The following is a 68,752-nucleotide window of genomic DNA, read 5'->3' on the forward strand; positions in this document are numbered from 1 at the left end:
TTCACTTTAAATAGGGCTCCGTCGAAATCCGTTGAGACGACACCGTATGAATTATGGTTTGGGAAGAAACCTAAGCTGTCGTTTCTAAAAGTTTGGGGATGCGATGCTTATGTCAAGAAACTTCAACCTGAAAAGCTCGAACCCAAATCGGAAAAATGCGTCTTCATAGGATACCCTAAGGAAACTATTGGGTACACCTTCTACCTCAGATCCGAAGGCAAGATCTTCGTTGCCAAGAACGGGTCCTTTCTAGAGAAGGAGTTTCTCTCGAAAGAATTGAGTGGGAGGAAAGTGGAACTTGATGAGGTGATAGTCACCCCTTCCGAACCGGAAAGTAGCGCAGCGCGGGAAAGTGTTCCTGTGGTGCCTACACCGACTGGGGAGGAAGTTAATGATGATGATCATGAAGCTTCGGATCAAGTTACTGAACTTCGTAGGTCCACAAGGACACGTTCCGCACCAGAGTGGTACGGCAACCCTGTCCTGGAAATCATGTTGTTAGACAACGGTGAACCTTCGAACTATGAAGAAGCGATGGCGGGCCCGGATTCCGACAAATGGCTAGAAGCCATGAAATCCGAGATAGAATCCATGTATGAAAACAAAGTATGGACTTTGACTGACTTGCCCGATGAGCGGCGAGCCATAGAAAACAAATGGATCTTTAAGAAGAAGACGGACGCGGATGGTAATGTGACCATCTAGAAAGCTCGACTTGTCGCTAAGGGTTATCGACAAGTTCAAGGGGTTGACTACGATGAGACTTTCTCACCCGTAGCGAAGCTGAAGTCCGTCCGAATCATGTTAGCAATTGCCGCATACTATGATTATGAGATATGGCAGATGGACGTCAAAACGGCATTCCTTAACGGCTTCCTTAAGGAAGAGTTGTATATGATGCAGCCGGAAGGTTTTGTCGATCCTAAGAATGCTAACAAAGTGTGCAAGCTCCAGCGCTCAATCTATGGGCTGGTGCAAGCATCTCGGAGTTGGAACATTCGCTTTGATGAGATGATCAAAGCATTTGGGTTTACACAGACTTATGGAGAAGCCTGTGTTTACAAGAAAGTGAGTGGGAGCTCTGTAGCATTTCTCATATTATATGTGGATGACATACTATTGATGGGAAATGATATAGAATTCTTGGAAAGTATAAAGGCCTATTTGCATAAGTGTTTTTCAATGAAGGACCTTGGAGAAGCTGCTTATATATTAGGCATCAAGATCTATAGAGATAGATCAAGACGCCTCATTGGTCTTTCACAGAGTACATACCTTGACAAGATATTGAAGAAGTTCAGTATGGATCAGTCCAAGAATGGGTTCTTGCATGTATTGCAAGGTGTGCAATTGAGCACGGCTCAATGCCCGACCACGGCAGAAGATATAGAAGAGATGAGTGTCATCCCCTATGCCTCGGCCATAGGGTCTATTATGTATGCCATGTTGTGTACCAGACCTGATGTAAACCTTGCCGTAAGTTTGGTAGGAAGGTACCAAAGTAATCCCGGCAAGGAACACTGGACAGCGGTCAAGAATATCCTGAAGTACCCGAAGAGGACTAAGGATATGTTTCTCGTTTATGGAGGTGACGAAGAGCTCGTCGTAAAGGGTTACGTCGACGCTAGCTTCGACACAGATCTGGATGACTCGAAGTCACAGACCGGATACGTGTATATTTTGAATGGAGGAGCAGTAAGCTGGTGCAGTTGCAAGCAAAGCGTCGTGGCGGGATCTACATGTGAAGCGGAGTACATGGCAGCCTCGGAGGCAGCACAGGAAGCAGTCTGGATGAAGGAGTTCATTACCGACCTAGGGGTGATTCCCAATGCGTCGGGCCCAATGACTCTCTTCTGTGACAACACTGGAGCTATTGCCCTTGCGAAGGAGCCCAGGTTTCACAGGAAGACCAGGCATATCAAGTGTCGCTTCAACTCCATTCGTGAAAGTGTTCAAAATGGAGACATAGATATTTGTAAAAGTACACACGGACCTGAATGTAGCAGATCCGTTGACTAAACCTCTCCCTAGGGCAAAACATGATCAACACCAGGACGCAATGGGTGTTCGATTCATCACAATGTAACTAGATTATTGACTCTAGTGCAAGTGGGAGACTGTTGGAAATATGCCCTAGAGGCAATAATAAATGGTTATTATTATATTTCTTTGTTCATGCTAATTGTCTATTGTTCATGCTATAATTGTATTGTCCGGAAATCGTAATACATGTGTGAATACATAGACCACAAAGTGTCCCTAGTAGGCCTCTAGTTGACTAGCTCGTTGATCAACAGATAGTCATGGTTTCCTCACTATGGACATTGGATGTCATTGATAACGGGATCACATCATTAGGAGAATGATGTGATGGACAAGACCCAATCCTAAGCATAGCATAAAAGGTCGTGTAGTTTCGTTTGCTAGAGCTTTTCCAATGTCAAGTATCTTTTCCTTAGACCATGAGATCGTGCAACTCCCGGATACCGTAGGAGTGCTTTGGGTGTGCCAAACGTCACAACGTAACTGGGTGACTATAAAGGTGCACTACGGGTATCTCCGAAAGTGTCTGTTGGGTTAGCACGGATCGAGACTGGGATTTGTCACTCCGTGTGACGGAGAGGTATCTCTGGGCCCACTCGGTAATGCATAATCATAATGAGCTCAATGTGACTAAGGCGTTAGTCACGGGATCATGCATTGCGGTACGAGTAAAGAGACTTGCCGGTAACGAGATTGAACAAGGTATTGGGATACCGACGATCGAATCTCGGGCAAGTAACATACCGATTGACAAAGGGAATTGCATACGGATTGATTGAATCCTCGACACCGTGGTTCATCCGATGAGATCATCGTGGAACATTGGGAGCCAACATGGGTATCCAGATCCCGCTGTTGGTTATTGACCGGAGAGGCGTCTCGGTCATGTCTGCATGTCTCCCGAACCCGTAGGGTCTACACACTTAAGGTCCGGTGACGCTAGGGTTGTAGAGATATATGCGGAAACCCGAAAGTTGTTCGGAGTCCCGGATGAGATCCCGGACGTCACGAGAGGTTCCGGAATGGTCCGGAGGTGAAGAATTATATATAAGAAGTCAAGTTTCGGCCACCGGGAAAGTTTCGGGGGTTACCGGTATTGTACCGGGACCACCGGAAGGGTTCCGGGGGTCCACCGGGTGGGGCCACCTATCCCGGAGGGCCCCGTGGGCTGAAAGTGGAAGGGAACCAGCCCTTAGTGGGCTGGGGCGCCCCCCTTGGGCCTCCCCCCATGCGCCTAGGGTTGGGAACCCTAGGGGGGAGCTTCTCCCTTGCCTTGGGGGGCAAGGCAACCCCTTCCCCCCTTGGCCGCCGCCCCCCCCTCTTGGAGATCCCATCTCCCTGGGCCGGCGCCCCCACAGGGGGCCTATATAAAGGGGGGGAGGGAGGGCAGCTACCTACAGCCTTGGGCGCCTCCCTCCTCCCCTGCAACACCTCTCTCTCTCGCAGAAGCTTGGCGAAGCCCTGCCGGAGACCCGCTACATCCACCACCACGCCGTCGTGCTGCTGGATCTCCATCAACCTCTCCTTCCCCCTTGCTGGATCAACAAGGAGGAGACGTCGCTGCACCGTACGTGTGTTGAACGCGGAGGTGCCGTCCGTTCGGCACTCGGTCATCGGTGATTTGGATCACGGCGAGTACGACTCCGTCATCCACGTTCATTGGAACGCTTCCGCTCGCGATCTACAAGGGTATGTAGATGCACTCCCTTCCCCTCGTTGCTAGTACACTCCATAGATGCATCTTGGTGAGCGTAGGAAAATTTTAAATTATGCTACGATTCCCAACAAAGTTTTCATTTTTAAGATCGTGGGAGCTTCATTATGATGAACTTCATTCTTAGGCTTTTCCTAATGAGACTCACTAGCACTGTCTTCACTAGCGCTTTCAACAACAATTTTCTCAAACTCACACATGATAGCAACTTTCGAGCAAACGAGCAAAATAAAATATTTTGTGTTTTTGATTTTTTTAGAGAAGTGGAGAGAGATAAAAAAGACGAGGCAAATAAAAGAAAATAAAAAGTAGAACAAGTAAATGATAATGTGGATGCAGGAACTTGTAGATGTTTGATGACGTCTCCCTGGCAACGGCGCAAGAAATTCTTTCTGCTATTTGTGAGCTGCGTTGGGATTTTCCCCGAAGAGAGAAATCTGATGTACATGTTTTAATGGCATGAATTTTGTTATATTACACAAACATTTTTTCTACGTCATATACACTTTTAAAAAAAAATTGCGCATACATGCTTTTGAAACGTGGGAACATTTTTATTGAAAGTTATCAACATTTTTTAAAACTATGCTAATTTTTTTATAATATGTTATATTTTTAAAATTCATGTTCTAAATTTGCGAAGTAAATTACAGTTTTTTAAATATATGAATCAAAAAAATATAATAAAAGAAAGAAAACAAATTCCAGTGAGGTCTGCAGGCCACGTCCTACCGGCTCGGCCCACTGCACCGCCCAGTAGGCAAGGCGGCCGTGCCTATGTCTCGCTGACATAGGGCAGCCTCGCCTGAAGGCGGCAACGAGATGAACAGACCTAGGCGCGGCCGAAGGCCACAACCTTCTTTTTCCATTTTTTTATTTTCCAAATATTATATATATATATATATATATATGTATTTATATTTACAATTTTTTTGAAAAATATTAACAAGCATTTGAAAAAAAATTGTATAGAAAAAAGTTTCTCATGTATATGAAAAATATATACAAAAAATAGAATGTGTATGAAAAAATTGGTCATGTATTTTTAAAAAATCTTATCAAGCATTTGAAAAATATTTTAATCAAGTAGTTGGAAAATGTTAATCAAGCATTTTAAAAAGGTCAAATGTGTGTAGAAAAATGTTTCACATGTATACTAAAAATGTACAAAAATTATACAATGTCTATCAAAAGATTGATTTTGCATTTGAAATTTTAATCAAGCATTTGAAAAATATTAAATGTCTATTGAAAAAAATGTTTTCCATGTATACGGAAAATGTATACAAAATATTTACAATGTGTATGAAAATAACAATGATCATGTATTGTAGAAATGTTAAAGGTGTGTAAAAAAATGTTGATCATGTGTTGAACATTTTGTTTAGGGCAGTAAACATTTTTTCATAGACAATGTACATTTTCCATATACATCAGAAATATTGGTGTCTACTTTTATTGAAAGTATTTTGTACACTTTTTGTATACATCAGAAATTTTTTATACATGTTTAACAATTTGAAAATACATGATCAACATTCTTCATATAAATAAAAAAACAAACCCAACGAAACCTGAAAAATAAACAAATGAAATCAAAATAATAAGGAAAAAGAACAAAACCAAAGAAAACCGCCGCAAAAAAGAATTGAGAATAGCGAAACCGAGAATGAAACAAAGAAAACAAGTGAAAAACAAGAAAGATAAAAAATAAACCCAAATAAAAATAAGAAGAAAAGAAAGAAAAGGAAAAAAAGAACCAAATAAAAATAGGGAAAGCCGGTAAATAAACAAAGAAAATTGAAGTACGACAAATAAAAAAGGAAAACCCGATGAAAAAACAAAGAAAATTAATGTACAACAAAGAAAGCCCGAAGAAAAAAGAGAAAAAACCTAAAAAGAAAAAAACATAGCGAACGAGCGAATAGAGCGACAACGAGCAAGAGATCAACGTGCGAAAAATGTGGCAGCTTGTTATTGTAGCGCAGAGAAAAAGCTTCCGCCGAGAGAAGCTTCTATCTCACGTGAAGCGGAGTATTGCTCCCGTGATATGCGGCGCCGGAAAAACCCGTGCAAGCTACAAAACAGTTCAGCCCATGAGAAAAGAGAAACCACTGAAAGAAAAGAATCTTTTTCTTTATCTTGAAAAAAGAAGAGAATCCTCGATGACATTTGGTCGTAAAAATCCTTTGATGGAATCCTGTTCCATGTCCATCTCATCACACAAGAGCAGTTTTTCATTTTGCACCTTGCTACACATAGATATTTGCAAACGCGCCCACGCTCTCACCAGTCGTCTCGCTCCTCTGTCCGTCCCCCCTCCCCCACCCACCGGCGACCTCACCCGCTCCCTCCCTCCCTCCCCGATCCGCCGCCCGCCCGCCCGCCCGCCGGAGATGCATCCCGCCGGCGCCGGGGACTACTCCGCCCCCTCCTACTACCCCCCATACCCCGCCCCCGCCTCCGCGCCGGCGCCGGCGCCCGCCTACCACCCCTACGACTCCGCGTCGGCGCCGCCGTACTCCCCCTACCCGGCCACCCAGGACTTCGCGCCCGCCTCGTCGTACCCCGCCTACCCCCCGCCGCCCGCCGACCACCACACCCCCCACCACTACCCGCCCGCGCCCCCCTCCGCCGCGGCGCCCTCGCCGCCGCAGCCGTACTACCCCTACGAGCCCCCTCCGCCGCCGTCCCCCCCGCAGCACCACGCCCCCTCGGCCTACCCCTCGCTGGATCGGGCGGGGAGCTACGGCGGGGGGTACGGATCCGGCTCGTACGGGCAGCAGGACCAGCTCTACCCCCCGGCGGCGGCGGCGGGCGGGTGGTCCGACGACGGCGCGTACGCGTACCGCGGCGGCGACGCGCCCGAGCCCTACGGCGCCAGGGGCACCGCGCCGAGGCAGGGCTCCGGGAACGCGGCGCTGTTCGATGATTACGGGAGGTCGATTGGTCCCGGGAAGGACAGGGGTGGTGGGGGCGGGGGCGGCGCGGCGAGTCCCAAGGTGGTGAGGGCCGTGCCCAAGGCGGAGACGTCGGAGGATGTGAGGGGCGGGGTGCAGAAGTTCCGGGTCAAGCTGCTGCCCGAGGGCGCCGGTAGCCCCATGGATGTGCTGTGCCAGGTAGTAGTTTGTTCTGCATTGGCATGATGAACAAATGGTTGTAGACAAGGCACTGCTATTCTCACTTCTCAGTGGCTAGTTTCGACAAAAAATGATCCTATAGTGTTGAGTTTGGACCATGGTCCATGGAGTTCAGATGCTTTCACTAGGAATGCTCCTTTCTGTGGCATCTGTTGCTTAGAGCTTGAATTTGAAACATAGGTCCTAATTTGCAATGCGGGTAAATAACGGGCAGCAGATAAACTTGCTAACTAACTAATTTATGCTTTGACAAAAAGGTTACAACATTTTAATTTTATCCAATTGATGCAAGGAGCTTTGTTTGGATCTGCAGAGACTGAAGCGATCATGTAGTTTGTTAGGTAGTTTTTGAATGGGAAAAAAATGAACAATTGTGGCCTGCAAGTCTAGGTCAGTAGAAAGGCCAAGTAGAGGTTGTTAATTCTTAGCTAATCAACTGCAAGGTAGTATGAAGAATCAGGGGATGGATATTTTGTTGATTAGTAATCAGGCTTCATTTAGTTTTCTCAAAAAATCGGACTTCATTGCATACTGGAGTAGAGTAGAGTTGTTGTGCTGTTGTACTTGGTTGCATAATTGCCTAGAGTAATCAACTGAGAATCACTACTTATCCTTTTGCACTTCACGCAGGTTGGTTTGGATGGGATTCGGATGCTTGATCCCAACACCAGTAGAACATTGAGGATATATCCTCTTGAAACTGTGACTAGATGGGATGTAAGTCACGAATTCTTGTCAAAAAGCTTTTATTTCTTCTGTTCCTTTTTTGTGATTTATTTTACTAAATATTATAGCATCTGTATCTAGGTATTGGATTCTTCTGTATTTGCCTTTTGGTCGAAGAGTTCTGTTGATCTTGAAGCAAGAAGAATAAGGCTGAAGTCAAGCAGCTATACAACCAACACCATTCTGGACACTGTGACAGCTGCCTCTGTTCAGGTTTGCATCTGAATTAATGATACTTTTTATTTCACCCTTCAGTTTGTTGTAATTTTGAGCTGTTAGCATCCATTGTTTATGGAGAAATGTTGACAGTTAGATTTTTTTTAACCACAGTTCAAGGAGATGGCAAGCAGCGTTTCGAGAAGTAAAGCAGCTGCTGATCCTGCCAGCCCTTCTGAACAGCAAAATGAGAAGAGGAGGAATTTCCTTGATTGGAGGAACTTAGTGAAGCCCGTGACTGAGGAGAAAGACCACTGGGTAAGTTCTTTCTCCGTTTACGTTTGAAATGAGGCCTGCTTCCAAGTGTGCATTGAATTATTAACTTCTTATTGTTTCCAGTTTGAAATTTTATAGAGCCAACAATTATACCCTTCTCTAACTTAATTATTGCCCATTTGTCTGGAATATTTGTTGCTTAGGCAGACTCATGCAAAATTGTTTATCTTTCAGTCTATCACTTTGCTTGGACGAATGAAGCTCTTGCAGTGTTTTTTCCTCGGATTATGTCCTTTCTGTTATTAACTCTTGATGAACTGTTTGAACTTTTACTCTGCTTTATTTTTAAACATCTTATCATGGCAGAAACTAATTCAGCAGATAAAAAAAATGCAGTGTGATCACAAATGCACGGATGGTATTTAGGAGAAAGTCAAGAGTTAATGTTTAATTTGTATTTACTTGGCTTACCCAATATTGTATGTCTTACCAATATCCTGTTTTCAGACGACTTATGGCTTCCCAATTGTGTTATATAGTTCATGGCTGCAATATTTTCCATTTGTGCATCTCACAGTAAGGCTTCTGCTGTTGTTCAGTTGCTGTGTGGCTTGTTCTCTGCACTGTTGATTTGACTTGCAGTGCTTTCATGTGACGTTGTACCTGGCTTGCTGTCTGCCTATATTTTTCTCTCTTCTGCCCCACTGAAGAAAAGGAAATCCTTAGCTACTCTATCAGTATATGGTTACATGTTTTTGGGTGTACTACCCTTCTTTCCGTGTTCTTATCCATTCGGGTTTTTTTCTCGTGGCATCATCTTGTTTTCTGCATTTTACTGTCAGGTCCCAGATGAAGCAGTCAATAAATGCACGGCCTGTGCAGGAGATTTCAGTGCCTTCAACCGCAGGGTAAGAGCATTTTGCTATTTGAGATGTTGATGACGTATACTTCACATCCATCTCTTTAATTTGTGAATTTGTACATTCAGCATCACTGTCGGAACTGTGGCGATATTTTCTGCGATAAGTGCACCCAGGGAAGGACTCCTCTAACTTCGGATGCTGATTCTCAACCAGTCCGAGTTTGCGACAGATGCATGGTAGTGTTCTTTTGCTTCACCCTCTTATATTGCAGTCATAGTTGTGATTTATGTTATGTACACCGTTCCGTGCTGTTTAGTGAGCATGGGCAATAAAAGAGCCTCTTGGTATACTGTGTACTTAAACTTCATAACTTCTGAGGCTAAAATTTTGAATCTTAAATAGCTATTAGCTGTTTGACTTAGGGCTTCATCACTCATTGAAAGCACAAGAGACCTGGACAAATATCAAACTTAAATAAATTGTAATTGTATCTTAGTTATGCTTCCTTATTACTGCATGTTGGGTGTGCCTTTTCTTGTCTTCGAAGGTGGAGGGTATGACCTTTGTTAGCCGATACCACCCACATTTTTTTCAGAGTATCATGTTTAAGGACAAAAGCAGCTCCCGATGTTTAATGCGAGCATTGATGTTCAGTGTTAATCCCCTTTTTTTCCTGTGAAGTAGCTTCCATTGCAGTCCACATCCTTTATTGCATTGCTACTGGTGGGAGGTTATACTATTTCTGAGTTCTCAATGAATGATATTAGTGTCTATTTTTTGTTATTCCGATAGGCTGAAGTTTCTCGAAGACTGAGCAGTGCAAAGGAAGCTGCAAATCGACCTGTTGTTCAGAGCCATGAGGATCTCGCCAAAAAACTTCAGGTGTGCCTTTTGGCTTCTTATTTTGTTTCTTTAGCCAGCAAATATTTATAGCTTACAGTAATTACACAGCACAACTTGACTGGATTTAAAATAAATATGCTGACATAACCTGATCTCTGGTCTGATACAGGAAGCAATGGATATAAACAAGAAATCATCTTCAGGTTTGTGTCTTCATATACTTGTTGCATTTCACATGTGTCCTCTTCATTGTTCACTATTCTGCTTATAAATAACTGTGTTGGTTGGTTCCTTGGCAGGCTCGAGATCTTCAGACGGATCTTCTGGCAAGCGAATGCGGGAGGTCGCATGCCCCATCTGCACAGTCCACCTCCAGGTTCATCACTCTCACACCCCTTTTCATGACTGATGACTTGCGTTTGCCCCGCATCGACATCCAAACCCAGTTTATCTAACCCAAGGTAAACCAACCCTTTCCTACAGGTGCAGGTCCCAGCATCTGGCTCGGAGACGATAGAATGCGGCGTTTGCCAGCACCCTTTCCTCGTCAGCTCTCGTTGAACACCAGTCCCACAAGTCGCTCAGAGCTCTTCCGCTTTGATCCCTGTCAGAGATCCCCGTGCTCGCCGAGGTCATTGCTCCAGTCAGTCGTCATCTTTGTGGCGACCTTTAGTCCGTGTCTGTATACGAGCTAATTCAGTACAGTTGTGTTGAGAAGCAAGGATGAAAGAGATGAATAAGAGATGTTGTTTGCCCAGTAACTTTCACCTGCTATTTTCGTCGTCTTCTCTTTCCCTTTTGTTACTATCAAATATATATGTGTAGATTCAAGTTTCATGAGATGTGATGTAATGTAATGTAACGTGTTGCGGTTTGTTTTCTCGCAGTCGATCAGTTCCCTTGCGTTCTCTGGCGGCCTTTTAAGGCAGTTCCCAAACTAGTCTACTATTTTTAAGCAAGATGCTATAGAAATATACTCTCTTTGTATCAAAATGTAAGATGTTTTTTGACACTATGACTGTCAAAAAAAGTCTTAGATTTCGATACAGAGGGAGTACATATTTTTTTATTTGCGGGGATGTTTCAGAAACCATTGACTTGTAAACAAATGGTACCTCCGTCTGTTCGGGTTTATTGGTCCCCCTCCCATTTTCTGCCCAATTTTGATCATAAATTTGACTAACAAGATGTAAGTTGTAAGTCACAAAACTTATTTAGTTGGATTCATATTCGAAACAGGTTTGAACGATACTATTTTTGTGGTAAATAATTTGTTTTTTGGTAGTTAAATCAAATGCCAAAGTTTGACCCCAAAATACAAAAGGGGCTAATAAATCCTGATGGAGGTGGTACAAAGAAGTACTCCCTCCGTTCCTAAATACAAGTCCTTTTAGACATTTTAAATGGACTACAACATACGGATGCATGTAGACATACTTTAGAGTATACATTCACTCATTTTGCTCCGTATGTAGTCACTTGTTGGAATCTCTAAAAAGACTTATATTTGGGAACAGAGGGAGTATTTGGTTAAGTGGTTTTATTAAAATTTCACTGAAATAGCTGGCTCGCGTCAAAAAATATGTATTCAACAGGCGCTCTCATATCTTGACTCCTTACAAAACTTGCTAAACCTGTTTTTTTCCCATAGAATTCAAAATATGTTTTTCCTGCCAGGGATTTTATAAAAAAGTCTTGATGCTGAAGCCCAGACCGGTCCATTTGTATCTCGGCCCGGCGGCCCGGCCCGCCCGCTCGCGTGACCCGAAAGCGGCGAGGCTCGAACCCACCACGAGGCCCCAAAAGCAGCGGAAAAGGAAAAGCAGCGAAGCCTCGAGACTCCTCCCCCCGGTCCTGTCCTGTCTCCCCCAGCCCCGGCGGCTCTCCCGCTCCACGGCCGCCGGCGAGCGCCGCCAGGGAGGCAACTGCAGGACATACAGAAGGTGGCGCACGCGCAACCGACCGCGTGGAGCGCGGAGCGGAAGGATGGACGCGGCGTGGGCGTGCGCGGTGGACCGGGCCGCCGGCGTGGCCGACTCCACCAGGCGCTTCTTCCTCTCCTTCCGCCGCCCTCCGCCTCCGCCGCCCGGCCCCAACCCGGTAAGTGAGCATGCCCACTCGCCGTCCTCTCGTCCCGTACGAAATTCGAGGGTTTGTGGCCTGGCGCCATGGCAACAATGCCGGCCGCGGCCGGCCGGCCGGCCAAGCGCTCGGCCCGTCTGGGCGCTCCGTGCATCGCCGGCCGGGCTCGCCGTCTCGGTCAGGAATGACCATGCCCTGTGCTGCCTATAGTGTTTACAACTGCTGAGGGAGCTGAATTGCCGTGGCACTGAAGAAGTAGCTGCTTCTTCAGATGTGAATCTACTCATAGTGGGTATTGGTGGCACAAACCAGGGCAGATAACCTGCAAAGGAGGCTTTTTTTTAATGGCATTGACCACTGACCGACCAGCCCTGATGATCTGTGAAGATTATGTATAGCTCTTACTTGCACAAACTTGTCTGATGATCTCTGCTGATCTGTAAAAATGAATTGATCTGTTTGCTGCTAGTTCCTTAGCCTGGCAAATAAAGTGTCTCAATTACATCGGAGCTCGAGACCCCTGGGGCTCGAGATACCCGCTGTCTTTTCTAGCATATATCTGTCACCATTGCGGAGGGGCACAAAGTTGGTTATCAATTGGGTAGCACAGCCTTTTTTTTTCTCATTTCCTTTGAACATAGGCATGTTTTGTACTCCCTCCGTCCGGAAAAGCTTGTCCCTCAAATGGATGTATCTACCACCAAGTTAGTGCTAGATACATCCATTTGAGGGACAAGCTTGGGACAAGTTTTTTCGGACGGAAGGAGTATCCTCTTATTTCATGTACATTTGGAAGACGACAAGGAAACCAACTTGTGCTGACCTCCCTGCCTTTATTCTCTTGCCGTACACTGCAGATAGACATCTTGAAGCGTCTGCAGCGACAAGCGTTCTACGACATAATGCAGCTGAGGGATAGGCAAGAGAAGGTCGAGAAGGTGCTCACGCTGTTCAAATCTCACAAAGTCGGTCCATTTGCGGAAGAGAGCACCCGGGTCAAGGGCCTCATCAATTTCACCGGAGCCCTAGCACTGAACAGCAAAGAAGGCGTGGAACCATACAGCTCGGAAGCAAATTCTGGCATCAGCTCACAGTTTGCGTTCCGGACAAGTGTCCGGAAGAAGGACTCTCTCCTGGCAGAGCTTGCCACCGATTCCAGATACTTCTATCAGGAAAATGATCTCATGGGGAGCCCTCTTGTGCTGTCGAAGGTGATGTACCTGGCAAACGTCAGCGACCACATGTCTGTTGCTGCGGTGCCGGTAGGAGCAAGGTGTGATGATTTTTCAACCGATCCAAGCATCCAAGAGGTAATTAATTTCTTCATCCTGGCACCTGTGCTCATACACCATCATTTTGCCTGCTGATATATCAGATGGTAGTTTTCTTGACAGGGGCAATGGGTTCCCAGCTTCCATACCTCGCTGAGGCCACCTCTGCTGCTTAAGCGTCACAAGCGCGCTGCTGGCCTGATACTGAGGTCGCAGAACTTCGCGGCCTCTCTCGCCGAGTTGATCTCAACAGCTGCGAAAAGCTCGGGTGAAGCCAGCAGCATCTTCACCGGATTCGGGCAGATTTCATGCAAGATGTGTGACGACATAAAGCTGACCATGTCCGCGGCCTGGCATGGACCGTCTGCGATTCCTCGGAAGAGCAAACCGACCGCTGGAGGGTGCCTCGACTTCGAGCTGAAGTTCGACGAGGACTCGAGATTTGGGGCGTGGGTCGAGGTGAAGAGGTCGAACCCGAGGCAGCTGAAATGGGCCGTCACGCTGTCGGATACGCCGGAGAACGACCTAGGCTGGGGCGTGAGCCTGCGGAGAGGCTCCGAGGGGGCGCCAGAGCGGATTCAGCTAGAAGGGTTTCTCAACTTACATCTAGGCCAGAATGCCACCCTGCAGCCTGGTGTCATGTTCAACCTGGATGGGAGGCGATGCGCCCCAGCGCTCGTGTTCCGGTCAAGTTGGTTCTTGTGAGGCCTGAGTGAGTGATTTTGGTGTGATCCCTCCTGAGGATGTAGAGAAGCCATGGTAGAGCAGAGCAAGTAGAAACAATCATTTGTGAAGTCTGAAAGAATGACAGTAATTATCATTGTGTCTGATGCTATGATAGGTTTTGTTATCATTATCATTGTCTAATGCTATGATTGGTTTTTGTTACCGCAGTGGTTTCAATATCATTATTCTTATGCTGCCCTGTGATACACGTTCAGAAACAGATGTGTACCATTTTTGTATTTGAGTCAAGCCTGAAACTGAAATGGCGAAGATGGGTTACCACTTGGAAATGCAAAAAACATGACACATTCCATCCTCAACTTTTTTACATGTAACGTAGTTACAAGTTCGTCGTAAAGATTTGGACCTATAGTCTATGTCATCTGCAGCAGAATCCACTGGAAATTGCAGAAATTTTCCCCCGACTACAACACACCAAGAAAAGGGGTGTTCTACTTTGCACAACCAAAGAAATCATAATCGAACGTTTCGGATCCAGTCTAGCTTGCCTGCGAAGTTCTTTTTACAGCGGGGAGCTCCACGGAGCTGAGGTCTGCGGGGTACGGAGTCCACAGCCCTAACCCTCCCCTGCTCTCCTTCAGTCCCTTCTTCAAAATCTCGTCGATCGTCTTGGCCCACTCCACCTTCGACGAGTGCTCCCTCGTGTGTCTGTGCAGGATGAACAAGGAATTGTACTCGCAGTTGGGGAACATGAAGAACTTGAGAGCGTCTCCGAGCCGATGGGCCACGTAGCCGAAGCTGAGCTGGTCACGAGGCGTGAAGAGGTTGACTTCGTTGAACCAGAGGCAGCTGAACAGATCCGTTATCGTCGTGTGCTCCCTGATCAGCACCGCTCCTTCTGGTATGTCTGCAAGTCACAGCTTGTTTAATTAGCACTGGGAATTGAGGAACTATGGAAGCACAACAGAAATACTCAGGAGGTGGAATAATTCATCAGTTATTTCATACTGTACTATACAGTAAGCTTTGTATCCTAGGCTTTGCTTAACAGCTTCAGGTAAACGTCCAACTTAGTGGGGAAATGTAAATGGACTCACCACTAGGCATCCTTTTCGTTTCGTCCCAAGGCTCCATTCCCTCGTGGTAGTATATCTTCATCTGAAGATCAACCAAAGGCCTTGCATATCGCTTCCTCCGTTTGATTGCATCACCCTCCTCATATATGCTTCTATGATGTTTGTGGACAGCTACTGCAAATGTGTATTTTCCCCGCCAGAGATATCTGCAAAGAGTTTGCTCTGTTGAATCTGTTTCAGGTGTCAAGAAAACAAAAATAACTTCTTTGAAGTTGCAGGTAAACAACCAACCTTTCAAGAATAAGCAGTGGATCAACCATAAGCTCCATTTTCCCATCAATCCAAATGCTATACCAGGCTTGAGGAAATAGCCTATGCGTCAATATCTTTGGTACTTTTCCATTCCTTCTAGGTTCATCAAATGGAGGGCGGTGCAGTGTTACAAGTCGCCATATACCAACCCATTTCCCTCCTGCACTGTCAACTTTGACAGTGACATTCTGTTCAATGAAGTCAAAGGATACCTCATCGACCACCATCAAGAAGCAGAACAACTTTTGAGAGCGAAGGCTAATATTTGATGGCTGATGAGGAGCGTCATAACCATCAAAAATACCCGAGGCAACCACAAATTTGCATTTCTGTATGTACTCGACATCAACAGCATCCATATCTGCACCGCTGTTTTTCATAAATCCACAATGCACCTGAGCATATACCAAGCCATCATCATTCACTCGGAAGAAAATTCCATGAATTACAAAATATGCCATTATAACAGAAGATCCAGTACATAAAGAAGATAAGAGGTGGTAATAAGCTATTTGTTTAGAAGACCAATGTGCAGTTTGCTTTAGACACAATGGAAAGATTGCAAGTGATATTTTATATTGTACGCAGGCACTTGAAGAAAGATTGCAAGTGATATTTTATATTGTACGCAGGCACTTGAAAGTTAATACCAGTGTTCGAACTTGAGCAGATTCTAGTAAGTAGTAACTCTCATGTTCTACACTATTTACTTGCTGGAAGAATAAATAAGCAGGCCAGTGAATATTAATGCGAAAAATAACAAGCTTAATATCTGCATACTTTTCCCAATTATAATTAGTAGCAACCAAACTCTAAAGGAATGAAACAGGGTCTCAAGTAAATTGTGAACTGAAGGGTGTTTCCAAATTCCAACCCAGTTTGAAAACCATGTGGTCCTCATCTGTGAAGCTTGAAAGAAGCCACAGATGCAGAACAAGACGTGCATGGCCAAACATCAAGCTCAAAACATATTCAGAACATAGTTTTCAGTTTTAAAAAAATAGTACAATGGGGCAATTCCTGCGTTAAGAGTTATGCATGTGCTTTAATACTAGACCACTGGTTTAGATGGCAGGACAAATCCTTGCATGTTTAAGCACAAATACACTGAATTAAACAGAAACATAGTTGTTTTCCCAACATTTATCCACTCTCTCTGGTAATTAACAAAAATGCAGCAATTACCTTCATGGTAGCATTCAGTTTGAAGCTTTCCTCCCTCTGCTTCCAGGTTTGACGTCCTCCAAACAGCGGCGGAGAATCTTTGTCCCGCTTGTCAACCGTGATGTAGGACAGATTCTTCACGATCGCATTGGGAGTTCTCTTTGGAATGACGACAGCGTCTGGATCATCCGCGACAGGTATCGAGCAGCCTGTAGAACGCAATCACTGGTGCTTAGACCATAAGAGATGAAAAATCTAGTGTCAAAAAAACCGGCAAGGCATAAATAAATGGATCTTACGGTGGAGCGGTTTGGACGGGGTTCCCATTGGGTCCAACGCGCGGACAACTTCACCGTCTTTTCTACAGAGCGCTGCACGGATGCAAAGCATAGCAAGCCATGTGAGGATAACAGAGAATGGTCGTCGCGAGCAGGTACATTTAACTTTCGAATGTGGCACGACATAGACAAGACGAGATGTTGAAGCTCTAACAGGGCATCGTCGTAATTGAAGAAGCTAATGCGCAGCATGCCACCACGGAGATGCATCAGTTAGTTAATTAGCTGCAAGTTTTAGTCAGGGACTGAATCCCCTGCAACTTGCACTAGATAAGAAGAGAAGACATGGTAAGCTCAAGCCACCAATGCAAACGCCAAGGAGATGAACAAGTTCACTCTCTGGGATCGGTAAACAAGGCAAGGCAGGAGATGTAGAAGTTGATCCGCAGGGATTACTCCACGGGGCAACGGCGAGCAGGAGCAACACCCGCGCTCGGCTCTCTCGTCCCAGACCAAAGTAGGCGGATAGCAGTGCGATAGCGAGCATCAATCAGTCGATGGACGAACAGCGGAGCGAACACGGGCGGCACCTCGACTGAGGGAGGGAGGGAGAGGAGGGGGTGACCTGAGAGGAAGTAGGCGGAGGGGGAGGCGCAGGACCAGAGGTGGAAGGCGAGGAGGAGCAGCGCCCAGGCCACGGCGGAGACGAGCAGGAGCCGCGGCCGCGCCGACCCCCTGCGCCACGCCGCGTCCCCGACGCCAGCCCCGCCGCCGCCCCCTTTGCCTCGCCTCGCCATTCCTCCTCCTCCTCCTTCCCTCCCGCGGGAGCTGGGGCCGGGGGGGCTAGGGTTTGGGCGGCGCCAGATCGGGCCGGAGGGAGGGACACTGGGCTGGAGCGAGCGACGGAGGCTGCTTTTCTTCTCTTCTTCTCCTCCTCCCCCGATATTCCGATAAACCGGTCGATTCATCGCTTATTACGCTATATATAAATCGGCCGATATACCGATAAAACTGGCCGATTTACCCTTTATCTTGGGCCGATCGATAAGTTCCCGATAAGTGATATCCTCAGCATTCGCCTGACCTCCAGGCCGCACTGGATTAAAGAAAACCAAGTACAATTTGGAATTTCTCATTCGAATGGCCTTCTTTTTTTGTTTGTTGTTGTTGTTGTATGTTAACCTGCTGCAGGTGCTCGCCTCTTCGCAGCATTTTACAAGGCAGCATTTTACAGGCCTTCCCGCAACATTTTGTACTACAAGATGAATTCAGCACAACCATTTGCTTTTTTCGCAACGTTTTTACCACATGATGAATCAAGCACAGCACCACGCTACACAGCGACCGCAGGAAAACGATCTTCGGTCCAGCGGTGTTCACACGGAGATCGGGCTCGCACGGTTTCAAGACAGGCATGTTCAAAGCCCCCTTTGAAACCGGAGAAATTTGATGTAAATATGTAATGTTTTCTTCTCATCTCAAGTCACAGCCCTGGCTTTCCCAGGGGTAATGTAACAACAATTCAGGTCAGCACTTCATCCAGAGACCACACACACACACACAACAATTCCACACAAGAAGAGACCGACTGGAGACCTCGTTTACCAGACACCGCCACACCATTTGGCATAAGGAAGCGCCGACGCGTAGAAAAAATGTTTTGTATCCTGTTATTATCATCATTATTTTCCACTGGACTTATGCTATTTACATACATCTGCATACACATATATACTGGCGACCTTCCATATTGACAACATACAGTCTGCTTATTAATATACAGCTAGACGGCATCAGAGCGCAACCATGCCCCGGAACAGTAGGGGGGTCAGTAGCTTCCTAGAGAAGTGGGAAGATGTTGCCGCTGTCGTCGTCCCCACCCTCAAGGTAGTTGAATGGAGCGTCCCCCTCGTAGCGGAAGTCGGGCCCGACGTAGCACTTCATCTCGTGGAACAGGTTCAGGTTGTCCACCAGCTTGTGGAAGATGTTGCACCCGCAGCACTGACGCAGCAACAGAGGAACACAAGATTCAGCAAGTGCGTATAGGTTAGGATATGATGTGCTTTGGTAAATATACCAAGGCAAACATATACCCAGAATGAAGGAACTCTCATTAAAAAACATATGCTGGAGTTCATAGTGCATACAATAAATAATAAGATATCGCAATAATGCACAATTACTAGCTCACTCCATAAGCAAATTTGATTTTGCAGGGCAAAAGACCACCATGGTATTACCAAGAAAGTACATTTGGATAGTGGATTAGAGGTTTGTGTGGCACTGTGGCTGATAACTGGCTATTGACTAACTAACTCAAACTGCACGCTTATCTGAGCCTTTTGATTTTATGCATCTAAATGCCTAGAGGTCGAAAGAACATAATCCTACACTGCAATGATACCCAGAATATGTATCACACTGCTATATTTATCTTTGGAGCTCATCTCATGATAGCATAAAAGTATCCTGTTGATGGACTAACCTTCTTCAAGTTCAATGCCACAGATATATGAAAAGGCAAATTCTATGCGGCGGCATATGTCCTACAGTAACTATACACTACTAGTATGCCTGAATATTCATCAACTCTTGTCATAGTATGAAAATAAAGCCAACCACTGTAAAATTCATCTCAGCCCAATTGTTTAAGACAGTGTTAGTATCAGGTCAACCTGGATACATATCCAGCAACTGACAGCTGCAATACCTGAACGAACACGGTGCCGTCGGTGTAGGCGTGCGGGTTGATGGCGCGTGTGGTCCGCTGCCCGCATACGTTGCAGGTGAAGGCCACCCGCATCCGCCGGCGCGGGGACTTTGTGAAGAGCGACCACGGCAGCGTCGACACCTCCGGCCGGTTCGCGGCGCCGCCGGCCATCGGCGGACCCTCCATCCCCGACCCTGTCGTCCAGCCGCTCCCCGTCGCCGCGCTCATCACCAGCCCCATGGCCGCGTCCTGCAGATGCCACAGCGACCCCATCAGCAACAGCTAAAGTTGATCAGACGGTGCCAGCTGAAGGGAGAACATATTGATGCACCCCCGCATAAAGCAGAGCAGAGAGCACTGATCCCAGCCCATGCTGATAAATCGGAGCGCTATCGAACGAGCAAATCAAGCGGCGAGCTGCAGCACGCATCGAGGCCTAAAACCGTCGGGATCTCGGGCAAATCCGGCGCGAATCGACCACCACACGAGACGCAAGGCATGGGAGTCTGATCCAACAGCGACAAGCATGCTAAATCGAACGAGCAAACGGAGCAAATCAGGGGAAGGCGCGTCGGATCGCGGCGCCCGAGTGCGATATCGGGGGCCGGACACCGCCGCCGCCGCCGTCGCCGTCCGTACCTTGGAGAAGGGCGAGAAGGAGAGGCCGTACGGCGCGAGGCCCGTGGGCTCGCCCCCCGAAGACGGCGGCCTGGGCGGCTTGTGGGCTCCGGCATCCTCCCCCTCGCCGCCGTCTCTCCCTGCAAGGCAAGGCAAACGGGGGCGTGAGCACCGGCGCAGCAGCAGTAGAAACGAGACGCACGGGACGGGATAGGGGCGCGCACGCTTGGAGGCGGCCGCGACCGGGACGAAGGAGGCGGCGCGGCGCCGGCGCCGGAGAGCCGCGGAGGGGAAGGGCGGCGCGAGGGCGCGGGAGGTGGTGGCGATCGCGACGGACTCCATCGGCGGCGGCGAGCAGATTTCTCCTTTTTTTTTCCCCCTCTCCGGCCCGTGGCAACTGGTGAAAGAGAAGCGAAAGGCAAATGCGTCTCAACGCGTTTGGGGTGAGGATCAGCGCGCGTGCGCCGGGCCCACCGCCCCGCGTGAGATGTCAGCCTCAGCAAGCTCGGTCACAGACAGACACAGGAGCTCCCTGGAGAATCTGGAGAATTTTTTCTCCAAAAATGTCATCAGTTATCACCAAACCGTGGGAAATTCAAATGAAATACACATGATTCAAACGAGACCGGGAAAACGCGCGCTCGATTTCATCGTCGTCTTCTTTCTTTCTTTGGCAAAAAACAGGGATGGATAAACCATAGTATCAGAAGAATGCATTTTTACCCCCAGCAAACATTTACACCAACACTATCACCACTCAGCTATCCTGGACCGGAGAGCGCCTATGTACAAGAGAGCTATTGTTGCGGGGGTCAAAAGGACGCCCTTGTTTCAAGTGAAGAGTGCTATGAGGCTGCTACGATCAATCGTCGTCGTTCATGTCTTCGGCGCAGCCACACCCCTCGTCGTCTTCATCGCCCGAATCTCCGTCTGTCGTCACGCCCTCCTCATCCGCATCTTCATCGCCTTCCTCATCGTCGTCGTCGTCGTCGTCATCATCGTCACCGTCTTCATCCCCGTCGGAGGAGCTGGAGCCGGAGCCCGGGGGCGCAAAAATAAAATCGTCCATCAAGTCCGAGATGTCGGAGTCGTCGCTGCTCATGCTGCTGAACATGAACGTGTCCTCATCATCCTTCATCAAAATCAAAAGGTAGAAAATCCACATGTCAGCATTCTGTCACCGATGATATATTCATATCACTGGATATATATAAAGCAGTAACAAAACGCAAGATACGACTTGTGGATGTTTTTCCAGCCCTGTATGTTACAACAAACCTCTGGTGAAAGTAAGGCAGAACACAAAGCGCTAGACGCTGGACCAAATGGAACACCGCCTAGTATAGCACGTATGTCATTATGCCAGCATATGGTTCCGCATTGCAATGGACATATTTGAGTTGCGTCTAACATATTAAAGTGCGACGGGAGAGGACAAAATTTTCCATTTCTCAGAAATGAAAACAAATTCCTTCAATAAGTGCTATGCATAAACGCGGAATCAGGCCTACTCTACATATTAGGCCATGTATCTAACAAGTTATGCATGGAAGAATGTAATGATCAGCGAGAAACACAACTTTTTTGAGTAAAACAGAAGAGAACAAACCTCATCCAAGTCAATCGTGGAGGGGTCACAATCACCAGGTGCCCAAATCTTGACGTCTGTAGCAATGCCGCTGCTTGCAACAACAATCTCAGAAGGATGCTGTTCAACACAGTTGACGATCCGTTTATCTCCTTTCATCGCTCGCATGAGCACCCCATCCTTCTTTCTCCAAACAAATACATGGCCACAGTCTGATCCAGAGGCAACATAGTCACAATTGGGACCAAGGAAGTTGACACCCTTAACGGTTTGCTTGTTACGGTGTCCCACGAAAGACCGAGGTTCAGGCAACTTGTCTTTATAAAGGGGTAAGGCGGCACCCACACCGTCACCATAAAGGGGCATTACACCAACCTTAAAATCGTTGAAGTGCAACCCATGCTCTCTCTCGAAAAGGTAGATATTGTCACAACTATATGACGCTAATATCTCGCCGGTCTGTGAGAATGCCAGACCGGTTATTCCATCTTGGTTTTTAGTGATCAAACCCGGAGGGCAGAAGTAATCAATTGGGCAACCGAAATCCCCATGCAGATACTTGCGGGTGTCATATAACCGCACAAACTCATCGGATCCAGAGACTGCCACACGATATGGATTTCTTGGGTCCACAGCAATGGCGTAGAGGTCAAGGGCATCATTCACGCCATCATCGTATATCACCCCAACTTTAAGGAGCTCCTTGGACTGCTTCCCCCTTAGGTCAAACTGGAAGGAGAACGAAGTCAGCAACAAAGGGATCCAACAATGGTAAATGACAAAAATTACCGAATGAAAGTAGCTGCAAGTTTAACAACTTACGCGCCACACGGATCCATCTTGCCCGGCGCTGTAGAAGGTGTGGGGGCTCCCTGGCTCGACGGCCAACCTGTGCACCGCATACTCCGTCTCGACGACCTGATCCACGACCGCACGGCCCCCTTCCTCTATCTGCACGTATCGCACCTGTTTCGCAGCCAGAGCAAATACCCAGACCATGACAGCGTGAGCAACGTAAACCGCTTCACACAAGATGAACATGGACGGATAGAACCGCCGATTAAGGGTGTATGTGCGGTGCGGGCGCACGCACCTCCCCGTCGGCGCCGCAGGTGACGATGCTCCGGTCGTCCGAGAGGGGCATGAACTGCGCGTGGAGCACGTTGTTCTCGTGGCCGGTGTGGATCTGCAGGGCCGGCCTCGCCGCCTCCCAGTCCCACAGCACGACGGTGCGGTCGTCCGACCCGGACAGCAGCAGGCTCCCGGTGCTGTTGAAGCTTATGGTGTTGACGCAGCCCCGGTGCTCCCGCAGCCGCTTCTGGATGCCCAGAGAATTCACAAAGTCCTGCGCAGCAGCCAGCCAAGCAGGCACCATTGTTACGGAAAGCAACAGCTTAATTACTGTAGAACATACTACAAGAAGGCGATGGCCCGCCATGGAGTTAGCAAACGGGGAGCTGCGGGAGCGCTCTAATCCTAGGTTAACCGCGGTGAATCTCGCTAGGTCGGCCTAATCCAGCTCGATTTCGGGGCGAGAAGAGTAGAGGAGCGGGTGGAGGAGGGAAGGGGGGCGGACCTCGGATGCTCTGACGGAGTCGGCGAAGCGCTTGGGCCGGAGGCGGCCGACCTCCCGCTCCCACAGCCCGGCCATCCGGGTCCCCTCCGCCGGCATCGCCTCCGCCGCCGCCGCCGCCGCCGCGAGGGTTTCTCGGCTTGCCTCTTCGCCCTGCTCCTTCACGGGGAGGACCGGGAGCCGGGGGAGGACGGGGGGAGAGGCCCATGGCGGTGGTCGAGGGGCAGATCAGATCTGGCCGTCCATCTCCGAGCCACGGGCCGGGACCCGAAACCCGCGGCCCGTTCCCGGAGGAGCGGCTATTCCGTTGGGCCTCGGCCCCCGCGTGGGATTTGACTGGGCCTAGCCCGCTGCCAACCAGATGACTGACTTCCCTGGGGCCTCAGGCCGAAAAAATAAGACGACTTCGCTGGGGCAATGCCTGCTACTACTGTAGTTACGTACCGTGGTGAATCCTAATGTTTTTTTTTGTTTATAGAAATGCGGTAATCCTAAGCATGTTTGCCGTAGACTAGAAAAAGTTGCCCCAAACAAAAGTGGAAAAAGGAACTTACCGTGGACCGTGTTTTAGTTCGAATAGGCCGAATGAGAGGTTGAAAAAAAAAATAGGCTCGGATTGAACCCTGAAAAACGAAATTACAAGTTAGTTCGGTCTCAATTTCAAATTTCAACCGAGCAAACCTTTTTTTCCTTGAAAAAACATCCGAAAAGCAGGAGCATCTGTTACTGTCCAAAATAATTTATTTTTTGCGGATGTCCAAAATGATAATATGCAGTACTCACTCACAAGATAACCACGGCCTGGGAACATTTAACATCAGAACCGTCAACTACGACAAGGAATACATACGGCGTCTAAAAAAAGAGAGAATTTACCTTATAAAGGATGCTGGGGTGCTAGGCGCAACCACCGGCTCCACGTATACGCTATGAATAGTGTCATGCGAGAGGAAAAAACAGCTAGCAGCGAGATAAGAGAATCTGGTCCGGCCATTCTATCTCGCTTAGTACTTGCTTTGAGCGTTTTGCCTCGCTGTCAAACATCCCGGCGTTAGTTCTTTTTCTACGTTCTGTGCTTCGGTCGCAGAGGATGACAGCTGATCCAGCCTTTGCGCGCAGGCCCATCCTGCAGTGAGAGCGTGGGTGCGTGCTTGGGGAGCGGTGATCGTGGGTTGGCCAGAGGCAGCCAGAGGCGATCGTGGGCTGCAGGCCGCCGTGGCATTTTTTTTACCGAGGTGCGTTTGACCCACCTGTGACCATTCTGCTTCAGCCGATGTGGTCCCACATGTGTGTCTCTTCATAGCCGCGCGCTGCTCCCATTGGTTGCTGCTGTGCCAGCACGCCTGTACTCGCTGGGTAATAGGGTGCTCCGCCCTTTTCTTGTTCATACGCGGGACTTCTCCAGTTGTTTTGCTGCATGTGTCCCTTCGTGCGGCTGGGCCCGTTTGTCGGTCTCGTGCTCTCCTTTATCTGGGTCACTCTAGGAGTTACAGCGCCCCTGTCCTGTTGATGACCGAGGAGGCGCTTTTCTTTCATCCTCATCCTCCCTTCTATCAGTGCCTCCCTCTCGATTCACTCCACTCCGCTCGTCTCGCCTGGGCGTCGTTGTTCGTCCTCCGCCGCCATCGTTGGTTGCCGTCGCCGTGCTTGTCGCTTCTTTGCTCATGGCTCCTCGTGTGCCTGCCTCCGCGTTCGGTTAGGGTGAGCGCCGCTGATTCGCTGATTTTATGGCTATGGCTTCGGTTGCTTGCATTGCGTATTAATCCCTTCTTCTTTCCTCCTTTTCCTCACTTCTCGTTTGCAGCCTCGCTGCGTCTGGTTTGCCATGCGCCTCTTCACCTGTTCGTCCGTCCTTCTCAGGGTGAGCTTCATCCTCTACTCGGACTACTACTAGACATCCAACACGTATACTACTAGAGATTGTTTGGATTATCCAACACCTCTTGCTTTGCTTATCACCTGTTCGATGAAATGTCTGCCTAGGTTCCTTTCATTATGGGTTGTTTCTTGCGCTGCGTTCGTTTTTCCTGGCTGCTGGTTGCATCAGATCTGTTGCATACTGCTTACATGGGTGGTTTGGTTCGATCTTAGGTTTGGCTGGGTTGAGTGTCCGTCCTTGCCTTTGTTCAGGTTACTACAGTCGCATGTTTTTTTTTGTTTCTTGTGCTTTTTCTTATAAAGGTTGTATCTTGTCTGGTTTGGTTCATCGTGCCTCGGTTGGTTTACGTCGGTCTAGCTGCGTTTGCATGGATATGGTCTGCATGCTCTTGTCTGCAATACTTAACTGCTGTTTGAGGTTGTTTTTGAGTGTTCTCGGTTTGCTTAAATGCTTCTGCACCAGGTTACTTCGCATTAAATTGTTGCTTGTCTTCTCCTATTGCGGTTGCCATCTTTCTTTTCTTTATCCTTTCCGTTGGTTTCTTTTAGTTTAGGCTTTAGCATGCCTCTGTAAGGAGGGTATGTGACTATATGTTTGCTTACGTTTTTTGGCTTTCTCGTGTGTTACAGGTCTTTATTATTCGGATAATTGATCTCCTGGCTCCAGCTCTGCAAAGGTTCTGCTGTGGTTCATCTCATTTGGCACATCGGCTGCTCTACTTTGGCGTGCGGAGGTACCATCTTCCTTCCTCTCTTGTTGTCCTTATGCTCATCTCAAATTTTGTCATTCGCCCGCTTCTAACTGTGTGTGTTCCGTGCGTTGTGTCATTTTGTGGCTTTGTTTACCATTGCTTATTGTTGATTAATTATTTTACTTCTTGATTCCATGTGTTCTTTCATGCTTATTATTGCATCCTTGCTTCGCATGTCCAGAATGTGTGTTGTGCTGTCCTTTGTTGTTCCAATCCTGGAAGCCGTAGCAGCGCACCGTGCACTGCCTGCCCCTTGCTATATGCATGAGGTTGACGGGGATGGCCATGTCCTTGCTGGAGTAGAGATTGACATTCCTGGGGATGGTGTCCTGGCGATGCTGCAGTTTTTTTCCCCTGGGCCTCTGGGTGGGAAGGTTGTGTAGATGCATACGAGCAGGCTGCTTTGCAGGCAATCAGGTTTTTGCAAGGGATGTATGGTTTTATAGTTAAGGATTACAGCTATGAGTGTGTGGTTTGCTATAGGAATTCAGGGAATGCTGCTGTCGCTGTCGCCGCGTCGGCTGTTCGTTATGCGGCTTACTTAGAGAGGGCCCTTGCTTGCGTGCGCTCGGCCTCTGTAGCCACACCCATTAGTGCCTTTTGTACTCGCTCACAGCCACCGCCTAACCTGGCATTTCTGTACTCAAGCCTTTTGGCGTCTTTGTACTCTATTTAGCTTTTATACAGGGTACTTCTGTTGTTCCAGGATTCTATTTATTTGTGTGTAATAAATGAATTCAGTTTCATGCTCTTTTCTTCTTATGTTGTTTATTCTTGTTACCTTATATGATGTGTCTTTCAATGACTGTGTTGATACCCTTGGTAAATTGTGCTATTCTTATTTGATAATCCTTTAACCTGCACCGAAGCAATTTTAGAGCTTAGTTTCCGCTTGTTTGCTTGTTTCTTGCAGTACCATGGCGTGTATCTTTTCGTGCTTTTAGTTTCTCTGGTTGCGGTATGTGTTGGAAATATGCCCTAGAGGCAATAATAAATGGTTATTGTTATATTTCTTTGTTCATGATAATTGTCTATTATTCATGCTATAATTGTATTGTCCGGAAATCGTAATACATGTGTGAATACATAGACCACAACGTGTCCCTAGTAAGCCTCTAGTTGACTAGCTCGTTGATCAACTGATAGTCATGGTTTCCTGACTATGGACATTGGATGTCATTGATAACGGGATCACATCATTAGGAGAATGATGTGATGGACAAGACCCAATCCTAAGCATAGCATAAAAGATCGTGTAGTTTCGTTTGCTAGAGCTTTTCCAATGTCAAGTATCTTTTCCTTAGACCATGAGATCGTGCAACTCCCGGATATCGTAGGAGTGCTTTGGGTGTGCCAAACATCACAACGTAACTGGGTGACTATAAAGGTGCACTACGGGTATCTCCGAAAGTGTCTGTTGGGTTGGCACGGATCGAGACTGGGATTTGTCACTCCGTGTGACGGAGAGGTATCTCTGGGCCCACTCGGTAATGCATCATCATAATGAGCTCAATGTGACTAAGGTGTTAGTCACGGGATCATGCATTGCGGTACGAGTAAAGAGACTTGCTGGTAACGAGATTGAACAAGGTATTGGGATATCGACGATCGAATCTCGGGCAAGTAACATACCGATTGACAAAGGGAATTGCATACGGATTGATTGAATCCTCGACACCGTGGTTCATCCGATGAGATCATCGTGGAACATGTGGGAGCCAACATGGGTATCCAGATCCCGCTGTTGGTTATTGACCGGAGAGGTGTCTCGGTCATGTCTGCATGTCTCCCGAACCCGTAGGGTCTACACACTTAAGGTCCGGTGACGCTAGGGTTGTAGAGATAGATGTATGCGGAAACCCGAAAGTTGTTCGGAGTCCCGGATGAGATCCCGGACGTCACGAGAGGTTCCGGAATGGTCCGGAGGTGAAGAATTATATATAGGAAGTCCAGTTTCGGCCACCGGGAAAGTTTCGGGGGTTACCGGTATTGTACCGGGACCACCGGAAGGGTCCCGGAGGTCCACCGGATGGGGCCACCTATCCCGGAGGGCCCCGTGGGCTGAAAGTGGAAGGGAACCAGCCCTTAGTGGGCTGGGGCGCCCCCCTTGGGCCTCCCCATGCGCCTAGGGTTGGGAACCCTAGGGGGGGAGCTTTCCCCCTTGCCTTGGGGGGCAAGGCACCCCCTTCCCCCCACTTGGCCGCCGCCCCCCTTGGAGATCTGATCTCCCAAGGGCTGGCGCCCCCCAGGGGTCCTATAAATAGGGGGAGGGAGGGAGGGCAGCAACCTACAGCCTTGGGCGCCTCCCTCCTCCCCTGCAACACCTCTCTCTCTCTCGCAGAAGCTTGGCGAAGCCCTGCCGGAGACCCGCTACATCCACCACCACGCCGTCGTGCTGCTGGATCTCCATCAACCTCTCCTTCCCCCTTGCTGGATCAAGAAGGAGGAGACGTCGCTGCACCGTACGTGTGTTGAACGCGGAGGTGCCGTCCGTTCGGTGATTTGGATCACGACGAGTACGACTCCGTCATCCACGTTCATTGGAATGCTTCCGCTCGCGATCTACAAGGGTATGTAGATGCACTCCTTTCCCCTCGTTGCTAGTAGACTCCATAGATGCATCTTGGTGAGCGTAGGAAAATTTCAAATTATGCTACGATTCCCAACAGTGGCATCATGAGCCAGGTCTATGCGTAGTTACTATGCACGAGTAGAACACAAAGCAGTTGTGGGCATTGAGTTTGCCAATTCTTCTTGCCGCTACTAGTCTTTTCTTGTTTCGGCGGCATTGTAGGATGAAGCGGCCCGGACCGACCTTACACGTACACTTACGTGAGACAGGTTCCACCAACTGACATGCACTAGATGCATAAGGTGGCTAGCGGGTGTCTGTCTCTCCTACTTTAGTCGGAACGGATTCGATGAAAAGGGTCCTTATGAAGGGTAAATAGAAATTGGCAAATCATGTTGTGGCATACGTAGGTAAGAAACGTTCTTGCTAGAAACCTACAAACCACGTAAAAACTTGCAACAACAATTAGAGGACGTCTAACTTGTTTTTGCAGCAAGTGCTATGTGATGTGATATGGCCAGAAGATGTGATGAATGATATATGTGATGTATGAGATTGATCATATTCTTGTAATAGGAATCACGACTTGCATGTCGATGAGTATGACAACCGGCAGGAGCCATAGGAGTTGTCTTTATTATTTTGCATGACCTGCGTGTCATTGAATAACGCCATGTAAATTACTTTACTTTGTTGCTAAACGCGTTAGCCATAGAAGTAGAAGTAATCGTTGGCGTGACAACTTCATGAAGACACAATGATGGAGATCATGATGATGGAGATCATGGTGTCATGCCGGTGACGAAGATGATCATGGTGCCCCGAAGATGGAGATCAAAGGAGCATGATGATATTGGCCATATCATGTCACTATTTGATTGCATGTGATGTTTATCATGTTTTTGCATCTTATTTTCTTAGAACGACGGAAGTAAGTAAGATGATCCCTTATAATAATTTCAAGAAAGTGTTCACCCTAACTGTGCACCGTTGCGAAGGCTCGTTGTTTCGAAGCACCACGTGATGATCGGGTGTGATAGATTCTAACGTTCGAATACAACGGGTGTTGACGAGCCTAGCATGTACAGACATGGCCTCGGAACACACGCAATACACTTAGGTTGACTTGACGAGCCTAGCATGTACAGGCATGGCCTCGGAACACGGAGGACCGAAAGGTCGAGCATGAGTCGTATAGAAGATACGATCAACATGGAGATGTTCACCGATCTTGACTAGTCCGTCTCACGTGATGATCGGACACGGCCTAGTTAAACTCGGATCATGTTTCACTTAGATGACTAGAGGGATGTCTATCTGAGTGGGAGTTCATAATCAGATGAACTTCATTATCATGAACATAGTCAAATAGGTATTTGCAAATTATGTCATAGCTTGCGCTTTAGTTCTACTGGTTAAGATATGTTCCTAGAGAAAATTTAGTTGAAAGTTGGTAGTAGCAATTATGCGGACTGGGTCCGTAAACTGAGGATTGTCCTCATTGCTGCACAGAAGGCTTATGTCCTTAATGCACCGCTCGGTGTGCTGAACCTCAGCGTCGTCTGTAGATGTTACGAAACATCTGACATACACGTTTTGATGACTACGTGATAGTTCAGTGCGGTTTAGAATTGTGGCACCAAAGACGTTTTTGAAACGTCGCAGAACATGCGAGATGTTCCGAAGACTGAAATTGGGATTTCAGACTAGTGCCCACGTCAAGAGGTATGAGACCTCTGACAAGTTTCTTAAGCCTGCAAACTAAGGGAGAAAAGCTCAATCGTTGAGCGTGTGCTCAGATTGTCTGAGTGCCACAATCGCTTGAATCGAGTGGGAGTTAATCTCCCAGATGAGATAGTGATAGTTCTCCATAGTCACTGCCACCAAGCTAGTAGAGCTTCGTGATGAACTATAACATATCAAGGATAATTATGATGATCCTTGAGCTATTCGCGATGTTTGACACCGCGAGAGTAGAAATCAAGAAGGAGCATCAATTGTTGATGGTTAGTAAAACCACTAGTTTAAGAAGGGCAAGGGCAAAAGGGATACTTCATGAAACAGCAAGTCGTTTGCTGCTCTAGTGAAGAATCCCAAGGTTGAACCCAAACCCGAGACTAAGTGCTTCTGTAATGAGAGGAACGGTCACTGAAGCAGTACTACCCTAGATACTTGGTAGATGAGAAGGCAGGCAAGGTCGACAGAAGTATATTGGATATACGTTATATGAATGTGTACTTTACTAGTACTCCTAGCAGCACCAGGGTATTAGATACTGGTTCGGTTGCTAAGTGTTAGTAACTCGAAATAAAAGTTGCAGAATAAATGGAGACTAGCTAAAGGTGAGATGACGATATGTGTTGGAAGTGTTTCCAAGGTTGATGTGATCAAGCATCGCATGCTCCCTCTACCATCGAGATTTGGTGTTTGCGTTGAACATGATTGGATTATGTTTACCGCAAAACGGTTATTCATTTAAGGAGAATAATGGTTACTCTGTTTATTTGAATAATACCTTCAATGGTCTTGCACCTAAAATGAATCTCGATCGCAGCGATACACATGTTCGTGCCAAAAAGATATAAGATAGTAATGATAGTACCACATACTTGTGGCACTGCCACTTGAGTCATATTGGTGTAGAACGCATGAAGAAGCTCCATGTAGGTGGATCTTTGGACTCACTCATTTTTTGAAAAGATTGAGACATGCGAACCATGTCTATTGGTATATATGCATGAAGAAACTCCATACAGATGGATCGTTTGGACTCACTTGATTATGAATCACTTGAGACATGCAAATCATACCACATGGGCAAAATGACTGAAAGTCCTCGTTTTCAGTGAGATGGAACAAGAGAGCAACTTATTGGAAGTAATACATTTTGATGTACGCAGTCCAATGAGTGCTGAGGCATGCAGTGGACATCGTTATGTTCTTACTTCACAGATGATTTGAGTAGATGCTGGGTGTATTTACTTGATGAAACACTAGTCTGAATTATTGAAAGGTTCAAGTAATTTCAGAGTGAAGTTGAAGATCGTCGTGACAAGAGGATAAAATGTCTGTGATATGATCATAGAGATGAGTATCTGAGATACGAGTTTGGCACACAATTGAGACATTGTGGAAAGTGTTTCACAATTAATACCGCCTGGAACACCATAGTGTGATGGTGTGTCCGAACATCATAACTGCACCCTATTGGATATGGTGCATACCATGATGTTTCTTATCAAATTACCACTATCATTTATGGGTTAGGCATTAGAGACAACCGCATTCACTTTAAAAGGGGCACCACGCAATTCCGTTGAGACGACACCGTTTATAGAAACCTAAGTTGTCGTTTCATAAAAGTTTGGGGCTGCGATGCTTATGTGAAAAAGTTTCAGGCTGATAAGCTCGAACCCAAAGCGGATAAATGCATCTTCATAGAATACCCAAAAACAGTTGGGTATACCTCCTTGTAGGAGATATGCCCTAGAGGCAATAATAAATGATATTGTTTATCTCCGAGTTCATAATTATGTTTATGTTCCATGCTATAACTGCTATGGTTCTCGAGTCTGCAATAACCACGAGGCTCGGAGGAAGACTCATATGCACGTGTGGAATAATAAACGGTAAAATGTATTCCTAGTCTGGCCTCTAAGACTAGCTCAAGTGTTGCATGATGGTTATGTTTTCCTGATCATGGGCATGTCTATGTCAGCAACCTTGAGGGCATAATGTTAAGAGAACATTTGTGTTGAATCGACCCGGCATGATGTTATGCTATGAGATTCATTCGTCACAAGTTTATTGGTACATAACACAGAGATGGTTAACGTTTGCATGATTCCTTAGACCATGAGAGTATCGAGTTTCTTCATGCTTGCTTCATGAACTTTGGGGTTTGTTAAACGTCATCCGTAAATGGGTGGCTATTACGGCGGCTTACGGGTTCATGGAAAAGTGTGTCAAGTAACTTGATAGCTCAAGATTGGGATTTGCTCCTCCGACGATGGAGAGATATCTCTGGGCCCTCTCGGTGTTACGGTATCCATCATCGTCTGGCCAGACACTTTGTGATTTGATCACGGGGATGCCGGAACACGATAACGAGAAAAGAGAACAATACCGGTAACGGGGTAACTAGCATAGTGGAAAAGTTGTTGATCCACGGGAATGCCAACATGTCTCACCTCGGGTATTTGTAACATATCGCGAAGCAACAGGAATAGCACACGGCAACTGGAGGTTCACTCGAATATTTATTCGTGTGGGTATAGGGGTCAATATGGGTGTCCACGGCTCCGATGTTGATCATTGATCGGAAGGGGTTCCGGGTCATGTCTATACTTCACCGAACCTATAGGGTCACACGCTTAAGGGTCATCTATCTGCTGAATACTAGACAGGGAGTCTGAGAGAAAATCACCGAAAAAGTTTCGGACACCGAAAAGTTTCGGACAGCGGAATCGTACCGCAGAGAGAGGTCATCGGATAAGTTTCGATGATACCGAAAAGTTGTTTCGGGATACACCATTAAGTAAAATTGGTTTGGGCACATGCCTGATAATTCTTGGAGGATGCCAGAATCATTCTGGAAGCTTTTTGGAATTTTCTGAGATAAAAACCGGAAATGTTCCGGAGCTGCCGGAGCCACTTCAGATGCGTTTCGCAGATGAAAATCACTAAAACCGGAATTGTTTCGGAACGCGTTGAAAATCATTTTAGTGGGTACTGGAAATGTTCTTAGCCCACATAAATATTTTCAGTTCGATCAGACGCTGAAAAATGTCGTCGTGAATAGTGAAAATCAGCTTTATGGTTACTTTATGGAAAGCCACCTTTTGGGGCTTTGCTCCAAAAGATCTTGGGGATGACATGGATGGATAGGAGCCATTTTTTGGGCCCCTCATGGGGGTGTGGCCGGCCACATGGGGTATCCCCCCTTGGGGACCCTCTTGTTCCTTGGTTTCACTCCTAGGTCCTTGTGGAAGGACTTCATTCATGTGCATTTTGGGTTTTTTGTGAAACTACCCTACCCCCTTGGGATTTCCTATAAATAGAGGTGGAGGGGCAGCCCTCCACACTCATCCCTTGCTCTCATACACATGCCATGCATTATCTGGCTTCTTCTCTCCCTCCCACGAAAAGAGTTTCGTAGAGCCGTAAGGCTGTCTGGGTTCCGGCAGGAACTAGTTCTGGACGGCGAAGCCCTGCCGGATAGATGACACCGTATGTGTGCAACTCTGTAGAGAGATCGTAGTTTCGGTCTTAGTTCGTGAGTGCCTCCCGAAGGGCTGTCCGTGTGACCGTCCGAGTTTCGAAGGTCCTCCCGAAGGGCTGTCCGAGTGACCGTTCAAGTTTCGAAGGTCCTCCCGAAGGGCTGTCCGCGACACCGTCCGGGGGGCTGTTCGACCGCCTCCCGGAGGGCTGTCTGAGGAGCAGATGAGGGTATACATCCTCGCGGTTGGGAGGTTGTAAATCCTAGCTGCGGGGATCTGCACCGCCGATCGTCATCGACTCTACTTCCCGCTGCGCTACGAGTCGGTAACGAAAAAGATCAAACCATGTATGCAGTCTCCATAGTGGTCCTGGGCTGGTGCGTAGGTCAGAAAATTTTTGTTTTCTGCTGCGTTCCCCTACATTGGCATCAAGAGCCGTGCTATGCGTAGATGTAGGTTTCGATCTAGAATACATGGAGATGTATGGGTATTGCATAATATAATTAGGTAGTAGATGAGATCTATTGCTGAAAATTATTTATGCGGGTGACAGATGAAATCTGTTACCCGAGGTTCTTGTTGCTTCCCTAGAGTTTGCGTTTGCTCAATCTCGAGACAGCATGGTGGAATTTGACAAAGTTCTGGCAATCCGTGATCCTGATTGATCATGGAAGTGCTATCAGTTCTTTGGGTTCTGCCGTAGTCAAAAGAAAGATGAAATTCGCAGATGAAAGGGCATTGCAGATATGATCTGCATGGGGGTCATGCGTATGACGAAGTTTAGTATGGGGCTCGAGATTTAATTATCCCGTGTTTCATACACCCCGAGATGTTAATCTAGCAACTTGAATAATCATACTTGATGATAAAACGTTGGTAGCTGCGGTTTAAGTCAAAACCTTAGAAGCCACGTAAAATAAAATTTTGCATAAACCTATTAGAGGCGTCTAACTTGGTTTTGCAGGATGTGCATGTGATGTGGTATAGCAGTGCTCATACTAATTCGATTATGTATGAGATGACTATATGATGTAATTTGATTAACATGACCTGCGTGTCATGATTCGGCATGATGGCTGGAGCCATATGATTGCATTTTAATGACATGCATGTCAACCTTGTTGTAATGCATTATTTTGTTAGCTATAGAGATAGCAATATTATCTGGTGCATCGACAAGGTGGTGGCAATCTTCGTGAAGGTGACCACCGACGCGAATGCCGAAGACGAAGAAATGAAATACTTCTCCGTCAGAAAGGGCTATACCATATCATGCTATTATGAATTGCCTGAGATGTTTATCCCTTATGATGCACCCTTCTTGATTGCGCGGTAGTCGCTTTTATTAGGGTGATCTCTCACTTAAAATATCAAGTAGTTAGTGTTCTCCCAAGTGTAGCACCGTCACGGCACCTATCTTTTCGGGGTGCGCCATGGATGCATGGGTACGAACGATTAGAGAAGTGTGAGGCGGGTGAGGTCAGACCTCGCAGCAAGATCACTTGGTTGTCTTGACGTTCATGGCAGGATCGTCCTGAGCTCGGAACACACGCATCGAAAGATGAGTAAGAGTCACATAGAGATGTGATCGGCAAGTTGGCCTACCGATTAAAATTCCCGTTATGAGATGATGATTCTATGGCGATGAATTGAAGTCTGGATCTTGTATCACTCAAAATTAATTGTGAGAGATATTGATTTGAGTGGGAGCGCACTGTTGAATTAACATGTTTAATTCTCAGTGCAATTAATTATGAACACTGTCTAAGTGTTTCTTGCAAAATAGTTGTAGAATAATGGCTCGCGTTTCCACCTTCCCTATTAAAATTGAATAACTGTTAAATATCTGGTTAAAACTTTAAGATTGGTAACGTAATATGAGGATTGTCCTCAAAAGTGCCGAGAAGGACTTTGTCCTATCGCATGCTTTCCGTATCCTCCCGCTAAAGCTATGGATCATGTGACTCTCGTCCTTCGATCCAAAAGCTATAATTCCGTTTCAGTCAAGTGCAATATGTTTGCTTCCATGAAACCCAAACTTCGAAAGTTGGGATAGTTATATGATATTCATGGAACTGAAAATTATTTTCAGATACAAACAAAGCAATGTTTGTTTGCAAGTATTAGTAAAAGTGTTTACTATGCATTTGACTGTTGGGAAAGGGATCCAGAAGAACGCCTGTCATATAATGAAAGGTGAATAAAACAACAACTTAAAGAGAAAGGAAGTGTCCAAAGGGTGTTAGTATGACTTACACGCCTAGGAAGTCCGGGGCTAACGCCACTCTTAAGTTGGGTGCTTCTTTTGCGAGTAGGAGAAATACTAAAAGTTAAACTGTTAGAAGTAAAAAGGCAGAAAGAAAGATGACTGGAATATCCAGCTCATGTATGAATGTCATACAAGTTTTTGTTGTATAGTAGGCTGGTCAAAGATATAGTTCTTGGGAATTCTGGTTAAACATGTTAATCACTAATTCTTGGGTATTGTGAGTTAATCACAAAGATACCCGCTCGATTGCATTCAATTGCGAATCACTGTAAGAGCTACTGTGGCCTAAAAAGACTAGCCAGAAATGAGGTTAAGGTATACACAGGGAACATAGTAAATGTTACTATACCTTCCATCGGTGTATTGCCGTCTATATTTATTTTCATAATTCATTTAGAGTTTTACAAACTCTAGCCCATTGCATAAGGTATCTTGCAAGAAGGTTGTTCATAAGAGAACCTTTTATGTCCGATGTTATGAATAACACAAGGGCCATACTTTCATTATGAATGAGATGTATGTTATGAATATTGATAATAATACAATACCTCTGGGTTTACTTTCATAATTCATTTTAGAGTTTCATACACTCTAGCCCATTGCACAATGTTTGTTGCAAAAGAGTTGTTCATAAAAACAACAATTGTTGTTAAGTATTATGAATAACATGAAGGGCCATGCTTCCATCCAAGATGGGACGTATGTTATGAATATTGAGGGTAATATGATACATCCATAACACTGACGCTAAATGTCGCAAGACTAAAAGAATACCACACAAGTGTGGCACTACATTTGGTCACATTGGAGAAACCCGCATGGAAAATTCCATTATGATGGATTTTGAAGTCTTTTTGATTTTGAATCATCTGACACTTGCAACTTTCCTCCGAAAAGTGAAGTGACTAAAATACCGTTCACAGGCAATAAGGAACGAACAACAAACTTATTAGTGATCATACATTTGATGTGTGTAGTCCGATAAGTGTTGTTAGTGGTGGATTTATTTATCTTTAGAAATGACTCAAGTAGATATATGGATATTTACTTGATGAGACGTAAGTCTGGATCTTTTGAAATCATTCGAAAGGTTTTCAAAAATGAAGTAGAAGTTGTTGTAACAAGAAAATTATGTTTCTGCAATTTGATTACACAAAGGAATATTTGAGTTACATGTTTAGCGAATGTCTGATGAGTTGTGAAAGGGGTTTCATAACTTGCACCTCCCGGAACACCACTGCAAGTGAAAAGTCCGTGGAGATGTAATCTAACCATTTATGACATGGTAAGGTCAAAGATGACATAAATAAATTTGCCATTATCCTTTTTAAAGTGATGCTTTAGAGACTGCGGCTTTTACACTGAAAAGAGCTACATCGGGTCTGTTGAAATGAAGCCATGGTATGGTACGCCCAACCATGTTATATCTTTCTTAACATTTGGAATATGGGGCTTGTGTAAAAGGTTACAAACCTATTCCAAATCAGACAAGTGCTACTTTGTAGGTTATACCAAAATGTTGGGTATTCCTCCCTCACTATACCGAGGCAAATAGTTTTGCTGCGAAACGGTGTGCTTTTAAAGAGAATGGTTCTTTCAAAAAGGTGAGTGGGAGAATAGTGCAACTCGACAAGATAAACAGTATTTAAGTCATCAGATCAAAGGAAAGAGACCTTGGAAGTAATTCCAGAGTTTCCTACTGCGACTGATACGGAAGTCTCTACAATAAAATGTATGAACTTCGGTCGAACTTGCAGCTGAACCACGTAGGCAAGGCTCGTGCAAACCTCTCAGGTGCGCAAACGAGATATTGTTGTTAGACAACATTATACCTACGATACACAAGGAAGCGTTGATGGGCCCCGACTCCGGAATTGGCTAAATGCCAATACAACCCAAGTTAGTTTCCATATAAGTGATTCAAGATTAAAACCTTGATACACCTTTCGGAAGACTTAGAGTCTAAAGAATATTTATGGAACTTAAAACTGATATGGATAAAAATGTTTTATCCATAAAGCTCGACTTGTTGAAATAACAAGTTCAAGAGTTGACTACGATGAGGTTGTTTTCATCGTAGCGATGCTTAAAATCGGTTCGGGTTGAACTAGCAATTAATACATATTTCAATCATGAGATATGAAACATGGATGATAAAAGGATTTCCATCTGATGGAAATGAAAGCTAGGACTTGTATATGATACAGTTCGAAGTAATTTGTCGATCCAGAGGATGCTAGTAGGTATGCAAACTTCAGAGTTCCAGCAATGGACAGAAGAGAGCAAAATGGAGTTGGAATCTTCGTGTTTTGATGAAATGGTCAAAGGGGTTTTGACTTCATCAATGGGTAACGAAGATGCTTGTAATTCAAGAAAGTAAGTGGGAGCGTAATAATATTTCTAAAAACCTTATGTGCTTGGCACATTGGTAATTGGAAATAAATTTCTTGACACGAATTAGGACTTCATTTGAAAATAGTTTTTCGATGAAGTGCTTAGGCTAAATAGCCTCAATATTAGGCATCATGATCTATGGAGATAGATTTACCTAATGGGGCTAAGCAATGAATACATATTGACAAGATGCTAAAACCTTTTAGCATTTAAAACGCCAAGGAGTGATTCTTGCCAAAGTCACATGGAAGGAGTTTTTGCAAGACTCGGTGTCCCAAAACACTGATGAGTAAAATACATGATGCAGATTCCACACACTTTTGTGTTTGGATTAATCATGTATTCCATGGTATGTAAAACAACCAGATATGTCCGATACTCCCAAGGTGTTGCGAGTATGGATACTAAAGTGATCAAAGTACTGATCGTGGGACAACAGTGAAAGATGTCATTGAGTACTAGAGTAAGTACTGATGATATGTTTTCTTGCAAGCGGAGATCATGAAGAGTTCGTTGTAAAATGTTACATCGATAGTCTTCATCTTTTCACCGTGCGATTTTCGATTTAAGTTAAGGGTTTTGTGTAACACACAATGTGGTGGCACAGTTAGTTGGAATTTGTTCAAACTAGTTACTGTGGCGAATTCTATAACAAGGGCTAAGTATGTTGACGCTTTAGAAGCGACAAAGAAGATGTTGAATCATATAGTTCATTCATGAACTTAGTATAGTTCCAAGATGGCTTTTGACAATGGGACACTACTGCAGGTAGTTGCTCCATAACTTAGTCTGAGGAATCCAGGTTCGACCTGTGATTCACATACATACAAAGCCAAGTCCACACAAAATATGAATTTTGTGAAAACGTGAAAACGCGAGGACATGCAAAGATACACACGGAACTGAAGTCGTCAGATCCGTTGGACATCAGGCTATACCACAAGCGAAGCATATTTACACCGGTGTGCCACAGGTGTAAAGTGCATTAGCATTAACTAGATTATTGATTCTAGTGCAAGTGGGAGTCTGTAGGAGATATGCCCTAGAGGCAATAATAAATGATATTGTTTATCTCCGAGTTCATAATTATGTTTATGTTCCATGCTATAACTGCTATGGTTCTCGAGTCTGCAATAACCACGAGGCTCGGAGGAAGACTCATATGCACGTGTGGAATAATAAACGGTAAAATGTATTCCTAGTCTGGCCTCTAAGACTAGCTCAAGTGTTGCATGATGGTTATGTTTTCCTGATCATGGGCATGTCTATGTCAGCAACCTTGAGGGCATAATGTTAAGAGAACATTTGTGTTGAATCGACCCGGCATGATGTTATGCTATGAGATTCATTCGTCACAAGTTTATTGGTACATAACACAGAGATGGTTAACGTTTGCATGATTCCTTAGACCATGAGAGTATCGAGTTTCTTCATGCTTGCTTCATGAACTTTGGGGTTTGTTAAACGTCATCCGTAAATGGGTGGCTATTACGGCGGCTTACGGGTTCATGGAAAAGTGTGTCAAGTAACTTGATAGCTCAAGATTGGGATTTGCTCCTCCGACGATGGAGAGATATCTCTGGGCCCTCTCGGTGTTACGGTATCCATCATCGTCTGGCCAGACACTTTGTGATTTGATCACGGGGATGCCGGAACACGATAACGAGAAAAGAGAACAATACCGGTAACGAGGTAACTAGCATAGTGGAAAAGTTGTTGATCCACGGGAATGCCAACATGTCTCACCTCGGGTATTTGTAACATATCGCGAAGCAACAGGAATAGCACACGGCAACTGGAGGTTCACTCGAATATTTATTCGTGTGGGTATAGGGGTCAATATGGGTGTCCACGGCTCCGATGTTGATCATTGATCGGAAGGGGTTCCGGGTCATGTCTATACTTCACCGAACCTATAGGGTCACACGCTTAAGGGTCATCTATCTGCTGAATACTAGACAGGGAGTCTGAGAGAAAATCACCGAAAAAGTTTCGGACACCGAAAAGTTTCGGACAGCGGAATCGTACCGCAGAGAGAGGTCATCGGATAAGTTTCGATGATACCGAAAAGTTGTTTCGGGATACACCATTAAGTAAAATTGGTTTGGGCACATGCCTGATAATTCTTGGAGGATGCCAGAATCATTCTGGAAGCTTTTTGGAATTTTCTGAGATAAAAACCGGAAATGTTCCGGAGCTGCCGGAGCCACTTCAGATGCGTTTCGCAGATGAAAATCACTAAAACCGGAATTGTTTCGGAACGCGTTGAAAATCATTTTAGTGGGTACTGGAAATGTTCTTAGCCCACATAAATATTTTCAGTTCGATCAGACGCTGAAAAATGTCGTCGTGAATAGTGAAAATCAGCTTTATGGTTACTTTATGGAAAGCCACCTTTTGGGGCTTTGCTCCAAAAGATCTTGGGGATGACATGGATGGATAGGAGCCATTTTTTGGGCCCCTCATGGGGGTGTGGCCGGCCACATGGGGTATCCCCCCTTGGGGACCCTCTTGTTCCTTGGTTTCACTCCTAGGTCCTTGTGGAAGGACTTCATTCATGTGCATTTTGGGTTTTTTGTGAAACTACCCTACCCCCTTGGGATTTCCTATAAATAGAGGTGGAGGGGCAGCCCTCCACACTCATCCCTTGCTCTCATACACATGCCATGCATTATCTGGCTTCTTCTCTCCCTCCCACGAAAAGAGTTTCGTAGAGCCGTAAGGCTGTCTGGGTTCCGGCAGGAACTAGTTCTGGACGGCGAAGCCCTGCCGGATAGATGACACCGTATGTGTGCAACTCTGTAGAGAGATCGTAGTTTCGGTCTTAGTTCGTGAGTGCCTCCCGAAGGGCTGTCCGTGTGACCGTCCGAGTTTCGAAGGTCCTCCCGAAGGGCTGTCCGAGTGACCGTTCAAGTTTCGAAGGTCCTCCCGAAGGGCTGTCCGCGACACCGTCCGGGGGGCTGTTCGACCGCCTCCCGGAGGGCTGTCTGAGGAGCAGATGAGGGTATACATCCTCGCGGTTGGGAGGTTGTAAATCCTAGCTGCGGGGATCTGCACCGCCGATCGTCATCGACTCTACTTCCCGCTGCGCTACGAGTCGGTAACGAAAAAGATCAAACCATGTATGCAGTCTCCATAGTGGTCCTGGGCTGGTGCGTAGGTCAGAAAATTTTTGTTTTCTGCTGCGTTCCCCTACACTCCTATTTCAGATCTGGAAGCAAAAGTAATTGCTTCTAGAAACGAGTCCTTTCTCGAGGAAAAGTTTCTCTCGAAAGAATTGAGTGGGAGGATGGTGGAGACTTGATAAGGTTATTGAACCGTCGCTTCAACTAGTATGTAGCAGGGCACAGGAAGTTGTTCCTGTGGCACCTACACCAATTGAAGTGGAAGCTTATGATGGTGATCATGAAACTTCGGATCAAGTCACTACCAAACCTCGTAGGACGACAAGGATGCGCACTACTTCAGAGTAATGCGTGATCCTGCCTTGGAAGTCATGTTGCTAGACAACTATGAACCTACGAGCTATGGAGAAGCGATGGTGGGCCCATATTCCGATGAATGGCTCGAGGCCATGAAATCCGAGATAGAATCCATGTATCAGAACAAAGCATGGACTTTGGTGAACTTGCTCGATGATCAGCAAGCCATTGAGATAAATGGATCTTTAAGAAGAAGACGGACATGGACGGTAATGTTACCGTCTATGAAGCTCGACTTGTGGCAAAGAGTATTTTCACAAGTTCAAGGAGTTGACTACAATGAGTTTTTTCTCATCCATAGCGATGCTTAGGTCCGTCGGAATCATGTTAGCATTAGCTACATTTATGAAATCTGGCAGATGGATGTCAAAACAAGTTTCCTTACCAGTTTTTCGTGAGGAAAGGTTGTATGTGATACAATCAGAAAGGTTTTGTCGATCCTAAGGATGCTAAAAGGTATGCTAGCTCCAGCGATCCTTCCATGGATTAGAGCAAGCATCTCGGAGTCAGAATATACGCTTTGATGGGGTGATCAAAGTTTTTGGGTTTATACAAAGTTTGTTAGAAACTTGTATTTACAATAAAGTGAGTGGGAGCGCTACAACATTTCTGATAAGTATATGTGAATGACATATTGTTGATCCGAAATGATGTAAAATTTCTGGAAAGCATAAAGGGTTGTTTGAAAGGAGTTTTTCAAAGGAAGACCTGGATAAAGCTGCTTACATATTGGGCATCAAGATCCATAGAGATAGATCAAGACGCCTGATGATACTTTCAAAAGACAGCACACCTTGACATGATTTTGAAAGAGTTCAAAATAGATCAGCAAATAAGGAGTTCTTGGCTGTGTTACAAGGTGTGAGTATTGAGTGAGACTCAAGACCTGACCACAGCGGAAGATAGAGAAAGGACGAAGGTCGTCCCCTATGCTTTAGACATAGGCTCTATAGTATGCTATGCTGTGTACCGCACATGTAGTGTGCCTTGCCATGAGTTGGTCAAGAGGGTACAACGGTGATCCGGGAAAGGATCTCATGACAGCGGTCGAACTTATCCTTAGTACCTAGTGGATTAAGGAATTTTCTCGATTATGGAGGTGGAAAGGAGTTCGTCGTAAAGGGTTACGTCGATGCGAACCTTGACACTAATCCGGATGACTCTGAGTAGTAAACCGGATTCGTATAGTAGAGCAATTATTTGAAATGGCTCCAAATAGCACGTGGTAGCATCCACAAGATGACATAGATATTCGTAAAGCACACGGTTCTGAAAGGTTCAGACCCGTTGACTAATAACCTCTCTCACAAGCATAACATGACCAAACCAGAACACATTGAGTGATAATCACATAGTGATGTGAACTAGATTGATGACTCTAGTAAACTCTTTAGATGTTGGTCACATGGTGATGTGACCAGTGAGTGTTAATCACATGGTGATGTGAACTAGATTATTGACTCTAGTGCAAGTGGGAGACTGTTGGAAATATGCCCTAGAGGCAATAATAAATGGTTATTATTATATTTCTTTGTTCATGATAATTGTCTATTATTCATGCTATAATTGTATTGTCCGGAAATCGTAATACATGTGTGAATACATAGACCACAACGTGTCCCTAGTAAGCCTCTAGTTGACTAGCTCGTTGATCAACTGATAGTCATGGTTTCCTGACTATGGACATTGGATGTCATTGATAACGGGATCACATCATTAGGAGAATGATGTGATGGACAAGACCCAATCCTAAGCATAGCATAAAAGATCGTGTAGTTTCGTTTGCTAGAGCTTTTCCAATGTCAAGTATCTTTTCCTTAGACCATGAGATCGTGCAACTCCTGGATACCGTAGGAGTGCTTTGGGTGTGCCAAACGTCACAACGTAACTGGGTGACTATAAAGGTGCACTACGGGTATCTCCGAAAGTGTCTGTTGGGTTGGCACGGATCGAGACTGGGATTTGTCACTCCGTGTGACGGAGAGGTATCTCTGGGCCCACTCGGTAATGCATCATCATAATGAGCTCAATGTGACTAAGGTGTTAGTCACGGGATCATGCATTGCGGTACGAGTAAAGAGACTTGCCGGTAACGAGATTGAACAAGGTATTGGGATACCGACGATCGAATCTCGGGCAAGTAACATACCGATTGACAAAGGGAATTGCATACGGATTGATTGAATCCTCGACACCGTGGTTCATCCGATGAGATCATCGTGGAACATGTGGGAGCCAACATGGGTATCCAGATCCCGCTGTTGGTTATTGACCGGAGAGGTGTCTCGGTCATGTCTGCATGTCTCCCGAACCCGTAGGGTCTACACACTTAAGGTCCGGTGACGCTAGGGTTGTAGAGATAGATGTATGCGGAAAACCGAAAGTTGTTCGGAGTCTCGGATGAGATCCCGGACGTCACGAGAGGTTCCGGAATGGTCCGGAGGTGAAGAATTATATATAGGAAGTCCAGTTTCGGCCACCGGGAAAGTTTCGGGGGTTACCGGTATTGTACCGGGACCACCGGAAGGGTCCCGGAGGTCCACCGGATGGGGCCACCTATCCCGGAGGGCCCCGTGGGCTGAAAGTGGAAGGGAACCAGCCCTTAGTGGGCTGGGGCGCCCCCCTTGGGCCTCCCCCATGCGCCTAGGGTTGGGAACCCTAGGGGGGGAGCTTTCCCCCTTGCCTTGGGGGGCAAGGCACCCCCTTCCCCCCACTTGGCCGCCGCCCCCCTTGGAGATCTGATCTCCCAAGGGCTGGCGCCCCCCAGGGGTCCTATAAATAGGGGGAGGGAGGGAGGGCAGCAACCTACAGCCTTGGGCGCCTCCCTCCTCCCCTGCAACACCTCTCTCTCTCTCGCAGAAGCTTGGCGAAGCCCTGCCGGAGACCCGCTACATCCACCACCACGCCGTCGTGCTGCTGGATCTCCATCAACCTCTCCTTCCCCCTTGCTGGATCAAGAAGGAGGAGACGTCGCTGCACCGTACGTGTGTTGAACGCGGAGGTGCCGTCCGTTCGGCACTCGGTCATCGGTGATTTGGATCACGGCGAGTACGACTCCGTCATCCACGTTCATTGGAACGCTTCCGCTCGCGATCTACAAGGGTATGTAGATGCACTCCTTTCCCCTCGTTGCTAGTAGACTCCATAGATGCATCTTGGTGAGCGTAGGAAAATTTCAAATTATGCTACGATTCCCAACAGTATGCCTCCGCGCCGTGTTGTTCCTGCCCGGCCAGCTGTTCCTGCCAGACCGGCTGCTCCTTCAGCCCGTTCTCCTGTTGTGCACCATGCTGTTCTCCCGCGCCGTGCTGCTCGTGCTGCAGCTCGTTTGCCTCCAGTGTCGGCCACGCCTGCCGTTCCCCTTGTTGTTTGAAAGAGGAAACGTATGTTCTTTACACCTTTTTAGTTACGCCAGCTCTTGGCATCCGTTGATAAATAGGGCTTTCTCCCTTAGCATGTTTTGTGTTTCGTATCTCTTTCTTCTGCTGAGACTTCCCACAACCGTAAAAGGTGCAGGTTCTTGTTGGACAGGCTCTGCTCCCACAACAAGAATGGTTAGTTCATGTTCTCCTTGATCGATTGTAGTGCTGCTTCCTTGCGTTCTCTATGTCATGTTGGTGCCTTCTTGTTCTGGCTCTCGCAGAGCATACCCTAGCATCTCCTCTGGAACCTGGTTGGGTTGGTTTTTCTCCTGACGAAGTCGAGATCCTTAAAGGTATCTCTTTGTTATTATTAACCATGCCGTTTTCCCCTTCCCAATGTTCTGCGTTCTTATCGCTCTTAAAACTCCTATAGCTTTCTACCAAAAGAGGTCATACTACGGAGCTCCCGACTACCGATGCAACCACTGCGGGGCTAGCTTTTGGTGGCGTGAGAGGGTAAAGTCACAGTCTGCTATCACAAAAAGGCGTGTTATATACAACAATTCTTGTAAGGCTGGAAAAGTATTTGTTGATCCCTTTAAGAAACCGCCTCAGTTTTTAGAACCCCTGCTTGATTATAAAGGGCCGCCGCGCAGCCTAAGATTCCTTACGAAAATACTCAGTACAATTGCTTGTTTGCTTTTACATCCATGGGAGCAAAAAATTCTTTTGTTCTATCCCTGTTTTCAACTTGCCTTCCTTCTCATTGTAATTGTGTTGCTGATCAAATGCAGAAGAAACAGTTATTGGTGAAGGTTATTATTACAAGGCTGGGCTATGACAATTGCTGGTGGTTCCTGTCATGCCGGGAATGTCATAAAACAACCTATGTTTTTGGAAGGCATTTCCGTTGCTCGGACCCCACTTGCCCTTCCGTTAATGCAGATCCCTCGTGAGTGCATTTCCCGCATGAGGCTTTGTTCCATCTGTATATTCGCTTGCTTCTTAGTCCATTTGGTTTGTGGTATGTAGATACTGCGTGTGCACCTTTCGAAGTGATGGTGGAGCTGAAGCAGAATTCATGTGGTTTGATAAAGCTGCAAGGAGTGTTGTTGGCAAGCCAGTCCTGCCTCTAATTGAACGCAAATACCTAGGTTTTACAAGTGTGCATGATCTTGCCCAGATAGGAGGTGGCGATGTGGCAATGCCTACTGAGATTTCCCGCATTGTTGCTCAGAAGTATGTGCTTGTTGTTTCTATCTCCACCAAGAGCTTCCAGCCTACAAGCACTCAGCTGTCCTTCCAAGTTAGCAGGATCGATCAAACCTTTAAGCCTAAACTTCCACCCTTGGGATTTGGTGGTGCATCAGGCGCATCTGGAACGTCGTCTTCTGCTGAGAACTCTGGTGCAGCGCTGCCCATTCTCGAGTCTTTCCCTACAGGATCGGCTACACCTACTGCACTCCCTCTAGATGAGGTATATCTACTGGTCATTCCCCCTTTCAAACTCTTTCCATCGATTGGCTCTTATATTGTTTCTTTTCCAGATGAACACTCCTATCTCTGCGTTCAAAAGCAAAGGGCAGGCCACTATGCCTAAAACGCCTAGGTATCAACCCTCCCTTTATGCTATCATGAAGTTTCAAAATTCTTTTTCTTTGCCTGCGGCTAATGTATTTTTTGTCTTGGGAAGCAGCAAATCACCGTGCCCAAAAAATTCTCGGCGCAAGCTTTTCACTACACCTTTGAAGATCACCGCCGCTGAAGTTAAAGGGGGCTGACCTACCTGCTTCTACTGCCTTTGTTATTGCCAAAGCTGAAAAGAGTGCTTCTACTGGAGATACAGTTGAAGCTGTACCCATGCCAAATGTTTGTGCCTCTTTCACATGTAACTACCTTCCCCTTATGCACAAACCATGCTTGATCCACACCAATGTTTTGTAGCAGGAAACTAAAGAAGTTGGTCAAGAGACTGAAACGCAGCTGCTGAAGATGCACCGAATGTTATTCCTGAGCTGACTAAAAACAAGAGGTAAAGGCTCTTAGTCCATTACATTTTCCCAGTTCAGTGCAGGGTGTATCCTGATGATTGCTATTCTTCCTTGGTCGTGTCGTTTTAAAAATGCAAAGCTTCATTCTATATGATTTACAAATTGTTTTCTTCTTAACCGATGCATGTGATGGAGTTTCATTGAACCTTTTTTTTCACTGTTAGATTAGAGCTTACCAAATACCCAGTAAAACAGCTTTATAGCTTCAGGATGCAACATCTGTTCTGCTTAGTATTGTGTGATGCTCCTGTTTCATTTCTGATGCTTGTGCAAGTGATACTTGCTGTTGCATAGTAGATAACATACTTCATATATACAACTAAATTAACCATGTAACTGAATCAGTTGTGTTTTTTGGGCTCAGTTAGCCTGTTACTAAATTATGCTGGCCTACATCTATTACATTTGGTGTTTGTGCTTTTCTTCTTATTACATTCTATGCTTCTTGTTATATATGCCGGTGCTAGCTTTCCTGACATGCCTCTTGTTTTTCGCACTGCTTGCAACTCAGGGTAAATGCAGTGGCCAAGGGCGCCAGCGTTCCAAAGAAAGCAAAGCAGTAGTTCTTCAATAGGGTAGGCTCGCCGTGTACATATGGTACGACAATCCCTTCTTGAATTCTGTTCCTGGTGCATCCGGCGTACATGACCTATCGCCGTAGATTGACTAATGGTTCATCTCCTTCCTCAGGGTATCTTCTATGTTCTGCTTTCTTATCAAGCTAAGTTAGCCGCTAGATGGATATGCTGGTCAAGAGAGCTTCTCAGCTCTACTGCATCGTAGCAGCGGTCTCGCCGTCGGGTGTGAAGATCGCCAGCCCGGCACACTTTTGGTTATCCATCTGATGTATTTTGTGCACCTTTCTAAGACACGGCTTTGGCATCTGTGGAGCTATGTCAAGCCCTTGTCATGACAATTCCTCTATTTAGGCGCTCAAACAGACCATCTGCTATGCGTTGTAAATATCACGTTGGCCCTTTCTATCTTATCTCCCTCCCTATGACAATTTCTACTCATTGTAAATGCCGTTGGGCCATGGTACTTAATCTACTGCTTGTCAATGTCGTTGCCCTTTGTATGCCTTCTTGTGTCTTCTGCTTAGTCCTGGGCCTGCTGCTTTATGGACCCTGCTTGCCTAATTTATCTGACAGGATAATCATTATATTCTGCCGTGTCAACTGACTGCTCATAAATTAGCTGCTAAAATTAACCATCATTCTGCCTACTTCATGCACAGTAACCAAATGCATTTCATGAGCTCCTCTTTATGTCCTACCTATGTTTAGCTTTTACTGTCAGTCTGCATAATTCGTATACTGTTCAGGTGTCTTCCCCGGATTTTTAAATGGCCTATACCTTGCTCAGGGTTTATATAAGAGTAACACAGAACCACTGTGCACTTTAAAGATCCAAAAAAAATAACAAAGTGTGATTACATAGTTTTCATTATAACAACATTCCTCTGTAAGATGAACCGCAAATAAGTTCTCTCTGCTATGTATTTTTTTAGAAGAGCATTTGGTTGCTGTCTTGTCATCTTCTGCTTGCTATTTGGCTGTTGCTCTGGTAGCTCTGGTGACCTGTTGGCTCATAATCTTCTCGCTATTCAATGAGAACCCTTTCCGAAGAACCTCAGGATGACATGCGCGTTGAAAAACTCCAGCTTATTGTTGCTGCTGTTGGCCTTGGTAAGCTTGATGGAACCGAGACCGCTAAGAAAAATGTAATGCCATCATCTTACGCTGGTGGACTTCGCTACATGACTGGAAACTTCCATGATGCAAAAAAATCCATATGCTCTAATGGGTATCTACATATTTTTATGCTCACTCTATCAGTGCTTGGTTTGAACTCGCTCTTTGTGCCATCGGCGCAACGAGTCATCTAGTATATACAAAAATGGAGCTGCTAGAGAGTGAAGAGGAAGCACTTGATGGTTACCTAACAGTACACAACCTAACCAATCACACAAGCAGGAAACCAAGAACAACTCTTATAGATTCCCTAGAAACACCTCTTAGATAGAAATAATTCCATTCTTTTTTCAAACGCTCGACTGACTCAATTCACAAACGGCAAGGGTAAGTTTCTCCCCATCTGCAACTCTATGTCTGTCCAAATTTCGTCATCGTCCTCATCTTCATCATAATCGTCGTTGTCGTCGTCATCCTCTTCATCATCATCATCATCATCCCCATCCTCATCCCCATCCTCATCAGACGATGAATCATAACGCGCGGATAACATATAGTCACCTTCGTCAACAGAGTCCTTTTGAAAGGACAAAAATTCAACAAAGTAATTAGAATGACTGCCCATGCGACAGATGAGAAATAAATCAAATTGGTTATATTGAGAATTCAAAATTTATATAATTGAGACCTTATGTTATACTCCCTCCGTCCCAAAATAAGCGACTCGACTTTGCACTAGCTTTATACTATAGTTAGTGTAAAGTTGAGTCGCTTATTTTGAGACAGAGGGAGTACTTTTGTATTATTTCCCAGTGGGAAGTTAATGTGCCTCGATGAAGATTCAAAGTAGTTGCATTGGAAATGCAAAGTGGGGTTAGGCTAATCTCGCAACTTACACCACACTAATGGGATCACTCACGATTGAACTAACAAAAATTAAATACAAAATTACAACAGACATAAACATAAAAAAACATCAACCTTCATAAAGTCAAATTCAGATGTCAAAACTGTATTATCAATCACGCATTCGTCTCTGGACATCGCAATAATAATGCAAACAGAGACGGAATACTGAAATTCCTAACATTGTTCCGACAAGACAGTTTGCAAGTAGGACAGCTGAAAGTGATATCTCACACGATGGTACATACTACTTGATTTTGACCTTTCGATCAAGTACAAAGCATGTCTGCACAGAATTAAATTGGTCCCCCACTGTTTAGCATCTTTGTGATGAAAATAAACTGCTTGCTTCTGATATCACAAAGTCATAGTGCAAATGAAGCACCCTTTTCATTTCGGACGTTCACAATTTAAATCTAAAATAAGGAGCATCGGACAACACACTTGCTTCACCTCCGTTCAAAACCGAAAGGCACAAACATATCCCAAGCAAAGCAATTGCCTATACAAGTTTTATGTATAATACTGTGAAGCAAGCATACCCGGCACATTAGACTCTATATGACAAGCTGTGTCGCCAAAGAAGATAACAATCCATGTGAAACACGCAGTATGTGAGTAAAAAAGAGAACACACCTCATCAAGGGGAGCAGTGGAGGGGTTCTCACTATCACCAGGTGCCCAAATCTTGATGTCTGTATTGGTGCCACAACTTGCAATAACAATCTCATGAGGGTGTTGTTCAACGCAGTTCACACTCTGTGTATCTCCTTTCAACATTCGGATAAGCTCCCCATCCTTCTTTCTCCAAATAAATACATGGCCACAGTCTGATCCAGAGGAAACATACTCACAGTTGGGACCAAGGAAGCTAACACCTTTAAGAACTTGCATGTTCAGGTGTCCCTTGAAGCTCCGAGGTACAGGTAACTTCTCACTGTGAAATTCGTCAAAATCGTTGAAGTACAACCCATGCTCTCTCTCGAAAAGGTAGATGCTGTCGTTACGATAGGATGCTAAAAGCTCGCCGGTCTGTGAGTAAGCCAAACCAGTGATCACATCTCCCTTCTCGGGAACCAAATGTTGAGGGCAGAATTGCTCAACCGGGAGGCCAAATTTAGACCTTTCCATTTCAATCTTACGGGCATCATACAACCGTACGTACTCATCACCTCCGGCAACTGCAAAACAAGAGTGGTTTCTTGGGTCTACGGCAATGGCACAGAGGTACATGGTATCACCTGATAAGTAATCAAACCTTCTAACCGCACCACACCTAAAGAGCTTCCTGGGATGTTTCTCCCTCAGGTCAAACTGGAGGGGAAGACAACAACGTCAGCGACAAAGGAATCGGGAAACAATAATTACAAAAAAAGAAGAGTGGGAACTAAGTTAACAACGTACATGCCAAACGGAGCCATCAACCACGCAGCTAAAGAACTTGTGAGGACTGCCAGGTTCAACAGCAAGCTGGTGCACCATGCACCTCAGGTTCGCAAGCTTATCCGTCAACACCGACCCCCCTTGTTGCACGTGCGAATGCCTTACCTGTTCAACGGCCACAAACAAATAGCCAAAGCCATGACCATTATAAGCAATGTTGAAAGCTCAAGATAAACATATATGGTGGAACCACTCATCAAGCACTCAGCGTGTGCCTACCTCCGCATCAGCGCCGCAGGTGACGATGCTCCGGTCGTGCGATAAGGGCATGAACTGCGCGTGCAGCACATCACTACGGTGGCCGGTGTGGAACATCAGTGCCGGCGCCGCCTCTTCCGTGCTCCACAGCATGGCGGTCTCGTCGTTTGAAGCAGACAGGAGCAAGCTCCCGCTGCTGTTGAAGCTTACGGTGTTGACGGTACGCTTGTGCTTCCGCAGCCTCCTCTGGATGCCCAGCGAATGCACAAAGTCCTGCACGGCAAGCCAAACAGAAGGTCAAGTGTACCCTCGACTCGAATGAAAGAGAAAAAGGCCGACGTTAGGACCGTTGTACTTTTGCAACAAACTCTTGAAAACAAGACCTCACTTTCTAGCCACGACTTGCAGATGCTGACACCATTAGAGCGGATCGTTTGTGTGCAGCGTGAAATCCGCGTGCGCGACACATTCTAGTACCGGGGCATATCATCCAACATCCCCCCAAGTGTAAACTTGCATCAGCTCGACATAAATGCACATGTGCCACCACTTCTTATTTTGCTTCTTTTTTTGTTTGGCTTATGCAACACACCCTACTGGCGCAACGGCAAAAAAAAAGGGAAACCCACCCGCGATGATGCATCTGGCGATTACAGCATTTGTTTTAGCAAAAATCGTTACGCGCAACGGTGCTTGTTTTTTTTATTTTGGTGGGTTCAATAAAGCCACTGAAAACTCAAGTAGAACAATGGTATGCACTATGCAGCAGCTGATTTTGTGCCCAAAATGTATGATGAGGGTCTCGTCCGGCCGATCGATCGGCATACATTTAAGCACTGTCATCTGCCAAGGAGAAAACAGCTGAGCGATTGATTAGTTGTTTTTTTTTTGTCTGAAAGAAAAAAAATCTACAGACTGACTTGGTGTTCCGGACCGGAGAGACCAGCCAAGCATAGATCGACTGCGCGGCAGTAGAGGCTTATCTTAGGTCGAGCAACATCAAATGTGGTTCGATTTGAAGGTCGGATGGATAGGGAGGGAGACGGACGGACCTCGGAGGCCATGACGGCGGCGGCGAAGCGCCTGGGCGGGAGGCGCCCGTCCTCGCGCGCCCGCAGCCCCGCCACCCGCGTCCCCTCCGCCGGCATCCCCCTCCTCCCTCCTCCGCCGCCGCGAGGGCTCTTCTTCTCCTCCCCTCTGCTGCTGCTGCTGCTGCTTCCGTTTTGCTTTTTCTTTTTTGGAGCGAAGCTAATGGCCTGATGATGCTGGGCCTGCCGAGCCCCGCGCCTGTTGGGCCTGGGCCGCGCGCGTCGGGGCCCAACGGCCCGCGCCCCCTACACAAACAAAGTCGAATCGAACGAGACCCATTCCGGCTCGAGCACGGTCAACCCAGGCGCACCGCACCGCATCGCACGCCCGACGCGCAGCCGAAACCCTAGCTCCGCCCCGCCCCTCCCTCCCCCGCGCACTCCGCCGTCTCCGCCGCCCCCGCCGTCCTCGCGCCATGGTGAGCCCCTCCCCTCCTCTTCGCCGTCGTCGTTCCCGAGTCCCTCGTTGCGCTGACCTCCGTGCTGACGGCCCCTTCTGTTGCTCCTCTTTTCTTCGCAGGCCGACTCCCCGCGCCGGAGGTAAATGGCGACGCCGGCCTCCTCGGATCTCTTACCTGCCCTCTCTCTCTCGCCCTCTCTTTCTCCCCCTATCAGATTTGGTGGCTGGTTTGAATTTATGTTCGAGTTCGTTGGGCGCCCGCTCTGATCCGGGTCTAGGGACGCCGCTAGGAGCCGTAGCTTCGGTTTAGGGGATCGATCGATTGGTCGATGTCGGTAGGCGCAGGGCGACACGGGGCATCGGAGGATGCGTGTCCTGCTGCGGCGGAGCTGCGGATCCTGTTTTGTCTGCCCCGTTCTTTGAGATTGACTGACTGGATGCGTGTTAAGTGTGAAGTACCCGTGGATCCCGTTGTCTGCCTGTCCCTTTGAGCTGGATTGTAGTTGGTGAGATTTGATGCAAGTTATTAGGTTTGTGGGTAACTCTGGTACGGTGCTCACGATGGCAGTTCACCAAGCTCTTGCAGCTTCACTGTTTGTTAGAACCCATGCCTTGCTGATATATAGATATAGACGCACCCCCACACACCTATGCCTAGTTTGTTCCAAATGTACGTCAACTAGATCTGTCTTGGAGGCTAAGGGACTGTTTGGATGGCAGCCGTGAGCAGCCACGCCAAAATTTGGCGTTGACTGCTAGCCAGGGCATTCGTTTGGATTGAAGCCAATTTTTCCAGCCGCTGACAAAATTTTCGTCCTCAGTTCATTTTTCACGTCTGTGCCTTCGCATGCCAGCGGCGCCTGATTTCTGCTCCAATTAATTGGCTCACCCTGGTCTGGTAGGGTCCTGGGCGCCAACCAAACAGCCCCTATAAGTAGGAGGTTTTACGCGATGCTGATGGATGAACAGATTATTCAATGAACTCCAGTAGTCCACATTCAGAGCTAAAACTGACTACATGTTACTTACTGCCGTTATTCCTCTACCCATTTCTCATAATATTTATTCGCTCAGTGTTTCGTTGGGCAAGCAGTTCATTGGACACTGAAAATGATGTTGATTCTCGAGAACTATCTTATCAGCCTTGCATATTGTTATCTTTAAACTTGTAAAGTTACACAAAGTTATGGCTGTGCTCTGCTATCCAATGTGCTTTGTTCTCCTTGGCAAGCCATGTAGATTACTATAGGAAAATGTTGAAGGGAAGAAAATACATTTCTCAGAATTGTTGAGCAGTCTATTGTTTGTTTCGTGCTTCCAGGTACACAAGGCCCTCAAGGTCCCCTTCTCCTTATAAGGGACGCCAAAAGCAAATGTCAAGGTCAAGATCACCTGTAGCTCAATCCCAGTCTAGATCTCCATCGCCTGATCCTAGAGCTCAGGCGAGGTCAAGATCTCGAAGCCCTGCGAGGTGTGGATTCCTTGTTCAACTTTTTTGCTGATGCTGCATGTAGTCCATGTGGTCTGCCTATTCTGTCTCTTATACCAAAAACCAAATCGAAGATTAACTTGTATTCTTGCAATATCATGTGCAACATGTTTGTGCTGTTGAGAGTTTTGTTCATGATAGCTAAATTTATATTATGATAGCGTGTACACTTGTGGCGTAAATTCCATAAAATGTTTGTATGATAGAAGTATATTTAAATTGGATGCGAAATTGGTCGTCCTATTATATCAGCTTATATGGTGTGGGTAGGTGAATCACATGGTATTAGTTGTATACAATGGTTGTGATGGTTAGAAGTCATATTATAATAGCCATGACATACAAAACCACATCACGTAGTAAGTGGCTAGTGGCGTAATGCCTAACATGTTGGATGAAGCTATTAGATAATAGATATTGCCAAGTAATAAATGCATTCTAAGATTGTAATAGCTCCTGCTATAGGTAACTGGAATTCTATCCATGGAAAAATGATTAGTTTATGGTGTGGCAATATCTAAACTTTCTGAAACGCATAAGTTGAATGACCATTAATTCATCATATGTAATTTGTATATGCTTAATCTGTATCATTCCCCAGGGAGCGGGAGCCTGAAGCTGTAAATCATGGAAATACTCTGTACATTACTGGACTTTCTTCTAGGGTGACTGATAAAGAACTTAGAGAGTACTTCAATAAGGAAGGAAAGGTTAGTTACTTGGCTTCATGTAAGTTTGCAGATTTGTTGTTCTTTTGAGGTACTAAGTTATGACATCTCTTCTTTGTCAGGTGGTTTCTTGCCATGTTGTTCTTGAACCCCACACCCGTGTTTCTCGTGGATTTGCTTTCATCACCATGGACACTGTTGAAGATGCTGAACGCTGCATCAAGTATCTTAACCAGTCAGAACTGCAAGGCCGGAACATCACAGTTGAAAAGGTAATTGTTTGTGCGTCCACATGGGTTGTCGTCTTGTTGGTTCAGATGCAACCTTGTATTTCATGTGTGTTGACCTGGAGGTTTTTTGGTGGTTATTCAGAAGACATTGTGCAAGCTATGTGCCAGCAATCAAGATGCTGAGTTCATCAATTTCAACTTTAGCTCATACAGCTTGATCAATGGACAGCCCAAAGGGTTACTATGCAACACGAGATTCACAACAACTAAACGTAGCAAATTTTCAACTAAACCTGAGCATTCACCTTCAACTCCCCATCAACTAATCAACGGGCATTTCCAACACTTTAGTCAAGATGTCTGGTGACATATGCATAGCAATGTTGGATGTCTGCTAGTGGAGTTTGTGCTCTTCATTAAGTATTTCCTTCCTCCTTGGTCCGTTAATGCAGGGTGTATATCCGCCGATCGTAAGGGAAACTCATAATTTCCTACACAATCAAGCATGATATTTATTTTTCCTTCTTTCAGCTTGGAGCCTGATATTGTACTGATTGTTGTTATGGTTGTTTCAGTCACGCAGAGGCCGCCCAAGGACGCCTACTCCTGGGAGCTATCTGGGTATGAAAAGCAGCCTATGCTTGTGGTCTACATTGTTGGCCCTTGAATTTACACCATAACTTCCATCTCAGTGCTCCTTTTCATTTCTGCATGTTCTTACTGTATGTATATATGATGTACATATGCCTGGTTAATTACAACTTATGGTTTACTTGCAATTTTCCTTGGACAGGCCATCGCTATGAGCGTAGAGAGATGCAGCGTGGAGGTAGATTCCGCAGAGGAGGCTATGGTCGTGACGACTACTATGGCAACAGCTACCGCAGGTCTCCGCCTCCCATGTACCGAGACTACAGGGACACCCGGGACTACCCTCCCTACAGGGACACCCGCGACTACTCCCCACCCCACAGGGATGCCCGAGACTACTATGACGGGAGGGGTGGTCGGGGCTACTCCCCCCACAGATCTCCCCCTCCTTATGGTGGCAGGGCAAGAAGGGAGAGGTCTAGGTCGCTGCCCTATTCCCCGTACCGGATGCCCGAAAGGGGCTACGGCCGCCGTGCTGGCGGCGGAGGCTATGACAGGTAAAGCGCTGTTGTCTCTTTGCGTCAGCAGAGGCTTGATGTCAGGTTGGATAAACATGCTGCTCGTCCCGGGCCTCCCCCGATGCTAAGATTATGTGTAAACTGTGCTGTCTTGGAACAATATGTTTGCGGAATTTGCAATGTTGTATTTGTAACTTAATGACCTTCAGACATTTTTGTTCTATTTGGAATCATCTTTGAACTATTAAATATCGTGTTGTTCCTTCATGGCCTGAATGGCGAGAGAGGCAAAGCAAGGGAATGGTCATCGTGAATTTGTGATGAACCGACAGTGGCGGTGGTAGGTTTGATGAATGTCTGGTGCTGGTAGCATGGTCAGAATGTGAATATTAGCGGACAAAAGGGGATTTAATGTGCCTTGCTTCTCGCGTATGATTGTGATTCTACACGGTTGTAGTCCCGTGCTGATTGTACTGTCGTTTGTTTTATCATGCGAGTTGTGTGGGTGTCTGTAATAGCAGGGCAAAGACATGAGGTGGCGAAAAAGAGCACACTGAAAAGCTAGTGTCCTAGTCCTAGCCTCAGGGATTTTGGGCCCAGTTCTTTTGCCAGAATGGATTCTCCCAGAATTGTAAAACAAATGGGGCTCAAAAATTCTGGGAGAAGGTGGGTAGGGGTCGGACTCTGGGAGAATTCTCAGATTCTGGCAAAAGAATTGGGCCCAAGGCTCGTTGTTGTTTGTTCTTCACCCGTATGAAAGGAAGATGTGGCGGAGCTCTAGACTTTCTTTTTTACTTGATTCAAAATTGGGCCCAAGGCTCGTTGTTGTTCGTTCTTCATCCGTATGAGATGAAGATGTGGCGGAGCTCTGGACTTTCTTTTTTACTTGATTCTAATTGCAGCGTGCGCTGCAACAGTCACACATATTTTTGGGGTGCTTTTACACTAATCATGATTTTTTGAGGTACACCAATCGTGTCCAACATCACCCCCCCCCCCCCCCCCCCCCCCTGAATTTCAGGGTGGGCCCTGCGGCCCCATTAAGTCCAATTAAATGTTGCCACCTTACCACGTAACGTCTCTCTTTTCGATGGTGAACTTAAACTTGAAAATACGAGAAAAGTACTGCTCATATAAAATGGTGGAGGTGTAGTCATCATAGCACTGTCAGCAAGATAAATATCAAGTGAGTGCCGAGGTTGGGTACATATAGACAGTTGGTACGCGTGCCACATGCCCGGTCCGGACTAGTTTGCAACAAATGCATCACGTTGATTGGAGATGGATCGAAGTGGTAAGAGCCATTGGAGGGGGGGTGGGGGGGGGGGGGGTCATTTATTTGGACATCTATGCTTTGGTTGAACAATATGCATGCTTTTTTTTCTCTAAAGATAATTAACAAAAGTGTTGTTTTAATCACTTTATTAACTGGCCTAACAAGTGACCTTCAACTAACATCATGCTGGGTTGGCGATTTATTCCGTGTACCTAATAATTTTCTATTGCCAAGTATTGAGCTCTCAATGTGTTTTCTTTATTGACCCTATTATTCAAGTAATTCATGGCTTTTCTCGAGCACAGCTCATCTACAGTGGCCTCGTGCATACATGTCAAGTCTGCATGGGGATATGCCACACATGCCAAGCAATGATAACATATTTTTACGTTGCTTACTTCTGCCACAATAGCTAGTTTACAAACTAATTCATGAAAATGCATACATTTTGATTGACTTAGTTTGGATTGATTGATTAGAGTGGGTTGTATGTAATTAAGAGAAGATTCTAAGTTCAAAAAGGTTTAATGAATGCACAATGCCAATTGCAATGGTTACATAGTGAATTCAGTTAAAAAATTGACACCACATACATTCTAGAATTTTACATTACTTAGAACTAGGCTAGACCATCATATTTAGAAATCTCAAATGCGATGTTTTTTTTGCTGATACACTATAGATTCTTCTACCAAGAAATATATAGATATTAAAGTGGGTGCGGACTGCAGACATACATGCATGCAAACATATATGAGTGTAATTTTCATCCCATATGTCTTGCTTTCATTCAGTTAAAAGAAAACTACACATGCATGCTTTTTTAAAAATACCACAATTTACAGGCCAAAAAAATACAATCTATCGTGGTGTATTTATAATAATAATCACTTGGGTTGTATAACAATAATTTTGACTTAAATATTACCAATGCGGCTATCCGGTTAATGTTGTTGGATATATTATAGAACACTTAGATTAGAAAATCTAGTCAACATTTTAACTAAAAATAAATTTTAACTATATGGATTTTAGCAATGCGGCTATGTGGATTTCTTTGTACAATTCAAGTATGAAGAATGTATGATTAGAAAATCTAGTTAAAATTTTAATTAAAAATAAATTTTAAAAAGTAAACATGTTTAGTATAATGAGGTAATTATTAATCACATATAATGCGACATTTCTCACCATAAAATAAGATTATATTTTGTCACTGTTTCTGCTCATGATATAATTTCTTAATTCCCCTGAATAGGTAGAGCCAAAGTAGTGTACACACAATAAAATGAAGCTTTAGTATTGAGCAAACAACAAAAGCAAGATTTTTAAATCTTCTACAATTTGAAGTTCGACTAGATGCAGTGGCGTAGTGATATGTCAGCGTAATCATGTGAGACAATTGAATGAGAAGTTTGAAGGAGTATGCAGGAAAATGTTTGAGCTCGTGATGTAACAGACCAACGAATGCAAAAAATCTTCATGTGGAGTCTTACTGACAAGATGAAATCAGTGCCAATTAAGACAACACGAGAAACACATCGTTGAAAACAATAGACTATTGAAGAGGTAAAAAAATAAAAGAAAAAAATTAATCAACTTGTTAATAGAGAACAATATATATAATTTTTTTGTGTGAACAGAGGTTGCATTACTCAAACATGAAAATTACAATCAACGAGACACCGGGCCTTCAACATACTCAGGACCGGAGCATAACCAAACTGTATTACAATCACTACGTCTAGCATAGTTAGTTAAGAAATGACTAATAGTATTTTGGTTACGCAAAATATGAGTCATAGAAGTCTGATGAGATTTCATAAGTTCCTTAATTTCCTCAATCAATGTCATGTAGCCTGATAGGTCTTGATCCTTCTGCTGAATCCAGTTGATAAGCTGTAAGCAATCCACCTCAATTATGACAGGAGTCTTACACTGTTGAAGATCCAAAGAAACACCTTCACACACCGCAACAAGCTCAAATTACAAAGCATCCGAACAAGAGTTGTGATATCTGCATGAGGAGAAGATAATTTTCCCAAGATTGTCTCTTAGATCATTCCAGTGCCCGCAATGCCTTCTGCTAAAAAGGATCCATCGGTATTAAGCTTATTCCAGCCCAAAGTTGGTGGAATCCATGCATGCGTGTGCGCAGAAGAAGTGCATGACTAGGATAAAGGAGTAATATGGCCATCAATAGAAAATTTCCCTTTGATGAAGTCTTGGTCTGGGTGGCATTTGATTTAATTTTGTCTAGCGAAACACTTGATCCATTGCTTCCATGTCGTGCGCGATTAGGGTCTCCCATTGCCGATGGGCTAGGAGGTACTGTCATACCAGTACTAGGTAATACCAGTTGGTTTAAGGGCGTACCCGTAGGCAGATCCTTTAGAGTGTACTCCCCTCTTCCTGCTCAAAATAGATCCATCAAAAGTATTGGTCTTGTTGTTTATCTTGTCCAATTCCATGTCAACATGTAGAACTGGGCTTTTGGAAGCAGGAGATTCGTTGGTCTTGTCCTCCTGGTTACTACCAGTTCCTCTACCTTCACCCCTCATACTCCATGCCAGCACCTTGATGTGATAGACTTGCTCTCTCTTATGCCCTGTAGCACTGTTCTTTCCTGATACTTTAAACATATTTCTTGCCACAATTTTTTTTGCCACAATTTTATTGACAGTTTTCTGCCCACAACACGCAACAAGCACCTATTAGCAATATTTGAGAGCTTATAAAAATATCATGTTGTATTCATCTGATCGTTCTATGTACCAGCCATACGGGTCTGAAACTGCACTTTAGATGTGTTTTTGGTCTCCGAATACACTGCACCAACAAGCAAAAAAGGCACCTCCTTATCCTAGAGCATCTCTAGCTGACCCCTTATATCGCCCAGACCCCAAAATAACCGTTAATTTATGGTTTGGCGCAAAAAAGTGACCCAGACAGACACCGTAAACGCGTCCGACCCTTCAAAAAATTTGAGGGGCGCTGTAAATTGCCCGCCTGGTCAGTGCCCTGTATCTCGCGAAAGCGGTTGGCGGGAGGGACATTTCAGCGCACGTGTTCCCCACATTCCCGCCCGCAGCCACCCGCCACCGTCGCCGCCCGCCCGCCGGTTGCGATTCCGGCTATTTCCGCTGACAAAATCATGCCACCGGTCCGCACTACACCCAGGTCCACCGCGCCGCTTCGTTGGCGCCCCGGATCCACCGAGCCGAGTCGCCCCAGGGTCGCCGCCGCCCCAGATCGACCGCAGCCGGTGAGCCCCCTTTTCTGCCCCTTCTACATCGACCGAAGGTGATGAAATTCAGTTGATGCGAGCTCGGGTGCGGTTTTGTAGATGGATTTGAACCCTTGCGAGGAATTTTTGCTTGAGGATTCGTTCTCGTTCGACGACTCGGACGTAGAGTTGATGCTCGAGCTTCATCGACAACAGATGGTGGTGGCGGTCCTAGCCGTGAAAGAGCTCGAGGATCGGAACCGCAAGAAACAACAAGGATCGATGATACGTCTCCAACGTATCTATAATTTTTGATTGTTCCATGCTATTATATTATCTGTTTTGGATGTTTTATATGCATTAATATGCTATTTTGTATTATTTTTGGGACTAACCTATTAACCTAGAGCCCAGTGCCAGTTTCTGTTTTTCCTTGTTTTTGAGTTTCGCAGAAAGGAATACCAAACGGAGTCCAAACGGAATAAAACATTCGCGATGATTTTTCTTGGACCAGAAGACACCCAGGAGACTTGGAGTGTAAGTCAGAAGAGCCACGAGGCGGCCACAAGGGTGGATGGCGCGCCCAGGGGGTAGGGCGCGCCCCCTACCTTGTGGGCCCCTCGACGACCCCCTGACCTAGATCTTCCTCCTATATATTCACATATATTCCCAAACCATCAGAAGTATCCACGAAAACACTTTTCCACCGCCGCAACCTTATGTTCCCGTGAGATCCCATCTTGGGGCCTTTTCCGGCATCCTGCCGGAGGGGGATTCGATCACTGAGGGCTTCTACATCAACACTATCGCCCTTCCGATGAAGCGTGAGTAGTTTACCTCAGACCTACGGGTCCATAGCTAGTAGCTAGATGGCTTCTTCTCTCTCTTTGATTCTCAATACCATGTTCTCCTCGATGTTCTTAGAGATCTATCCGATGTAATCTTCTTTTGCGGTGTGTTTGTCGAGATCTGATGAATTGTGGATTTATGGCCAACTTATCTATGAATATTATTTGAATCTTCTCTGAATTCCTTTATGCATGATTTGGTATCTTTGTAATTCTCTTCGAACTATCGATTTGGTTTGGCCAGCTAGATTGGTTTTCCTTGCAATGGGAGAAATGCTTAGCTTTGGGTTCAATCTTGCGGTGTCCTCTCCCAGTGACAGTAGGGGCAGCAAGGCACGTATTGTATTGTTGCCATCGAGGATAAAAAGATGGGGTTTACATGTTTACTGCTGGTGCTTGATGCATGTTTGCTTTTCTTTATATTCATGATTGATTTTTTTAGATGTGTTTTCTCTGGTTTCTTGGTGTTCTGTGCCTGATTGGGCCTGAGCTGAATGGTATCATGCTGCAATTTGTTCAACCTGATATGTTTAAGATGGTGCATCCTTGGTTCCAAATGATTTTCCCCTATCTGTGCTTAGATTTGTCTATTAATTCTCATATAAGTCTGCTGGTGAAACGTAATGTCTTTCTGTTCACAGTTCTCAAGTTTATGATTGCCAAAAATTGTTCTTTCACACTTGTAGGATTCAGCTCTCATCTCAATTATAAGAAATGATATCTTTATGAAATTAAATGTTGCGCGTCATTTTTGTATGTTCTTTTCACATGATATTTTGTGAGGAACCTAAAATGATAAAAAGACTCAAGTAAATTTCATGGTGTAGCAAAGCAAACTTATTTTGCAATGTGTGTAATCTTACTATTTGTGTGTAGAGGTTACGAAATGTGCAATTTCAAATTTCTTATATTTGTTTGGGTACCTTTGTTTACTCGTTGTTGTTGGTGGTCGGACATTTAGGCCATGAGGGGGAATTTAGGACAGCCTGAGATGATCCTTTTGTAGCTTGCTGTTGTGGAGGCCCTGAGATGGATAAATAGAAAATGAATGGTCCGACAAAGGGGCTATGTTATTTGATTTGATTGATATAAAATCGTAGATTCTCATGTGTGTTGTGCATCACAAAGTTTAGGTTTCGTATGTTGCACTCCATTCAGGACTTGCCATTTTTTCTTGCTCAGATCGTGTATGTGCTCAGCCAGCAGTCCATTACGAGGCAATTTATTAGGTATGTTGTACCCATCCCAGTTTTTGATTGTTTCTTCTTCGCATGGTAGAGTTTAAATAATAACTGGTGCATTAAATTGAGCGGCGACGGAAATGTTAGGCTACACAGTGGTCTTCCAATATATTGAGTTACCCTTGATCACAGTGGACATATAAGTTGGTCTAGACATCGTAGAAACAAATAAACCAATTAAAAATAACATACTCCCTCCTTCCCAAAAATAGATCCACGTAGGACGAGAACAGGTGGGGACTAGCGATATGGGGTGTCCTGCAGGTGCCACGTAGGAAAGTAGAGCGACAACCGTGGAAGGCAGTAAGGCAAACACACCTAACCATTGCGCGATATGGGGTGGAGCATTTTTGTTGTTGTGTTGAACGAGCCGGAACCTTTTGTTGTTTCTTGCTCCGCGGGCATCTTATCATTTAGATGCGACGTGGGACTGGGACTTGATTTCTTTCTGGCTGGCTGATTTCATATTTTGATTCTAGCCTTAGTGCCCAGCGTACATATCATGGTGATCGACCATGCGTAATGCTGGTTGCTGCCACTGGACGACGGGTAGTGACGACTGGGGTCCCATTTGGGCCGCTCAATGTTGCAGTAGTATCACGACAAATGATTTTGCATGTGTTCTCATTCGATATTTCAGTCGCGTGACCACGTCACAAGAGCATCTCTCCAGCGGATCCGCTAATATCTCGTACTGCAAAAATCCTCGTTTTAGATCGAGTTCCCCAAAAACTGCTTTGCAGTACAGCGAAGGCTCCGACCGAACAGATCCCGTAAATCTCCTAGTGCATTTTTTAAAACGTCTTCACATTAGAAAATAGTTCATCACAACCATGCATGGTGCATACATCGAAAATATAAACTTCACGCTATAAATTAAACTTAAATCAACAATCACTCATCAACGCCGAGGTAGAACTTGGCGGTGGTCCTGTAGAGCGCGTTGGCGAGGTCGTGCTCCTCCTTGGCGCTGCTCAGATGGTCGGCGGCACCTTCTTCTCCGGCCGCCAAAGCTTTCTCCGCGGCGGCAAGCTCCGCATTGACCTCCCGGCACCTCTCGAAGTGAGGAAAGAGGTTGTCATGGAGCTTGTGGAAGCTAGCGCAAGGGACCCGCCCGCCGCTCCAGGAGAGCCGTCCACGGTGGCGTTCTTGCTTGGAGCGCCATGGCTCCATGGCAAGCCAGCTAGAACTGCCGGCCTCCGCGTCGCGCCATGCGAGCTTGCGCAGACGCGAACCGCAACGGCCGCCAGCAACACTGCCCATCGAAGAGCGGACAACGGAGGAGATGCAGACAAATTTGTCGCCGGAGTTGAGGAGGGCTAGCAGTGGTGCGGACGGATTGCGGCCAATGAGATAAGGTTTGCTAAACCTAAAGGTCGTCTGTCCCTGTAAATATAGCGCCCGAGGGATGGATTTGCGGGCCGCGTGTAAATTTTTTACAGGTCGGGCTTCTTTTAGCGGATCTGTTCGGGCAAAAAAAACGAGAACCTGCAAAATGGATGGAATTTTACGGGCCGACAAGCTTTTGAGGGGTCTGCTAGAGATGCTCTAAATCCAATAAAAAATGCATAAAACCGGAACTCTAGCTTGGTCCATGGCACCTATGCTCCTCCAGCGTTGCATGCGCTTGGCGGCGTAACCGTGGACTCTCTCCCCGCTATTATCAGTTCCTTGGGATGACTGGGCCTGCCCGACAATAGGCATGTGAGTGCGGTGTAGCGTCGACTCCGGCCGGGGGGGTCGAGGACAGGACCAGTGTCCTCGCAATGGCCCAAGTATGTCGTCTCCCCGCCGGCCCGCATAGATTTGTGCCTCTCTACTCTTGTTATCGGGTATTCTTCAGAGGGAGATAATTTTGGCGGTGGTGTGTGTGTGTGTGTGTGTGTGTGTGTGGGGGGGGGGGGGGGGGGGGGGGGGGGGGGTGAAGGCCTGCTGCACACCCGCGGCCCGTATCCTATTTGGAGGTTGGATTAGGGTAGTTCTTTTGGTCCGGAGCGATGGCTCTGGGTGGAGGCAGCCTTGCCTCGAGGAGAAGAAGAAATTTAAAAACAGAGAGAGGTATGTTACTTTGTTCGAATACATTTCGATTTGGAGCATTTTGTCACACACAAAAAGTGGATTTGGAGCAAAAAACTGACGGAGCATCTTGTAAAAATGTGTTCTTCTTTTACCCATATCAACTTATGCATCTTGACACCTAACAGGTTAAGTGTTGCGCTGCTGTGCTGCGTTGCACAGAGCATGAGATGGTGCACGTGCCTTTACTTTCTCGTGACGCTGAGATGAGACGGCAGCAGCAGAGGAGAACAGTGTCTCCTGCCGCTGGAGCACCACTCGCACATCTGCTGCTGGTGCTAGCCGATCGCCCTTGATCTATCACTAGAAGAAAAGCCGCGCGTTGCTGCGGCCGAGAAAAAAACAACTTGAACAAGCATGCAGAATTCAGCAACTGTGTAGAGATTGTCAATTCATACTGAACATTGGGATACCATTTTCTCTGTTGATTTATTGACTTGGAGTGCTGGACGACACCAATTTCTCAACAATTTCTTGTTCGACCAAATGCATCGATTAATATGGCAATGTACAACAAAAGCAACTAATGATATGCACATTTCAAAATGCAAACTTTCTTTGTGAATAAAAAACACATGTATCTGCATCACTCATATCATACAACATCACTAAAGCAGGTAGTAATAAATAGTCAGATACTGCCATCATCATTTGTTGTTAGGTTAGCCCAAAATGTGCTTGCGACGCTTAAAAAACTTTTAGTTACATACATAATACCTTAATGACCATTTAACTTTAGCAGCAAAAGAATGAAATCGTCGGGCAAAAACTATATACACAACATTTAAAAAAATAATATACACATCAACCAAATCATATAAGAACACAAATCTTTTGTTTTCCTCTTTACATGATATTAGGTATAGTTTACACAAGTATCTAAAATATGTGCATCAATTAGCTTAAGATGGTGCATCTGTACACAAGCTTAGAGTCAGGTTATTGCTGACCCGCTCCCCCAGCCCCAACAAGTTTGTTCATTAAAGGATTGCTTGCCGGTGCATCTCGCTTAAGTTAAGCTTACAATCAACAACACTGTAGGATTTATATAGCAAGATCGACACTTGTTCCTACATCAGTAAAGGTAAAAATGTAACTGTATCTAGCTACGAAAAATGTAGTGAAGTTATTTTAGAAAAGGTTACGGATTTTAACTGACAACCATTCGTCAATTAATTACTTCTAGACCATTGGTTAAGTAGCAACCATTAAAATTTGGGGCTAATTATCCTTTTGCCCTCAGTGGTGTCCATGTGCTCAGTTTTGCCCTCAGATGCGAATCATGCTCAGTTTTGCCCCTAGTCCGTGCGCACCAACTTGTTCCGTGAACTCTGCCGTCTCCGTCAGGTCAACCTTTTGACTCGGCCCTTACAGTGGGACCAGGCGGCAGAGATGCCCTAGACGATCAGACTGTTGCACGCGTGGCTTGTGGGACCCAGCAGAGAGCCGTTGAGCAGAGAGTCGTTGTGGGTGTGCTATATAAGCAGGCGACAAACAACGGCGGTGACCACGGCGACAGAGAGCACGGCGGTGACCACGGCGAGAGAGAGAGAGCGGCGGTGGGAAGCTAGCTGTGGAGGGCGCGGCGGCGTTGAGATCCCCTTCGGCTCCGAGCTCCATGTCTTCCTCAAGCTCCCGCGCCACCTCGCGGATGCAGAGCCAGGCGCGTGTGGACATGCCTGTCTTCGTCTGTCCTCGGTGCCGGGCGGGCGTTGATCGGAGGGTTTCTCACACACCGAGGAACATGAATCGTCTGTTCTACGTGTGCAGCGAGAATCGGGTAAGAATCGGGGCAATTGCACCATTTTCGTGGTCGGGATCTTTGAGCAATGGGTTGATCTGTTTGGCATTCATGCAGGTGAAATGCTTCTTTCTCTGGGTCGATGCTCTAGCCAAGACTCTGATGAATGAACTGCAAGAAGAGCATGAAGAATGGTTGTGCATGCTGCCACGAATGGCAGTCGCCGTAGCACGAGCTCCGGAAGAAGAGATGGAGGGTGAAGCACGCACTGACAAAGAGCTAGATGTTGAGTTTAGGATGTTGAAGAAGAAGTTTAGGAAGCTTGAAGATCAAGCACAAATACCAATACCCATTTGCAATTACTTTTGGGCATTTGTAGGTATGGTAATCGCACTGGTTGTAATGTTGACATTGTATGGAAATGCATGAATTATGGAGGAATTTGTAAGCTTGAAATTGTATGAGAAATTCACCTAGTTTAAATGTTGGTCAAAGTTGTTTAAATATTAAAAAAAATAGAGAAGAAGCGACCGACATTTAAATATGTTGAAAAAAGGGAGAAGAAATGAGGAATTCAGAAACTTTTAATCAATGAAATGCAGCTCTCTGCTCTGTCTTTTGGTCAAAAAAATAGGTTCCTCTGTGGGCCAAATTCAGAGCGTAGAGCCAAGTGCCGGCTAGACTAATGGTCCAACTTCATCCAATTAGGCCCATTCGGGGGTTCTCTTGCGTGTTTTTCTGTTTTCTGTTCTGATTTAAGTTAGGCAGTAAATCATAATGCTGAAACTTTTTGTGGAAGCTAATTGAATTATTCAAGAGCGAAACAATTAAGTTTAGAAATTTTTTTGGAGCTGTTAAATATTTAATAGCAATTTAATTACTCCAATTCAAATACACCGTAATTTAAATCAAAGACCAAAATGTCATGGAAAATGTGCCTCAGCTCTGGTAGAGGTTTACACCTGGTGCCAAAAATAATGAACATTTTTTAAGGGCATTACATTGAGAAAAAAAAATTTGTCTAAAAAACTGAAGGGTGGAAAATGCACAAAAAATTGGTGCGGCTGGGGACTCGAACCCAGGACCGCGTGGGTTTGTGGCGTTTAGGGCTGCGCTAGTAACCGCTAGGACAGATGGAAAGACTTTGACATGGGTAGGGAAGGAAGTTATACATAGTGAGACCGTGAATGTTTGCACACGCGTGAGAGTGGTTTTCCTTTGTTTTGCACTGAAATTTTGGAGGGTTGGAAACGTATGTTTGCACTGCCACATGATTTTGGTTAGAGTGGCACTTGGTTTAGGATTTAAAGGGAATATATTTGCATGTTAGTTCATGACTTGGTTTAGGGAAGAAATGATATGTTTGGGCACAGACATTTTTTAACACACATAATAAAACTTAGATAGATAAGATGCAACACACCGTACCCTTACATTAGGCAATAATAACTTGGACCCATAAGTTCACGGACACGACACGACATGGCACGGCACGCACGACATAGAAAAGCAACAAAATAAAAACGATAAAACTAAAACATGACGAGCTTGACTCCGGGCTCACACCCCTTCTTGAACATCTTCATGTTGACCTCCTTCTTCCACCTTGGCAGTGCGCCCCTTCAACACCGCCTTCAACTTCACACCTCCTCCTCCTCCTCCTCCTCGTCGTAGGGAAGGGAGTGCATCTGGTCTGGAGTGGGGAAGATGCTCTCGTAGTTGGTGAAGATGTTGTACACCGTGAAGAAGATGGACTCGCAGCCGCACCAAAAGACTTGGCCGAGGAGCTTGCGCGCGTCAAACGGGTTGGTGAAGGTGACCGTGAGCAATAGGAGGATGCCGCCGCGGTCACGAACCTTGTTGAGGGTGAACATCCTAGGCGAGCCCCGGGGGAGGTGGGCATAGCCGGCTCTGAGGAAGGCGCGGGTGAGTTCGACGGACCCCCTCAACCTAGAAGTCACCCACACACGGAGCTCCCTCTCCACGAGTACGCCCGGTGGGTAGCGCACTCCGGCACGAC

The 68,752-nt window shown here is 45.9% G+C and overlaps 6 protein-coding genes and 1 long non-coding RNA gene across 8 annotated transcripts; 3 read left to right on the plus strand and 4 right to left on the minus strand.

Annotated features, from left to right (window-relative positions):
- The first annotated feature begins 6,031 nt into the window (after positions 1-6,031).
- On the plus strand, positions 6,032-14,031 carry LOC109762753 (uncharacterized). Of its 2 annotated transcripts, XM_073505551.1 has the most exons (11): positions 6,032-6,876; positions 7,528-7,614; positions 7,705-7,836; positions 7,954-8,097; positions 8,898-8,963; positions 9,044-9,154; positions 9,711-9,800; positions 9,931-9,964; positions 10,061-10,137; positions 12,701-13,153; positions 13,238-14,031. In XM_073505551.1, the coding sequence occupies exons 1-11, from the start codon at positions 6,154-6,156 to the stop codon at positions 13,817-13,819; spliced, it is 2,499 nt and encodes an 832-aa protein (XP_073361652.1). In that variant the 5' UTR covers positions 6,032-6,153; the 3' UTR covers positions 13,820-14,031. The 2 variants fall into 2 exon arrangements, with proteins under 2 accessions (XP_073361652.1, XP_020177214.1); XM_020321625.4 differs by lacking the exons at positions 6,032-6,876; positions 7,528-7,614; positions 7,705-7,836; ... (4 more) ...; positions 9,931-9,964; positions 10,061-10,137 and adding an exon at positions 11,565-11,861.
- A 92-nt stretch (positions 14,032-14,123) lies between these two features.
- LOC109762754 (probable hexosyltransferase MUCI70) lies at positions 14,124-17,584 on the minus strand. The gene is made up of 6 exons (XM_020321624.4): positions 17,257-17,584; positions 16,653-16,724; positions 16,375-16,562; positions 15,169-15,584; positions 14,899-15,083; positions 14,124-14,708 (listed from the first exon to the last, which is right to left on the minus strand). Exons 1-6 carry the CDS (start codon positions 17,426-17,428, stop codon positions 14,341-14,343), a joined length of 1,401 nt encoding a protein of 466 aa, XP_020177213.1. The 5' UTR covers positions 17,429-17,584; the 3' UTR covers positions 14,124-14,340.
- A 694-nt stretch (positions 17,585-18,278) lies between these two features.
- On the minus strand, positions 18,279-20,441 carry LOC109762746 (uncharacterized). The gene is made up of 4 exons (XM_020321619.4): positions 20,184-20,441; positions 19,981-20,099; positions 19,342-19,590; positions 18,279-18,632 (listed from the first exon to the last, which is right to left on the minus strand). The coding sequence occupies exons 1-4, from the start codon at positions 20,299-20,301 to the stop codon at positions 18,471-18,473; spliced, it is 648 nt and encodes a 215-aa protein (XP_020177208.1). The 5' UTR covers positions 20,302-20,441; the 3' UTR covers positions 18,279-18,470.
- A 163-nt stretch (positions 20,442-20,604) lies between these two features.
- Positions 20,605-23,336, minus strand: LOC109762745 (uncharacterized). The gene is made up of 5 exons (XM_020321618.3): positions 23,124-23,336; positions 22,641-22,892; positions 22,370-22,513; positions 21,569-22,276; positions 20,605-21,091 (listed from the first exon to the last, which is right to left on the minus strand). Exons 1-5 carry the CDS (start codon positions 23,217-23,219, stop codon positions 20,822-20,824), a joined length of 1,470 nt encoding a protein of 489 aa, XP_020177207.1. The 5' UTR covers positions 23,220-23,336; the 3' UTR covers positions 20,605-20,821.
- A 22,780-nt stretch (positions 23,337-46,116) lies between these two features.
- Positions 46,117-48,462, plus strand: LOC109762752 (uncharacterized). The gene is made up of 6 exons (XR_012189949.1): positions 46,117-46,525; positions 46,596-46,657; positions 46,745-46,917; positions 46,996-47,080; positions 47,611-47,696; positions 47,790-48,462. It is a non-coding gene; the product is annotated as an uncharacterized lncRNA (long non-coding RNA).
- A 58-nt stretch (positions 48,463-48,520) lies between these two features.
- Positions 48,521-52,629, minus strand: LOC109762743 (uncharacterized). The gene is made up of 5 exons (XM_020321617.4): positions 52,393-52,629; positions 51,362-51,613; positions 51,104-51,247; positions 50,336-51,013; positions 48,521-49,370 (listed from the first exon to the last, which is right to left on the minus strand). Exons 1-5 carry the CDS (start codon positions 52,486-52,488, stop codon positions 49,161-49,163), a joined length of 1,380 nt encoding a protein of 459 aa, XP_020177206.1. The 5' UTR covers positions 52,489-52,629; the 3' UTR covers positions 48,521-49,160.
- Positions 52,630-52,716: 87 nt separating this feature from the next.
- On the plus strand, positions 52,717-56,573 carry LOC109762741 (uncharacterized). Its single transcript, XM_020321615.4, has 7 exons — positions 52,717-52,847; positions 52,949-52,968; positions 54,150-54,299; positions 54,919-55,027; positions 55,108-55,257; positions 55,791-55,836; positions 56,009-56,573. The coding sequence occupies exons 1-7, from the start codon at positions 52,845-52,847 to the stop codon at positions 56,365-56,367; spliced, it is 837 nt and encodes a 278-aa protein (XP_020177204.1). The 5' UTR covers positions 52,717-52,844; the 3' UTR covers positions 56,368-56,573.
- Positions 56,574-68,752: the final 12,179 nt, after the last annotated feature.

Source organism: Aegilops tauschii, chromosome 7 (genome assembly GCF_002575655.3).
Source record: "Aegilops tauschii subsp. strangulata cultivar AL8/78 chromosome 7, Aet v6.0, whole genome shotgun sequence".
Classification (NCBI taxonomy): Eukaryota; Viridiplantae; Streptophyta; class Magnoliopsida; order Poales; family Poaceae; genus Aegilops; species Aegilops tauschii.

What these genes read in the sequence shown, in the direction of transcription:
- LOC109762754 (XM_020321624.4), bottom strand. Translation starts at nt 17,428, where the DNA reads ATGGCGAGGCGAGGCAAAGGGGGCGGCGGCGGGGCTGGCGTCGGGGAC. An exon ending in CCCGTCCAAACCGCTCCACC is followed by an intron (nt 16,563 to 16,652) that starts GTAAGATCCATT and finishes TGCGTTCTACAG; the next exon opens with GCTGCTCGATACCTGTCGCG. An exon ending in AACTGAATGCTACCATGAAG is followed by an intron (nt 15,585 to 16,374) that starts GTAATTGCTGCA and finishes GTATATGCTCAG; the next exon opens with GTGCATTGTGGATTTATGAA.
- LOC109762745 (XM_020321618.3), bottom strand. Translation starts at nt 23,219, where the DNA reads ATGCCGGCGGAGGGGACCCGGATGGCCGGGCTGTGGGAGCGGGAGGTC. An exon ending in ACTCCGTCAGAGCATCCGAG is followed by an intron (nt 22,893 to 23,123) that starts GTCCGCCCCCCT and finishes GCTGCTGCGCAG; the next exon opens with GACTTTGTGAATTCTCTGGG. An exon ending in CCTGCGGCGCCGACGGGGAG is followed by an intron (nt 22,514 to 22,640) that starts GTGCGTGCGCCC and finishes GCTGCGAAACAG; the next exon opens with GTGCGATACGTGCAGATAGA.
- LOC109762743 (XM_020321617.4), bottom strand. Translation starts at nt 52,488, where the DNA reads ATGCCGGCGGAGGGGACGCGGGTGGCGGGGCTGCGGGCGCGCGAGGAC. An exon ending in CCGCCGTCATGGCCTCCGAG is followed by an intron (nt 51,614 to 52,392) that starts GTCCGTCCGTCT and finishes CTTGCCGTGCAG; the next exon opens with GACTTTGTGCATTCGCTGGG. An exon ending in CCACTGCTCCCCTTGATGAG is followed by an intron (nt 49,371 to 50,335) that starts GTGTGTTCTCTT and finishes TCCTTTCAAAAG; the next exon opens with GACTCTGTTGACGAAGGTGA.
- LOC109762753 (XM_073505551.1), top strand. Translation starts at nt 6,154, where the DNA reads ATGCATCCCGCCGGCGCCGGGGACTACTCCGCCCCCTCCTACTACCCC. An exon ending in CTGAGGAGAAAGACCACTGG is followed by an intron (nt 8,098 to 8,897) that starts GTAAGTTCTTTC and finishes TTTTACTGTCAG; the next exon opens with GTCCCAGATGAAGCAGTCAA. An exon ending in AAACAAGAAATCATCTTCAG is followed by an intron (nt 9,965 to 10,060) that starts GTTTGTGTCTTC and finishes GTTCCTTGGCAG; the next exon opens with GCTCGAGATCTTCAGACGGA.
- LOC109762746 (XM_020321619.4), bottom strand. Translation starts at nt 20,301, where the DNA reads ATGGAGTCCGTCGCGATCGCCACCACCTCCCGCGCCCTCGCGCCGCCC. An exon ending in CCTTCTCGCCCTTCTCCAAG is followed by an intron (nt 19,591 to 19,980) that starts GTACGGACGGCG and finishes TGGCATCTGCAG; the next exon opens with GACGCGGCCATGGGGCTGGT. An exon ending in ACGGCACCGTGTTCGTTCAG is followed by an intron (nt 18,633 to 19,341) that starts GTATTGCAGCTG and finishes TTGCTGCGTCAG; the next exon opens with TGCTGCGGGTGCAACATCTT.
- LOC109762741 (XM_020321615.4), top strand. An exon ending in GCCGACTCCCCGCGCCGGAG is followed by an intron (nt 52,969 to 54,149) that starts GTAAATGGCGAC and finishes TCGTGCTTCCAG; the next exon opens with GTACACAAGGCCCTCAAGGT. An exon ending in AGATCTCGAAGCCCTGCGAG is followed by an intron (nt 54,300 to 54,918) that starts GTGTGGATTCCT and finishes ATCATTCCCCAG; the next exon opens with GGAGCGGGAGCCTGAAGCTG.